Consider the following 57,528-nt stretch of genomic DNA (forward strand, 5'->3'; position numbering starts at 1 on the left):
GAGTCTCTAGCAGCTTGGCGGGGAACAGGATGGGCTCTTTCTGTATTCCCACAGATTCAACAGCTTGGACAGTTTCACAAGACTTGGTTCTGGATTGATCTTTCACAACACAACTCCTGTTAAACTCAGAGACCCTGTACAAAAGGCTTCAAAGTCACGCACACCTTCTCTCCCAAGGATGCACTGGGTGCCCAGCCAATCAGATCGCTCTCCAGCCTGTAACTGGGCTGGATGATGTCACATACAGAAAAGTGGTAAGAGACGTGGGGACATTTTTCCAAAATTACTTCACTTAGAAACAAATGGATATTCCACTTACAAACCAGGAAACCCTTTTGTCTCATTAGTGATTTTGATGTAACATGTTTTTTAAATGACCTGTAACAAGAATATCTTTGATAACTTGTCATGTTTTTCTACCATTATTAGCTGCTGTATAACAAGACTATTATACTCAAGATTTTATTCAGTCTCTGACTAGTTATGTTCCCTGAGAATTCTTAAAAAAAATCCCTCCAAGTTATACTCTTTTTAATGAATTTATTTTTAATTTATTTTCTGGTTTCACAATTGTGATTGGTTTATGTACGTGGTCTTCTGATTGTTCACAGACCCTATAAAAGGGATGAACAGGTGTGTACCCACTAGCCTATGAGTAAGTGTCACAATAGGCATGAAGTTCGCTAGGCTTCTCTGTCTCTCATGTGCTGATAAATGTTTTTACACTTATTTTTGTTTGATTTTTTGGGAAACTCACATTGTTTTGCTTTGACTTTGAATTTGCACCCTGAGACTGGGGTGAACTGTAAGACCCTTCCTACATCCTTATTCACTTTTCTAGTTGGACTGTTGGACACTTGGTTGGTACTTATTTTTGGATCTGGCAGACTGAACCATTCTCTCATTGGAGCAGATTTACTATGTAAGGGTGAAGTGGCCAACGCTAGCGACTTTTCACCAGCGTTGCCACCTGCAGGGACATCGCCAATTCACTAAGAGCTCTCACTATTCACTATCAACTAGCAAATGAGACCGTCGCTAGCATTCATTTGAACTGTATAGCCAGGTGACTTTTCACTCTGGAAAACGATCGTTACTCCGCAAATTCAGTAAAGTGTGGATTCTACTGAACTGCAACTTTTCCTTTTTTTAAGCGGGATTGCCTGCAAAATTCCTAATTTGAACTTTTTTTGGGTAACTGGTTTTCTCCAGACATTTCATAACATATTTTAATTTAATTATACAGTGGACTCATGTGTAGGGCATTATATTAACTCTCTTGTCTTCATTAAGGTTCCCTGGACATTTGTAATAAAAAGTGCACCAACATTTATAATAAAGACGTCCATACAACTTTAAATTATCCACCGTATTTTCGCTAGGCACAAACGAACGATAGCGCAGCTTCACTATGAAATGCTCGCACGGCCAGTAATGCTAGTGAAAAGTCACCAGAGTTCAGTGCCGAGGGCGACAACTTTGCATTTTAGTGAATTCGTATATTGGTAGCACATTTGCGCCTGGCGAATTGGTGTGTTGTGTGCGAAGTGGTCACTGGCGACAATTAGCCCTTAGTAAATCCGCCTCATAGTCTGCTTTTCTTAAACTATCCAACCAATCGCAAATGTTATCTAATCAGATACCCACTGCTGCCAGATTCTCATTTGCTAGCACAGGGATCTACAACCTTGGCTCTCCAGCTGTTAAGGAACTACAAGTCCCACAATGCAATGAAGGAGCTGCTGGCAGCTGGAAAGCTGCAGAGCCACTGACCCAAGAACTGTGATGGGTGAATAACAATATTTGAAGCAAGGATTGTGAGAATCCATACTCAACGGCACCTGGAGATGTGGCTTATTTGGGAATTCCATGTTAACCTTGGCACTACTAAGTTTCGTTGCTGCATTTCTAGCCAAAGATTTCCCTGACAGATTTAATGAGGCTAAAAACATCACTTTCAGTATGTTGGTGTTCTGTAGCGTGTGGGTGACATTTGTCCCTGCATACCTGAGCAGTAAGGGGAGTAGAATGGTGGCAGTTGAGATATTTGCCATTTTATCTTCCAGTGCCGGATTATTGGGTTGTATATTCATCCCCAAATGTTGTATAATTGTCCTATGGCCTGAACTGAACACAAGGGGTACAGTTATCAGACTATATCAATAATTGTAAGGAATTAGAAATGCAGTTCATGGAGTCTTTTTTTTCTCCAGGTCATGCTACATCTAGTAGTAGTAAGTCTAAATCAGATGGACCTTAGAAAAGTTTCACCAATCATCCAAGTTACTTCTTCAGTTCTACTGATGACTTCCCTGGCATTTACACCCTCAAAGGAAAAAATGATCATTGCGCAATCATCATGGTGCCGTGAAACTCTAAAGTGCACCCCCTTAGTGCTCATAAAGACAGCAATACTATGATTTGGTTGAACAGAAGAAAACACATTTCTCAGCAAGTTCAGTAGCTTTAGACTCTTCACTATCAATTTGCCAGACTCCCCACTGTATATTATGCTACAATATTCCAAAATATTACAAATATGCTTTAAATACCCCAATTGTGATTCCTGACATGTAGTTCAATAATAAAATGTACAGCTCAGTGTTATTCTTTTTCTGGCATAATTTCTAGCACAGGATTACACCCCAGAATGTATTGGGTGCCTATATGATGGCAATCATGGCAAACCTGGAAACCATGGACAGTACTGGAGATTGATAAACCTGGTACTTAATTCTGTGGAATTCAATAGGCTCACACCTCAAAAAATTAATTTAGGAAATAAAATACAGACACATAGAAAGAAGAGTCAGGGTGGTGCTGGCTGACTATGTAAGAGTCCACATGAAACCTTTAGGAGCTTATAACGTGGTGGACTTTTGTGATCACTTGGACGATTAGAACCTGTACCACCATCACACACACAGAGAATTTGTAGTACATTTTAGTCTTGAATAAAGTATAGCTGCATATGATGTTGTAAATGAACTCAAGAACTTTTATTTACAAGTACCAGCACAGTTTTGGGGTATGTGTTACCATGCAAATCCCCCGGAGAACAATATTACCAGAATAAGGTGTCCCAGGCCACAGGGGTCCTGGCTGATGGCGACCTCCCATCTCTTTCCTTTCCATGAGGGATGCCATACCTTCTTACAGACTTTCAGCAAAGGGGTCAGCCTCGTGTTTGAGGCACACCTACCTAACCTAGTTCCTCTTCCACTGGGTCCCTGTCTGGGCAAGGTACCTCCGGGACACTCTAACCTGCCGCTATATACCCAATCTACCTGTTCTACTTTCTGATGTGGAGAGCCTCAGTCTCTCTGGCATAATTTACTTGTTCTTATCCTCAGCCAAATAGAAAGTAATGACCTGCTCTCTCCCTTATATAACCTCAAGCGAAGACATCCCCTTAAGCCACCTAGTGACCAGTTAGAACTAACAACAGTTATATAATATCATTTATCCTACTCCTTACCTGCTCACTCACAACCCCTTCAACCTGAACAGAAGCTATCAGATCTGCCATTTCACTTGATCGGGTCAGCAGGGGAACATCTGCAGCAACCCCAATGGTCATAAAATGTCATCTGACCACCATGTCCCCGTTCCTACAGAGAGCAGCTGCACCAGATAATCAGGTCAACATCCATGATGGTGCTGACAAAAGTGGCACAAAAGACACAAACTCAGTCTCCGCACACATCGCCCTCTATATCCACTGATAGCAGTCACAATCCTGCCTGTGACTCCTCATCCCAGACATCTCAACCTAGAGTTCCAGCTACTAGTCAGTTAATGCTCAGGTCCTGACTCAGCAACTTGCACATTTACAAGAACAATTTACGACATATCACAAACAGTCACCAGAGCACTCCCTAATGCAATCAGAAATACATAGTGATGCCAATGAATTGACGGAGCACACAAATAATCTTGAAATATTTACAGAAGAACTTTCACAGCTAGAGGAAGAAAATGGGCCATGAATGAAGAGACACCTCCGCTGCAGCGCACATGAATGGGGCTTTGGACCCTGAATAGGGCAGACTGCCCTGTAGCCCCCAATCCCCCTGCTACTAAGCCCCCATGTAATAGCATAGTCCTCTTTTACTGTTATGAAGACAAAGAATCCTTAATGTCTGCTACTCAGAAGTCCACCACAGTAGAATTTTGTAATCACAAAATACAATTTCTACAGACTTATCCCTCTGGCAAAATGGTGACAAGCTACTATGCATCACACCAGCAGGTAGCAATATTGAGCCATAAGGACTGTCCATTTACAGTAGAACAAGTACATTGAGATCAGTCTCCATATTCCTTTTCAAGGGAATTTCAATGTCTACTGGGTAATTCCTTATTGTTTGACTCCTGGCATTTAAACCAACACATTCCATCCCACATAAAGTGATTTTAATCCATCGATCAAATGATTTTCCTTCGACCAGAAATTTGTTAGAAAGCCTATGGGGACCTTCCCCATAGGCTAACATTGATGTTGGGTAGGTTTTACTTGGCGAAGTAGGGGGTCGAAGTTTTTTTTAAAGAGACAGTACTTCGACTATCGAATAGTCGAACGATTTTTAGTTTGAATCGTTTGATTCGAAGTCGTAGTCCAAGGTCGAAGTAGCCAATTCAATAGTTGAAGTAGCCAAAAAAAAGTTCAAAATTCGAAGTATTTTTTCTTCTATTCATTCACTCGAGCTAAGTAAATGTGCCCCCATGTGTATGGACCCATAAGGTGATAGTCCCTATGGATGGAAATCCCCTACACATCATATTCCCTAGTTGCTAGGCAGAATCTTGTGTATTTAAGTCATCCTACTTACATATCTATGTTATTGGCCACTTCCTGTCACATGTTAATATACTGATTGGAAAGGGATGGCTCGATCATCTTACCCAGGTGGATGTGACTTCAGAGACTGATGTCAAAAATCCCAGTAAAGAGGTCTGCCCTAGAGAGACTCCTCTGCTAGTGAAATTTGGGGAACAGGGACCCCATGATTTAGTTTTAGTCAGATACTGGACAAGCTGTGCCAGGAGAATATTTTAGGAATGTGAGATAGTAAGCCAAAGCTATAAAAAGCAGCTTGTGCTCCACCTAAGGACTGATAGCTAGAAACCATTGGCCCAAAGTGAAGGAATTGCAGTGGAGAAGGTATTTAGGCTTAGTACATTATTCCCCAAATTTTTTTGCTAGGCATGGATTTGCAGATTTTTTCTCAAATCTGCCGCTAAAATCCACCACATAAATTTTTGCCAAGTCACCAAGACAAAATTGTTGCAGAAACAAAAAAGTTGCCATAAGAAAAAATGCCCATCAACTTTAATGTATTTAAACAAAAAAGTAAGTGAGATAAAAAAAAGTTGTCAAGACAAAAAAGTTTCCAAGACAAAAAAAGTCACCACAACAAAAAACACCCGTTGACTTTAATGCATTTGGAGTGAGAAAACATTGTCACAAATTTGACGCCTGTTGACTTCAATGTATTTTTGAATTTTTTTTGCCATTTCAAAACATTTTTGGTGAAGCAGAATGGGACAGATTTGCTCTTCACTACTCCCTGAACCATTTCTGCTGTAGGGATCTAGACCACTAGGTGATCTTAAGAACATTAGCATTGAGGCCAAGAATCCTTATCAAGCTTCTCCAAGGTGGTGTCACAGAACCATGTTCTAACTATGACTGTATCTGATCACATCTAGTGATGGGTGAATTTATTCGCCAGGCCCGAATTTGCGGCGAAATTGCGCGATTTGCTGCCAGCGAATAAATTCGCAAAACGGGCGCTAAAATTCCCCGGCAAAAAATTTTTTTCCGTCGGCGTCTGAAAAAACGGCAACCGGCGTCAAAAAAACGCTGTTTCGCAATTTTTTCACCGTTTTGCGAAATTTGGTGAATTTTTCAGCGAAGCGAAACGCTGCAAATTCGCCCACCACTAATCACATATAATACTATCTCATAGATCTTTAATTAATTATCACTTTAGTGTGGTTCAAAAAACCCTTTTTGTTTCCAAGAACCACTCATCCTATTTTTATTTCCATACAATAGTAAAGAGGTGTAGCTGAACAACACCCTCTCCTTTCCTACTCCACTTAGCAAAGGCCCATCTGAGTCCAGTGTAATCCATGTTCTACCAACACTAGCCGGACAAGGCACTTTTAGGCCAAGTTAGGGTAACATGTTTGGCTAATACAGTAGCTAAATGAGACATAAAGAAATGAATGGGCTCGTACATTGATTGATTATTAGTCAGGCAACACATGGACTGGATATGTGTTTCATGTGGCAACACAAACAATCATTTCACTCCAGACCCCTAGCAATGAATTTTATTAAAACTGCTTTTCTTCATTTCAACTGTTTTATTTGAAGGATCATTTTGGCCTTTATGTAATGGCTACACATTGTCCGTGCCATTAGATCTCCGGCAGCCGCAGAGCAGGTTAAACAGCACAGAGATCACAAACTCAACAAACTGAATTGTGTAGAGTTCCCTGTGGAATATTCCCCTGACACAGCCCTATAATTAAATCCTCAGGCGGCAGAAAGTTCCGTTGCAAATTAACAAAACAAAGTTTCATTATTCAGCCAGGAACCGTCTGTACGGAGAGGAACTCATGTTTTACTGTAATTAGTTTCTTATTTTTAATTGGCAAATCTGCCGGGAGATCCATTTCTGTCTAGAATTGCACCATTGTGTTTTCAAATGAAAAACAGAATAATAGCAGGGTCCGTTCTCCGCATGCACATAATTCTGATTGGTCTGAGCACTAAAATAAATGTATTCAACCTGAACTCAGGCTTTAACAAATCAGTTTTATATCACTGGGGGACAGATTTCTCCAAATTATTCTAATTCCATGTCTGGAATTGCCCAGGGATTGATGGTTTTATCTGAGAACAGCAGGTTTAATAACATAGTCAAATGGAAATAAATAAAAAATTTAAACAAACGAAACAATAAAAATGAAAGACATTTCTGCATGAAATCTGAATTTTGATTTTGTGTACAACATAACAGTGAACTCACCGAGATTACAGAAAATGAAACAGAATTTCAAGACAGATATAATAATAATAATAATAATAATAATGACATACTGCAACCCATTTATAAAAGGTTAGAAAAAAAGTAAAATGAGACTTTTTGACACATTTTTATCTTTTGAATATAAAACTCAATTCTGATATATGTTCATTTTTTTATTATTTTTGTTATTAAAATACTTTTAAAAATGAAATATGAAATAAATAGGTGTATGAAATCTTAATTTTGAATACACACAGAAAAAAATGTGAACCCTATGTACTTAAAGAAATGGAAGTATGATTATAAAACCAAAATAATAATGGCAAAATTAAACCAATTCATAAAAGGTAAAAAAAAAAAATAGGGATGAGCGACATTTTTGGATACTTTTTATCTTTTGAGTGTAAAATGTGTTCTTAACATATGTTGATTTTTAGGGGCAGATTTATCAAAGGGCGAAGTGAATTCGAGGGAATTTTTCAAAGTAAAAAAATTCGAAATTCAAAGTAATTTTTGGATACTTCGACCATCGAATAGCATACTACGACTTCGACTTCAAATTCAATTTGAAGTAAAATCGTTCGAATATTCGACCATTCGATAATTGAAGTACTGTCTCTTTAAATAAACTTTGACTTCAATACTTCGTCAAATTAAACCTGCCGAAGTGCTATGTTAGCCGATGGGGACCTTCTAGAGCAGTTTTCTAAGTTTTTTGAAGAAAAATCGTTCGATCGATGGATGAAATCCTTCGAATCGTTCGATTCAAAGGACTTCATCGTTTGACCAAACGGTTTTACTTCGACCGCAAGACGGTCAAATTCAGTGAAAAAAACTTTGACTTCGATATTCGAAGTTGAAGTAAAGCCATTCGATGGTCGAATTTCGAAGTATTTATCACTTCGAAATTCGACCCATGATAAATCTGCCCCTTATTTTTTAAAAGTTCACAAATAAATGGTTAAAAGAGCCAATTTTTAAATGTTTTTAAATAAGAGGCTGAAGTTTTATTTGGAGAAATTGATTTCATATAGATGGCAATGTTATCAAACATTAGGCTACTGTAGAGTATGTAAAATGTATTCTTGACATATATTCATTTTATTTTTTGTTCATTTATAAAACAAAGTTTACGTTTTTTATTTATTAGAAAATAACAGTTCAAAAATAAAGAAAGGTAAAAAATTCAACCAATTCATAAAATATAAAAAAAAAGTAAAATAGAAATGTTGGCTGCTTTTTATCTTTTGAGTATAAAATGTGTTCTTAACACGTTAATTTTTATTAAATTTATGTTTACATTTATTATTTATAAAAAATAAATAAAGGTAAAAAGAGACATTTTTTAAATTGGCTAATGTTTTTTTTATGTTCTTTTTAAATAAGAGGCTGAAGGTTTAATTAGAAAAAATTGATTAATATTTTCAACAAGTTGACTATAGATGGCAATGTTATCAAAATTTAGGCTACTTCAGATGTATCTAAAATGTATTCTTGACATATATTCATTTTATTGTTTATTCATTTATAAAACAAAGTTGACATTTTTCATTTATTACAAAATAAAAGTTCAAAAATAAAGAAAGGTAAAAAAAAATTCAATCAATTCATGAAATGTAAAAAAAAGTAAAATAGAAATGTTGGCTGCTTTTTATCTTTTGAGTATAAAATGTGTTCTAACACGTTCATTGTTATTATTGTTTTGTTTATTAAATTGATGTTTACATTTATTATTTATTAAAAAAATTAAACTTCAAAAATAAATAAAGGTAAAAAAAGCCAATTATTTAATTGACTAATAATTTGATTTAATGTTTTTAAATGAGAGGCTGAAGTTTTATTTGGAAAAATTGATTCAATATTTTCAACATGTTGACTGTAGATGGCAATGTTATCAAACATTAGGGGCAGATTTATCAAGGGTTGAAGTGAATTCGAGGGAATTTTTTGAAGTAAAAAAATTCGAAATTCAAAGTAATATTTTGGATACTTTAACCATCGAATAGGATACTATGACTTCGACTTCGAATTCGATTCAAAGTAAAATACTTCAAATATTCAACCATTCGATAATCGAAGTACTGTCTCTTTAAAAAAACTTCGACTTCAATACTTTGCCAAATTAAACCTACCGAAGTGCTATGTTAGCCTATGGGGACCATCTACAGAATTTTTCTAAGTTTTTTTAAATCTAAGTAAAATCGTTCGATTGTACATTAAAATTGTTTGAATCATTTGATTCGAAGTATTTAATCGTTTGAACGAACGATTTTACTTCGACCACAGAATACACAAATTCGATGAAAAAAGTTTGAATTCGATATTTGAATTCCAAGTATTTTAATTCGATGGTCGAATTTTTAAGTATTTTTTACTTCGAAATTTGACCATTGATAAATCTGCCCCAAGGCTATTGCAAACTATTCAGCAGTAACTATTAAATACTTTTCAATCCTTTATCTTTTGATTACAAAACATGCTCTTGACATATGTTCATTTTATTATTTTTTAGTTTATAAAACAATGTTTACATTTACTATTTATTAAAAAATGAAAGTTAAAAAATAAATAAAAGGTTAAAAAAAACAGTTTTTTTAATTGCCTTATATTTTTTTAATGTTTTTAAATAAGAGACTGAATTTTATTTGGAAACAATCTATTTAACATTTTCAATAAGTTGACTGTAGTATATACTTTTCAGCCTTTAATAAACAAGAAATTAGGGATTTGGTTTGAGATTCAATTAAATTCTTGTATATTTTTTGGAACTTTGGCGTTATTGAAGCAGTTAATATTTAGTCAAATTAAATTTGAAATGTCACGTGACTTTAAAGTGACAAACTTTTGAATTTTTTTATGACCTTAATCTGAATGCAATAATGAAGGTTTGAATTCAGTTCAGTACTTGTCTGTCTTTTAAATTCAGCATTGGACCAAAAACTATGTGTTTGGTGCCACAGTACCCACAAATTAAACCATCATAATAATTTTGAAAATAAAAATAAAGCATAATGTGTAATGTATTATACTAAATATATATATGTTGATATGAGGAAATATGAGGAAATATTTTACTTTACCTATAGAGTATAATGATCGATATAAATTATATATAATTATAAAATAGTAATAATTACATTAGCATTCACCTGGAATATGACCACAGAAAAGCATAGAGCTTCAGGCAGGACAAGTTTTTCTTATATTTTAAAATATGCAAAATGTATTGTGCAATATACAGACTATATATATATATATATATATATAACTGCTGTCATTGCAAAATTTCTATGTTTTTTTCCTTCTATAAAATTTCATGATATATGTAGGATCTATTATCTGGAATACTTGGGACCTGGAGTTCCCTGGATAACAGATCTTTATTAAATTTGGAAAACCATGCTTTATAGGTCACTAAAACTAATAAAACACTAAAAAAAATCTTTAGTATTGCTTTTCATTTATGCAGTTCATCAAACCATCTTATTGTTACAGAAAAAACGGGAATTATTTTACACAATGATGTAATTTGCTTAAAATAGACTAAATAGAAGTTGGAGATTTCTGGATTTCAGGTTTCTAAATAAGAGATCCCATCCCAGTTGTGGGAGTTGAACTGAAGAAGCTACTCGTAATAATCAGTCATTAAACATTTTCAGCATTAGAAAAGACTCTGAACAGCCTCAATCATTTGGTTACTCTACGGCAGTGATCCTCAACCAGTAGCTCATGAGTAACATGTTGCTCTCCAACCCCTTGGATGTTGCTTCCAGTGGCTTCAAAGCAGGAGCTTCTTTTTGAATTTAAGGCTCGGAGGCAAGTTTTTGTTTCATAAAAACCAGATGTACTGCCAAACAGAGTCTCCTGTAGGCTGCCAGTCCACAAAGGGGCTACCAATAGCCAATCACAGCCCTTATTTGGCACCCCCAGGAACATTTTCCATGCTTGTGTTGCTCCCCAACTTTTTTTACATTTGAATGTTGCTCACAGGTGAAAAAGGTTGGGGACAATTTAGAAGATTAGAAATGGACTCAACCAGATAAGGTAGCGATCACCTGGACGCCAGCGTATTAAATAATTTGAAGACTTTACTAAATATCACTTTAAAATCACAAGCTGGCAGGGGACGTGTGCTCGACGCGCTTCGTGACCATTGTGTCACTTCATCAGAAGCCAAAAAAGGTTGGGGACCCCTGCTCTATTGTGATGTTCATGCGGTTCCCTTTACCTCTTCTCTAATTGTTGAGAAAATAATAAAATGGCCATTAAATAAGCTGAACAGGATCTGTAGGAAGTTCGTAACCTACGTCAAATTGTTGATCTAGCGTAGGAGTGCCCTTTCTTTACTAATGTGAGGTCTACTTTTAATGATGTTGTCCCATTATGTTCTACATCCATAATAGCATTGTGTTCCATGGAAAATGGAAAAAAATTGAAAAAGCATGGAAAAATCATTCTGTTCCACGGAAATATTACTTAAATATTATATTGATTTGTGAGAGAACTTATATTTCTATATTTAAAAACACATATATTTGTTGTAACCATAACATAATAAATATCTGAATGAGAAGCATGAAATAGGAGGGTGATTTAGACAAGCTGTTTGTTAGCAGTGTCTTGAGATCTACTGATCACCAGCTACAGGTCTACTGGTAGATCCCCATCTTCCTTTTGGGCTCCCCTGATCTAGTGAATCCCAGGTTGTTTTCAGCTCTAATAGCTAAGGCAACAAAGCTTCCAGAACTAACAAATAGCTAAGATTCAAGGCAAATAACAATGATGAGATAATTTGGTCTCCTCGCTGCAGGTGAAGTATGAATTAAGTGACATTTCTTTAATACTGTGCATTTATTTAAAAAAAATCAGAAGAACGTGGTATAAGATTGTTTTTGTTTTGCATGGTCTCATATATCTACATTTTACACTTCTTTCAGTTCTATTTCCTCATCTTAGTATGAGGCCTTGCCAAGTGAAGAAGGCTTGCATGCACAAGGGAAGGGTCAGTCATGGCAGGCAGGTCTTAGTAGAGATCCTAGAATAATCCTGCCACCCATATTGTCTAGCAGTAATACAGAAAGGTGTTGGTGACCAATAATCATAGTGGTGACAAAAACAGAGACATAAGCTACAGAGAAGACAAGCCACTTTTGCATTTAAGTAAGAAAACCATATGGACAGAAAAGTAAATATGACCCTTATATTCAGAAGAACTATTCTAAATGCAACAAATATTTCCTTGTCAGTGCATTCTTTATGGGGCAAATTCACTAAGATGCGAAGTTGCGCCAGGTGCAACTTCGCCGCACTTCGCCGCACTTCGCCAGGGGTAGTTTCGCCAGCGCTTCGCAAATTCACTAAAATCCGAAGTTGTGCACAGGGGTAGCGTAAGGTTACGCTAGCGTTGATTTGCTATATAAAGCGAAGTTACGCTAGCGAAGGCTAATTTGCATACGGCGCGAAATTCAAATTTCAATGGAGGAACACGTATCTGCACTACAAATGCCTAGAAAACCTTCAAATCAGCAAATTAAAATTTTATTTTGCCCTACACATGTGCCCACTGTCTAGGTAAGTTGCCATGAGTCAGGAAATGAAGGGGGGAGGAAGGGGAGCCCCAAAAAATTTTCGATCTTTTTCAGCCTATCAGCCATCATGTAGAAAACACGCCAGCGTTTTTTTGGGACTTAGAAAAAAAATTGACTTTTTTTTAAACAATCCCTATCTATCCCTCAGACCTGGCGAAGGAAGTCTAGCGTAAAAGGTAGCGTTCAGTACACTGCGCAAGTTAGTGAATTTGCTTAGTTTCGTCGCTAGCGAAACTTCGCCTGGCGTAAGGTTGCGAAGTAACACTAGCGAAACTACACCAGCGTCCGTTAGTGAATTTGCGCAGTAGCGAAAATGCCAAACGCTAGCGAATTAACGCTAGCGTTCGGCGCTTCGCGGCTTAGTGAATTTGCCCCTATGTTTCAACAGGACAGCATGAGATGGGACTCACCAGAACTCTATAGATGCCAATCTTTGTGCCAAATAATGGAGAACTGTAATATTTATAGCAAAAACATGGCTGGGGCAGGTTGTGCACCGATCACAATCCACTAATGTGTAGCTGAAGACAACCACAAAGCTATCAACAAAGTTTCATGTTAGGACTTGAACATATAACATTGCCTTCAAAGAGATACAAAAAAAAATCTGAGAAAGATATTAAAGAGACAAAGAGTCATAAAAAGAAGTCAGAAGAATAGAAAAGACAAATTCATGAAAAAAGATCTCCCAATTATACCGAGTCAAACCTTTCAGAGAACGTCAACGAAGGACATGGACCTTTATTAAAACAACGTACTAAAAGACACCCAAGAATGAATGAATGATCTGGTTGTTGTCCAGAAGTTCAGTGAGATCATAAATTCATGATTTCCATTCTTGAGTGGGCATGCTGAAAGCTGTCAAGGGCAAGTTATAAATGATGAAACGTTAGATTAGATAAAGATGGAAGTAAAACACAGTCAGCAAAAACATCAAACACCAAGATACTTTTTATTACGGACTTTAGGACTTTGGGGCAAATACATTAACCTGCGGAGTTGCGCTAGTGCAGACTTCGCCACACTTCGCCGCACCTTGCCAGGCTAAGTTTCGTCAGGGCGCCGCTAATTCACTAAAATCCGAAGTTGCGCTCAGGGAGGTGAACGGTAGCAAAGTTGCGCTAGCGTTAATTCGTTAATGCGTTATATGTAGCAGCAAATACATTACATTACACAAGCCTGGGAAAACTTCATTATATAAAATAGAGGTGTTATATTGCCCTACACATGAGCCCACTATATAGTTTTGGTGACATATGTTAGGAAATGTAGGGGGGAAGGAGGGTACTACAAAAAAAATTACGATCTTTTTCAGCCTATCACCCTTAAAAAAGGAAAAGACGCCAGCATTTTTTGGGACTTAGAAAAAAATTCTAATTTTTTTGAAGCAAGTCCTATCTACTCTATTGCACTTTGCCTGGTCTGAGGTGGTGAAGGCAAGTCTGGCGCAAGACTTAACGTTCAGTAAAATGCGAAAGTTAGTGAATTAGCGTAGTTACGTCCCTTTGCCATAGCGCAACTTTGCCTGGCGTAAGGGTGTGAAGTAGCGCTAGAGTAGGTCCACTTTGCTAGTGAATTTCCGCCAGCACCCGTTAGTAAATCGGCAAAGTAACGAAATGACGTCATGCTGGCGAATTTGCGCTAGAGTTAGGCGCTTCGCGCTTTAGTGAATTTGCCCCTTTGTCTCTTAAAAAAGATGAGATCATATTGGCCTTGATATCACTCCCAAAATGGAAAACCATAGAAATTGAAGTTCTGAAGATGACAGTTGATAGCACCAGACTATATGTACCAGATATGTAATAGCTGAGTAGTTCCTAGGATGGAAAATACAGAGTTTTAACATCTCAGTTAGGCTGGATCTAAGAAATTAAGCTTGAAATAGCCACTAGCCTGGGTCTTCACCAACGGCCCCCGAAACTTGAATGACAACCAAGTTTAGGGTTGAGGGATAATTAGCTTCCTTGCATCAATTATTAACCACAAGGAATCCAGCAGTCAACACCTTGAACTGGCACTTGGTGTGAGGAAAATGGGTTAATGAACAAAGATCAGAACTGCCCCAGTTAGAGCATTTTTAAAAACTTTATATGATCTTGCAAGCTGAACAATAAAGAAACGGGGCAAGAAAAGTACTGTTTTTTTAAAACTTTGTGCTGAGAATTTTTGGGAATGTTATGGAAGGCAAGGAAATCCAACAAGTAGATCCTTAAACCTGAATGGACCAAGCAATCGTCCATTGGAATTTTGCACATATAAGAATGTGTTTTAGCAGGTAATAAAGATAATAAAGTGCTGTTAAGATCTTGTATTTAGATCTTGTATGTCCATTGCCTGATCATAGTATGTGCCTGGTGCTGAGTATACGGTTGCTCCTAAACTCCTAGGGGCAAATTCACTAAGCGCCGAAGCGCCGAACGCTAGCGTTACTTCGCTAGCGTTTGTCATTTTCGTTACTGCGCAAATTCACTAACGAACGCTGGCGTAGTTTCGCTAGTGTTACTTCGCACCCTTACGCCTGGCGAAGTTTCGCTAGCGACGTAACTACGCAAATTCACTAACGTGCGCAGTGTACTGAACGCTACCTTTTACGCTAGACTTCCTTCACAACCTCAGACCAGGCGAAGCGCAATAGAGTAGATAGGGATTGTTTCAAAAAAAGTCAAAATTTTTTCTAAGTCCCAAAAAACGCTGGCGTGTTTTCTACAGTATGGGTGATAGGCTGAAAAAGATCGAAAAATTTTTTGGGGCTCCCCTCCTTCCCCCCTACATTTCCTGACTCATGGCAACTTACCTAGACAGTGGGCACATGTGTAGGGCAAAATAACATTTTTATTTGATGATTTGAAGGTTTTCTTGGCATTTGTAGTGATTCTACGTATTCCTCCATTGAAATTTGAATTTGGCGCCGTATGCAAATTAGCCTTCGCTAGCGTAACTTCAGTTTACATAGCGAATCAACGCTAGCACAACTTCACAACCTTACGCTACCCCTGTGCGCAACTTCGGATTTTAGTGAATTTGCGGATCACTGGCGAAACTACGCCTGGCGAAGTGCGGCGAAGCGCGGCAAAGTTGCGCCTGGCGAAACTACGATTGTTAGTGAATTTGCCCCCTAGTGCTCCACCAAGAGGGCATCCTACAATAGTACCACTAGAATATGGCAAATTTCATCATTCCATAGAAAACAACAACATCATTAAGCCTAATGAAAGCAGAATTCTCATTGGTTGCTGTGGGAGTTAAACTGGCAGCAGGTTGGTGTATCCCCCTAGGCATTAGCAGGTTCTAACATAATTATAAAACTCCCAGCACCTTATCCTCATCTGTACAATTGGCCTCACTAATATGTGAGCTGTGAGAAGCCTCCATCACTGTGCCCAATGCCCTTCTGTAGGTAGGTCTGTGATTTGCCACTGGCAGAACTAAGGGTAAGATTTATATAATTTGTCATAACAGAAAGGGATAAACAGTTAGACAACTTACAGTTGAGTTTCTTTGCTTGAGCCTGAGAGAAAATCCCAGAAAGGTCCCAATGGCACCACACGCCTCCTGTAACAATCAGAGGCAATGGGTTTTGGGTGGGAAATAGGCAAGTAGTATGGCAGCTACATAAGTGCATTATACACATTGGGAAGTAGGTGACTTTATGCACAGAGAGAGGCAAAATAATGGAAGCAGCCCCTGTGTTCCAACCACCAGTGGGTTCTTTTAGGGGAAACACATTCTGATACTGATTGTACTGGGTCCTTGTGTCTCCAACAGTTGTGTTGCCTGTAAGTCCGACAGCTGCCCCGGCAATATGGCACATATATAACCATGGGGGTGAGTTTATGGTGAGCTCTAAAGTGAGGGGTGAGCAGCAGATCTTTACCTATGGTATCTGGAGCTGTAGTAACAACGGTATGAAAGCAAATAGTAGTCCAGCTCCTTATTGCTAATACCCCCCCAGCTATATACTTTGTGTTGTGCCCTTTATATGGGGTAACTACAACCTGCCCATCATTGCCTTGAGCAGGGTATATAAGAGAAGGGTTCCCTGTGCACAAAGAGCTTAAGATCAGATATCCTTAAAAAATTCCACTTTAGGATCTGAGGGTACGGGACAATGGGTGACAATCTATTAGGTACCCTCCCCAGTGAGCAAAAGCTCTAACCCAGAGCAGTGCATCAAGTTCATCACTCCCGTGCAACCTCAATAATGCTCTAATTACAGGACAAAAATGTATTCTGGGGACAAATGGCTTGAATTGCACTCATTGTACTTGTGTAAATGAGCCCAAATGACTGACTTCCTATAGCCAAGTTGACACCAGATCATTCTTTCATTATGTAAGTAAGTAATTTGCTTTCTGTGTCCTTAAATAATCCCTGGCTTAAGCACAGCTCATACAGATATTTATATAATGACCCTATCTCACCCTGTATCTACAGTATGTTGCGGCTTCTTTACAGCTCTGATTGGTTACAATGGAACCAGGGAATCGCAGTGAGTTGACAGAATTCATTCTCCTTGGACTTTCTAGTGACCCTTCTGTGCAAACTCTCCTTTTCTTCGTGTTCCTGGCCATCTATGTGATGGCGCTGGTTGGTAATGGGCTCCTCATCATGGCCGTGAAGAAAGACCATCGCCTGCACACTCCAATGTACTTCTTCTTGGCCAACCTGTCCCTCATGGACATCTGCTACACCTCAGTGATTGTCCCCAAGATGCTGGGGAACCTCCTGGCGGGGAAGAAAAGTATCAGCTACAATGGCTGTGTCCTCCAGATCTTCTTCTACCTCTTCCTGGGACAAAGCGAGTGTATTCTCCTGGCCTTCATGGCCTACGATCGCTACGTTGCCATCTGCTGGCCCCTGAGTTACAGTGCGGTTCTGAACAAAGCAGCCTGTGCCAAGATGATCACTGCCTCATGGGTGGCTGGTTGTATTATATCTGCAGTTGACATTGGCATTACATATCGCTTGACCTTCTGTGGACCAAATACAATAGACCATTTCTTTTGTGAGGTTACATCCCTCATCCAACTCTCCTGCTCCGATGTCACCACCAATGTCATCATGACGTTTGTTGGAGGTGCCATACTGCTACTCATTCCTCTTTTACTCATTCTCTTTTCTTATGTGCAAATTCTCATTGCCACCAAGCAAGTAACTTCTGGAAGATCTAAAGTCTTCTCCACTTGTTCTTCTCATTTGATTGTGGTGGTGCTGTTCTATGGCACAGCAACGTTCATGTACATGAGGCCCAGACATTCAGCAGAACAAACAGATAAAATAGTGTCAGTGTTTTATACAGTTGTCACCCCAATGCTGAACCCCCTGATTTACAGCCTACGAAATAGAGAGGTTCATTGCGCCCTCCGGACGTTCATAAGATCCCCTGCCTTCCCTTGTAACAGACAATAAGTCAATATGTATCCAGCAGCAGCACAGGCCATTACAGTAAGAATGGGTTCAGAGCACTGAATTAACCCCAGACATGCCAGTAAGATCACAGCATATGGATTCATTGCATTAACCCCAGGCATTAAAGTAAGATAACTGCAGCTAACAGGTTGTAAGCATCCAATTAACCCCTGGCATGCCAATAATATCGCTGCAGAAAATAGATAATGACTATTACATCAAGTTCAGGCATGCCAGTAAAATCAATGCAGACTTTTGCCAGACATATCAGTAACATTGCTGCAGAAAATGTTTACACTATTGCATTAAACCCAGAATTGAGCACTGTATGATCCCTGGATAATAAGAATAAATCCCTGAAGCAAATAAATTCAGAGTTTTGCCTAAGCCACAGTTGCACAGGCACAAATAGTTCTCCCTCTCCTGGACTTGGGCTGATGGGGCTCTAAAACTTAGAACAGAAGGTGAAGAAGTCTCCATCAACTTGTCTAGAGCCATCAGTGAGATTAAGGATATTAATTAGGAAAGGACCCAAAATAATACCATCATCTGAAAGTTGGTATCAGGTCACCAGGATCTGTGCAGCCACTGGGACAGAATGTTCTGTTATACAGATAGCTAGAATCTCAGCTGCCATAAAGCAGGACAGGACTGCTGCTTACAATGGGGATCAGATAGGATCTGTGCAGCCACTGGGACAGAATGTTCTGTTATACAGATAGCTAGAATCTCAGCTGCCATAAAGCAGGGCAGGACTGCTGCTTACAATGGGGATCAGATAGGATCTGTGCAGCCACTGGGACAGAATGTTCTGTTATACAGATAGCTAGAATCTCAGCTGCCATAAAGCAGGACAGGACTGCTGCTTACAATGGGGATCAGATAGGATCTGTGCAGCCACTGGGACAGAATGTTCTGTTATACAGATAGCTAGAATCTCAGCTGCCATAAAGCAGGACAGGACTGCTGCTTACAATGGGGATCAGATAGGATCTGTGCAGCCACTGGGACAGAATATTCTGTTATACAGATAGCTAGAATCTCAGCTGCCATAAAGCAGGACAGGACTGCTGCTTACAATGGGGATCAGATAGGATCTGTGCAGCCACTGGGACAGAATGTTCTGTTATACAGATAGCTAGAATCTCAGCTGCCATAAAGCAGGACAGAACTGCTGCTTACAATGGGGATCAGATAGGATCTGTGCAGCCACTGGGACAGAATGTTCTGTTATACAGATAGCTAGAATCTCAGCTACCATAAAGCAGGACAGGACTGCTGCTTACAATGGGGATCAGATAGGATCTGTGCAGCCACTGGGACAGAATGTTCTGTTATACAGATAGCTAGAATCTCAGCTGCCATAAAGCAGGACAGGACTGCTGCTTACAATGGGGATCAGATAGGATCTGTGCAGCCACTGGGACAGAATGTTCTGTTATACAGATAGCTAGAATCTCAGCTGCCATAAAGCAGGACAGGACTGCTGCTTACAATGGGGATCAGATAGGATCTGTGCAGCCACTGGGACAGAATGTTCTGTTATACAGATAGCTAGAATCTCAGCTGCCATAAAGCAGGACAGGACTGCTGCTTACAATGGGGATCAGATAGGATCTGTGCAGCCACTGGGACAGAATGTTCTGTTATACAGATAGCTAGAATCTCAACTGCCATAAAGCAGGGCAGGACTGCTGCTTACAATGGGGATCAGATAGTGCCACTGGCTGTTGCAGTATGAGTAGGCTCAGTTGTTTAGCATATGGTTGTCTAATGGGGACAATCTGTCCTTACTTTTTGAAAAGTGGTCCTTTTGCAATACAGAAAAATATACTGTACTCTTTGCTACTCTTTGATAATTACATATTAAGTTTAGTTGAAAAAAGACAGAAGTCCATCAAGTTCAACCTTAAGTCTATATATAACCTGCCTAACTGCCAGTTTATCCAGAGGAAGCCAAAAATCCCCATCTGAAGCCTCTCCAATTTGCCTCAGAGGGGGAAAAATTCCTTCCTGACTCCAAGATGCAATGGGACCAGTCCCTGGATCAACTTGTACTATGAGCTATCTCCCATATCCCTGTATTCCCTCACTTGCTAAACACCATCCAACCCCTTCTTATACCTATCTAATGTATCAGCCTGTACCCCTGATTCACTTCCCAGCTCTCCCTGTAACACCCCTTTCCCTCCTCTAATCTCATTGGCTCCCTCCTGTCTGCTGGGAGGAGCTACTGGTGAATAAAGCATCCGACCCTTCCTTGTACCTATCTAATGTATCAGCCTGTACCCCTGATTCACTTCCCAGCTCTCCCTGTAACACCCCTTTCCCTCCTCTAATCTCATTGGCTCCCTCCTGTCTGCTGGGAGGAGCTACTGGTGAATAAAGCATCCGACCCTTCCTTGTACCTATCTAATGTATCAGCCTGTACCCCTGATTCACTTCCCAGCTCTCCCTGTAACACCCCTTTCCCTCCTCTAATCTCATTGGCTCCCTCCTGTCTGCTGGGAGGAGCTACTGGTGAATAAAGCATCCGACCTTTCCTTGTACCTATCTAATGTATCAGCCTGTACCCCTGATTCACTTCCCAGCTCTCCCTGTAACACCCCTTTCCCTCCTCTAATCTCATTGGCTCCCTCCTGTCTGCTGGGAGGAGCTACTGGTGAATAAAGCATCCGACCCTTCCACATCTTCACAGCTCTCACTGTAACAAACCCCTTCCCAATATTTAGGCGGAACCTCGTTTCTTCTAATCGGAATGGGTGACCTTGTGTCAGCTGGAAAGACCTACTGGTAAATAAATCATTAGAGAGATTATTATATGATCCCCTTATATATTTATACATAGTTATCATATCACCCCTTAAGCACCTCTTCTCCAGAGTGAACATCCCCAATTTGGCCAGTCTTTCCTCATAGCTAAGATTTTCCCTTTACCAGCTTAGTTGCCCTTCTCTGTCCCCTCTCTAATACAATAATGTCCTGTTTGAGTGATGGAGACCAAAACTGTAGGGCATATTCTAGATGGGGCCTTACCAGTGCTCTATACAGTGGGACCCCCTCCTCCCGTGACTCTCTGCCCCATTTAATACAAGTCAAGACCTTATTTGCCCTTGATGCTGCTGACTGGCATTGCTTGCTACAGACAAGTTTATTATCTACAAGGACTCCAAGCTCCGTCTCCATTATGGATTTGCCTAGTGCAGTCCCATTAAGGGTATAAGTGGATATTGTTACATCCCAGGTGCAGGACTTTACATTTATCAACATTGAATCTCATTTGCCACTTAGCTGCCCAGATTGCCAGTTAGTCAAGATCCTGTTGCAAGTGCCACATCCTGGATGGAATTAATTGGGCTGATAGTTTTGTCTCATCTGCAAACACTGATACATTACTTACAATCCCCTCCCCTAAGTCATTAATGAACAAGTTAAATAAAAGTGGACCCAATACTGAGCCCTGGGGGACCCCACTAAGAACCTTACTCCAAGTAGAGAATGTCCCATTAACAACCACCCTCTGTACCCGATCCTGTAGCCAGTTTCCTATCCATGTGCAAACGACTTCATTAAGCCCAACAGACCTTAGTTTAGAAAGCAGTCGTTTGTGGGGCACAGTATCAAACGCTTTGGCAAAATCCAAATAGATCTACTGCCCCCCACTGTCCAGCATCTTACTTACCTCATCATAAAATGCAATCAAATTCGTCTGACATGACCTATCCTTCATAAAGCCATGCTGATTGCTGCTCATAATGACATTCACTAGGACGTGTCAGGAAAGAGGAGGTACAAGGAGGAGGAGGAGGAGGAGGAGGAAGGACTCGACCTCTGGAATCTTGTGTCTCCCCAACACTCAGCCAACAAAGGTGATTGGAGAACATTTCATAGAGCAGTGAAGTTGTTTGGGCCTCAGTCTCTATGAATTCCTTCCCATCAGCCTCCTATCATTATAATCACAGCAAGTATTTGCATGGACACGGAACCTGACCCACAGAGCTTCCAATCTCATTATTGTTTCTCAGAAGAAGGAGAGAGTTTTGAAATGTCAAGAGTCATTGTTCTCAGCCTCCTTTTTTAAAGGGTGTCTGTGTCTTAGTCCATAGGGCATTTCCCTCGCCTTTTCTGCTGTTACCAGAGCTTAGGGGCTGACTCACAATATACAGTCTATAATATATATATATATAGTGAATAAAGTACCCCCTTTATAAGGATATTATAAGTTACCGAGGAGTTTCATGACCATAAAAAAGTACGAGGCCGAAGGTCATGGAACTCCAAGGTAACTTCTAATATCCTTATATTTTACAACTGGGGGTCCTTTATTTATTATAATACACAAGTTTCAGGGAGTCATGTGACAGAAATGACATCAGAACTCACCGTTTATAACTGATGACATCAGAACTCACCGTTTATAAGGATATAATACACAAAAGCCATGAATATCTTGTAAATTATATCCTTATAAACGGTGAGTTCTGATGTCATCAGTTATAAACGGTGAGTTCTGATGTCATTTCTGTCACATGACTCCCTAAAATGTGTGTATTATAATAAATAAAGTACCCCCAGTTGCAAAATATGAGGATATTAGAAGTTACCTCGGAGCTCCATGACCTGTATAACTCGGCCTTCGGCCTCGTACTTTTATATGGTCATGAAACTCCTCGGTAACTTATAATATCCTTATATTTTACAAGAGGGGGTACTTTATTCACTATATCATTTAAAAGATATTCATGTCTTTTGTGTATTATATATATATCTATAATAAACATAAAAGTCCAGGCTCCTTTTGCACCATGAAACAAAAAGGCTTTACTTATCATAAATGTAATGTTTCTCCTGTCTCTTCCTCAAGCGTCAGTAACTACAATGACATCATAATGACATCATACACCATTTAAAGGCAATGGACACACCCAGCACCATGTTCAAAGTGTAAAGTTCTCCATTCCAACTCCGAACCTATACAGATTCCTGGGTTAAGAGTAGATGTCACATATATAAATATCTCAGTCCAGTGAGTATCCCCAATCATGTAGAAATAATTCACTTTTTTATTATATCATAGTCCAACATTTTGTTCCTCATGACATAATACAATTTCAACAAACTTTAAATACCTTTGTCCATTTGAATTAACCAATCAGTGCACGGTGTCTGAATTAATCAATTAAGTGTTTCTTAAAAGAAATATATCATTAGGTGACCATCTTTCTCCATATGCCATATACAGTTTAAATTTTAATAAAGCTGACCTTATGCAATTATCATAAATATTTTAAATATTATAATTTAGTGAATAAAACAATCTGTAAAAAATGTGTAAAACATCCCGTGATTTATATTATGGGTCTAATTCATTAATGTCCACAAGATGTCACCCGCGTACCTCTCAAGCTCTAATGTGTCCCTTTTTTAAATCCATTTGTTACAATGTTTCCTAAAACAGAAAAAGGGAAACAAAATTGTAAGCAATTTGCATCTCATAATCCATAAACATTTCCTTACACTGGGAAAACCATCAAAGAATTTCTAATAGTCATATCTGTTTGTCTAAATCGACTTTATAAACATCACATTATTATTTAAAAGGATCCTGTCATCGGAAAACATGTTTTTTCCAAAACACATCAGAATATTGTGCTACTCCAGCAGAATTCTGCACTGAAATCCATTTCTCAACAGAGCAAACTGATTTTTTTATATTCAATTTTGAAATCTGACATGGGGCTAGACATATTGTCAGTTTCCCAGCTGCCCCTGGTCATGTGACTTGTGCCTGCACTTTAGGATGGAATTACTTTCTGGCTGGCTGTTATTTCTCCTACTCAAAGGGATCCTGTCATCGGAAAACATGTTTTTTTTCAAAACACATCATTTAATAGTGCTACTCCAGCAGAATTCTGCACTGAAATCCATTTCTCAAAACAGCAAACAGACTTTTTTATATTCAATTTTGAAATCTGACATGGGGCTAGACATTTTGTCAATTTCCCAGCTGCCCCCAGCCATGTGACTTGTGCCTGCACTTTAGGATGGAACTGCTTTCTGGCAGGCTGCTGTTTTTCCTTCTGTTGTTAGGCTGCTGGGGGGGAAAGGGAGGGGGGGTGATATCAGTCCAACTTGCAGTAAAGCAGTAAAGAGAGACTGAAGTTTATCAGAGCACAAGTCACATGTTTGGGGACACATGGGAAGCTGACAATATGTCTAGCCCCATGTCAGATTTCATAATTAAATAGTACTAAGTAATGCTCCTCCAATGGGCCCCTAGTACTAAGTAAGGCACCTCCCATGGGCCCCTGGGTGCCAGGCCTTTGTAATAAGTAATACCAGGGTCTAGTTTTTAAAATTGCCTGTGACATGGACAATCACACCCCTGATGCGTCCTGACCATGCCCAGCAATGCCACAACCAGAGTTACCAGATCTAATTTTCAAAACCAGCCAAAGTCGGCTACAAAACCAGCCCAAAACTAGCCAAGAGGCACTTCACAAGTAGCCCAAAAATAGCACAACATGTGCAGTAAAAAAAGTCTAAAAAAATTAATTAATTTATGTGAAAATACGCCTTTTTCTAATTTTCGCAAATTTTTCCATGAAGCAAAATGGGACAGATTTTCCGATCACCAGAGGAGTAACTTCAGAGGGGCCCAGAATGTATAGGGGTCCCATAAAGCCTAATACATATACAATTTCAATAAGTATTGGTAAAACAGCTCAACCTTTAGACATTTTGGTGGCCAACAGATTTTTTCCCCAAAATCGTTTGAAAATAAGGAAAGTCACTGGAAAATGTGAGAATGCTTAAGGGACGGGAGACTGGGGAACAGAGCCCAAAATCTGGTAACTCCCGACTTCTACACAAGTCGGTCCCATTGCATGCTGGGTATTGTAGTCTTACATTCAACTTGGCAGTGGGAAAATTGCTAAACAAAAACTACATTACCCAACATGCATTGGGAGACACAGGCTTGGTACCCAAAAAACTATGGCTGGTTTCCAGAGTAACTGCAATTTCGAAACTGGCCTGGGCTTTAAATTAGTAGCCCAATTTGGCTGGAAAACCTCCAACCTGGCAACCCTGGTGCAAAATCTCACGATGACATCACTAGAGTCACCAGGTAGGGATTTTATTTCTACAGACACCTCTGCCCCTCCCACAAGCTCAAATAGATACATCGGTGAGAAAGAGAGTTTTTAATGTTTTTTCTTTTCATTTTTTAGGGAAACAGGTTTGGGGAGGTTTAATGAAAATCCGCCTATGCAGCTGAGATGACAATAATAATCTGACTTTACTGATTGGCCCCATGTCTTTCATATGTCCATAACATCTATTATTGGACTACACCTCCCAGCATCCTCTAACAACAGGTTATAAATGTTGATGCCACTGGGATTCTCATCACACAGGACCTGGGTAAGAAATGCATTATTTTATATATCTGGAGATGAACTAAAGGGGCCCTGACTGAAAACTGAACCTCCAAGGGAGGAATAAACTGGACCAGTCCAATAAACATTCATATAGTACTTCTCTCCCCAGCTATTGGATTGGAAAATCTCCTCTTGTCATTTGGTCTTCATTATTTATTGTTTTATAGTTTTTGAATTATTTGCTTTCTTCTTCTGATTCTTTTCAGCTATCAAATAGGGGGTCACTGACCCCATCTAAAAACAAATGCTCTGTAAGGCTATTCAGGCCTCTCCTATTCATATTCCAGTCTCTTATTCAAATCAATACAGGGTTGCTAGGGGAATTAGGTCCCTAGCAACCAGATTGCTGAAATGGGGAGCTGCTGAATAAAAAGCTAAATAACTCAAAAACTACAAATTAAAGAAAAAGAAAACCATTGCAAATTGTCTCAGAATATCCCTCTCTAAAGCATACTAAGAGTTAATTTAAAGGTGAACAACCCCTTTAAACGGGGTTGTTAACCTTTAAATGAATGTTTCGTATGATACAGAGAGGGATATTCTGAGACAATTTGTAATTGGTTTTCTTTTTTTATTATTTGTGGTTTTTAGTTATTCAGTTATTTGAGCAGTCTGGTTGCTATGGTCCAAGTTACCCTAGCAACCATGCATTAAAGTGAATGTGACCAATCCAAAAGTGTGGGAGCGCACTTCCAGGGCCACAAATCGGTCGCTTTAGTTTTTCAATAAAATCACTTTTATTTGTATATCGTTAAAAAGAATTACATCAGCTTATGGTCTGACGCATTTCGTATAAACCTACTTCATCCTTAAAGTGAATGTGAGACTGGAATATGAATAGGAAAGGGCTGAATAGAAAGAGGAGGAATAAAAAGTATCATTAATAATATATTTGTAGCCTTACAGAGTATTTGGTTTTAGATGGGGTCAGTGGCCTCATTTGAGAGCTGGAAAGAGTCAGAAGAAGGAGGGAAATAATGACAGAACTATAAATAATGAAGACCAAATAAAAAGTTGCTAAGAGTTGGTGTAACAAAGGAGAAGCAGCCGTTTAATTGACAGACAAGTCTATGGGTCCAGCAGTGAGTTGGGTCCCCCCTGGGCTTGTGCTAATGGTTCTTGCGCCTATTTGTCCCTCCTGTGGCCTCTCCCACTGGCCCAGCTCTGAGGGGTGTTCCTGTATAATGACTGATTCTCTTCCTACGGGGGATCTTCTCAATGTCAATCAAAGCGGACAAAGTTCTCCCGTCTGTAAAGCATGAAGCCCCGCCCACAATCCCTTATGCTCCTCCTTGTCATTGGGTCTCCATGTGCTACAAGAGGACAGCGCCCAACTCCTTTGGCCAATCAGACTCCCCAGATGCAGAGAAATAGTGGGAGGAGCAGTCTCGGGAGAGGGCGGATCCGCAGGTCACACGCACGAGACACACCCCCTTCGGAAGGAACACGTCACACGCACCAATCTGTTGACAGCTGGGAGAGGGGGGTGTTGGACATGTGACACCAACTGGGGACAATCGACCCATCTCGGCTCCTCCCACTTCACCGGCCATGACGTGACGTCACGGCAGCAATCTGCCCCTCAATACACGCCGGCTTTTCCCATTCAGCAACTGTCACCGCCGCGGCCATGGCCTGGGAGTACGTGAGCCCCGAGCAGCTGGCCGGCTTCGATAAGTACAAGGTACCCCGGGGATATACGGACTGCTGGACACTCCCTCCCGGGGCCCCTCTAGTAGGAATGGTTGCGCCTCAGTGTAGCGCCTGTTCTGCTTCCTGGGCTGCTCCATTATCACTTTACGGGGTGAGGCCAGAAGTACAGAGACAGACTGTCCCCTATATACAAACTGTCCCCTACACACAGACTGTCCCCTATACACAGACTGTCCCCTATACACAGACTGTCCCCTATAAACAGACGGTCCCCTATATACAAACTGTCCCCTACACACAGACTGTCCCCTATATACAAACTGTCCCCTATATACATACTTTCCCCTACACATAGACTGCCCCCTACACACAGACTGTCCCCTATACACAGACTGTCCCCTATATACAAACTGTCCCCTACACACAGACTGTCCCCTATATACAAACTGTCCCCTATACACAGACTGTCCCCTACACACAGACTGTCCCCTATACACAGACTGTCCCCTATAAACAGACGGTCCCCTATATACAAACTGTCCCCTACACACAGACTGTCCCCTACACACAGACTGCCCCCTATACACAGACTGCCCCCTATACACAGACTGTCCCCTATACACAGACTGTCCCCTATATACATACTGTCCCCTATATACATACTTTCCCCTACACATAGACTGCCCCCTACACACAGACTGTCCCCTATACACAGACTGTCCCCTATAAACAGACGGTCCCCTATATACAAACTGTCCCCTACACACAGACTGTCCCCTACACAGACTTTCCCCTATACACAAACTGTCCCCTACACACAGACTGTCCCCTATATACAAACTGTCCCCTATACACAGATGGTCCCCTATATACAAACTGTCCCCTACACACAGACTGTCCCCTATATACAAACTGTCCCCTACACACAGACTGTCCCCTATATACAGACTGTCCCCTATACACAGACCCCGCATTGGAGTAGCCGCCCCCACATTATAAGACCAGGGGATTCTTTTAGGATCAGCGCTGCTCTGTGATTGGCTGTTGCACATTCCAGGCAAGATGGGTGTCATTTTTGGCTGACAGATACCCAGTGTGTCCCTCTCAGTGTCACCCAACTGTGTGGCTACTGGATCTCATTGCAGCACCCGCTCCTGGGTCTGGGACCCTCTGAGTGAAGTGCTCCCCCTCCCAAATGCTTAGCCCCTCCCTTTCATGTCTGACTTCATTATTTTCACTCAATAGACCCCCGTGGGCATCTGAGAGGCAACAGGTGGGATATTGGAACACAGACAGCGGAGGTTGTGATCATTTGAAACCAGTAGAAGTAAAGGAAGGACTGTGTAATGAGCCCTGGGCTACTGTACAATTAGTCATTATCTCACCTGTGAGGCGGATCCATGTTCTGGGCCATCGCTCTGATAGGCCACGTGCCAGGAGATCAGGCTCAGTTACCCTTTCCTTCTGCTCCTCACTCACATCTATATACAGCTAATAGAACTGCAAGTATCTCCAGTACTGTGCATCTGTTCTGCTAGGGGGTGCCCTCAATTCAATACCTTCAAAGTAAAATAATGGGGTGTCAGAACCTTCCTATACCCTGTGCCCTTGTACCCCAATCTTATTGTGTGTGTATTGTATCACTTGCATGTCAGCTTGTGTAACACTCCCCTTGTCTTCTCTTACAGTACAGCGCTGTGGATACAAACCCACTGTCACTCTATGTCATGCACCCCTTCTGGAACTCAATAGTGCGGGTAAGTGGCCTTTCCCATCATTAAACCTAAATCTTATAACCACCCTGTGTTTATTGTACCCTCGCTGTTCCTGCTGAATTGTGCTTAGTACAGGGAATACCTATGTGCCATAGTTTTATGGGATCTCTCTGTACAGACTATGAGCAAACTTAGGGACTGTTCCTGCTGAATTGTGCTTAGTACAGGGAATACCTATGCTGCCATAGTTTTATGGGATCTCTCTGTACAGACTATGAGCAAACTTAGGGACTGTTCCTGCTGAATTGTGCTTAGTACAGGGGATACCTATGCTGCCATAGTTTTATGGGATCTCTCTGTACAGACTATGAGCAAACTTAGGGACTGTTCCTGCTGAATTGTGCTTAGTACAGGGAATACCTATGTGCCATAGTTTTATGGGATCTCTCTGTACAGACTATGAGCAAACTTAGGGGACTGTTCCTGCTGAATTGTGCTTAGTACAGGGAATACCTATTCTGCCATAGTTTTATGGGATCTCTCTGTACAGACTATGAGCAAACTTTGTATCATTGGAAGTGTGTGTGTTGTATCATTGTGCTGACATGTGAATGTGTTAGTACAGTGTGTTTGTTACACTCCTATAGACATTGCGTTGATCACAGAGGAAGGTAATAGAAATAATGAGTCTCTCTCTTACTCTCTAGTTCGTTCCTACATGGCTGGCACCAAATCTCATTACATTCAGTGGTTTCCTGCTTTTGGTTTTCACCTTTGTCATGATGGCATTTTTTGATCCAGAATTCTATGCCTCAGGTAAGTTTGGTACTGGGGGAGGGGGGTGAACCTCATGAGATATAGATATATATATGTGTGTATAGATAAATAGATAGATACCTGTAGATGTAGAGAGATATAGAGAGAGAGATAGATAGATAGATAGATAGATAGATAGATAGATAGATAGATAGATAGATAGATAGAGATATAGAGAGATATAGATAGATAGACAGATAGATAGATAGATAGATAGATAGATAGAGAGAGAGATATAGATAGATAGATAGATAGATAGATAGATAGATAGATAAATGATAGATATATGGATAGGGGGATGGCTAGAGATATAGATAGATATAAATCCCCCCTATAGCAAGTGCTGTTGGGGTCCATGTGGCTCAGACCTGGGCATATACAGGTGTATCTCATGACTGTGTGTATATATATATATATATATATACATTACAGGTCCAGGTCAGGAGCGTGTGCCCAGCTGGGTGTGGATAGTCGCGGGTTTGCTGAACTTCACAGCTTATACTCTAGGTAAGTGTTCCCATGCATGTGTCTATACTACACTCTGCACTACAGTAGGAAGAAGCAGTGTTAATATACAGTATATATATATATCTATCTATGTGGGATTGTGTGTGTGTTTCAGATGGAGTGGATGGGAAACAAGCTCGGAGGACCAACTCCAGTACACCACTGGGGGAGCTGTTTGATCACGGACTGGACAGCTGGGCCTGTGTGTTCTTTGTGGTGACCGTCTACTCCATATTTGGGCGCGGGGAGACGGGGGTCAGTGTCCTGGTGCTTTACCTGTTGCTCTGGGTGGTTCTGTTCTCCTTCATCCTCTCACACTGGGAGAAATACAACACGGGGATTCTCTTTCTTCCCTGGGGCTACGACTTGAGCCAAGTGGTAAGTGCTCCCGCCATTCACTGTACTGAGAATCTTCACTGGCGGATATAAAGGGGAAGTTCAACTTCCAAACACTTATTTTACTTCAGTTGTTTTCAGATTGTTCCCCAGAAATAAAGACTTTTTTGCAATTACTTTCCATCTTTTATTTTTTACCATTTTCCCAAAATTGAAGTTTAAAGTTTAATGTTTGTGTCTCTGGTGTTTCAGGAGCATCTGAACTGTTACAATTTGCTACAATTAGTTGATACATTTAGTTGTTACATTTAGTTAATACAATTAGTTGTTTCATTTTGTTAATACAATTAGTTGGTACATTTAGTTGTTACATTTAGTTGATAAATTTAGTTATTACGTTTAGTTGATACATTTACTTTATTCAATTTGTTGATGCATTTAGTTGTTACGTTTAATTGATACAATTAGTTGATACATTTAGTTGTTACGTTTAGTTGATACATTTACTTTATTCAATTTGTTGATGCATTTAGTTGTTATGTTTAGTTGATACATTTAGTTGTTACATTTAGTTGATACATTTAGTTGATAAAATAGTTGATACAATTAATTGATACATTTAGTTGTTACGTTTAGTTGATAAATTAGTTGATACAATTAGTTGATACATTTAGCTTTTACGTTTAGTTGATACAATTAGTTGATACATTTAGCTGTTACGTTTAGTTGATACAATTTGTTGATACATTTAGCTGTTACGTTTAGTTGATACAATTAGTTGTTATATTTAGTTGATACATTTAGTTTATTCAATTAGTTGATACATTTAGTTGATACAATTAGTTGATACATTTATTTTATTCAATTAGTTGATACAATTAGTTGATACATTTAGTTGTTATGTTTAGTTGATACATTTAGTTGATAAAATAGTTGATACAATTAGTTGATACATTTACAGATGCAGCCACTTTGGTTGGTCTGTTTGACACAGAATAACTAAACACAGATATCCCATTTATCTCATTTAACACAGAAAACTGTGACACAACATCCCATCTAATTAAAGCATTCACCATTGTGAACAATGGTGCTTTGGTATGCTAATGAAAAGGTTAAATGCATTAAATGCGTTAAGATAACTTTAGATAACACAGTTTCTTCAATTAACTCTGAGTCATGACGCATTTAACTCACAAATCCAAGTGGCTTCATCTGTAGTTGTTACGTTTAGTTGATACAATTAGTTGTTATATTTAGTTGATACATTTAGTTTATTCAATTAGTTGATACATTTAGTTGATACAATTAGTTGATATATTTAGTTGATACAATTAGTTTATACATTTAGTTTATTCAATTAGTTGATAAATTTAGTTGTTACATTTAGTTAATACAATTAGTTGTTTCATTTAGTTAATACAATTAGTTGGTACATTTAGTTGATACAATTAGTTTATACATTTGTTTTATTCAATTAGTTGATACATTTAGTTGTTAAAATTTAGTTGATACATTTAGTTGATACATTTAGTTGATAAAATAGTTGATACAATTAGTTGATACATTTAGTTGTTACGTTTAGTTGATACATTTAGTTGATACATTTAGTTGATAAAATAGTTGATACAATTAGTTGATACATTTAGTTGTTACGTTTAGTTGATACATTTAGTTGATACATTTAGTTGATAAAATAGTTGATACAATTAGTTGATACATTTAGTTGTTACGTTTAGTTGATACAATTAGATGTTATATTTAGTTGATACATTTAGTTTATTCAATTAGTTGATACATTTAGTTGATAAAATATTGGTTCAATTAGTTGATACATTTAGTTGTTACGTTTAGTTGATACAATTAGTTGTTATATTTAGTTGATAAAATAGTTGATACAATTAGTTGATACATTTAGTTTATTCGATTAGTTGATACATTTAGTTTATTCAATTAGTTGATACAATTAGTTGATACATTTAGTTGATACAATTAGTTGATACATTTAGTTGATACAATTAGTTTATACATTTAGTTTATTCAATTAGTTGATATAATTAATTGATACATTTAGTTGATACATTTAGTAGATACAATTAGTTGATACATTTAGTTGACACATTTAGTTAATACAATTAGTTGATACATTTTAGTTGACACAATTAGTTGATACATTTAGTTGATACATTGAGTTGATCCATTTCTCAGCAGCATCTCTGGAATATCAGCAACTATTGTATCAAGTCTAAGGGTTGTGTAACATAATAGCCAGAACACTCCAGCCTTTATACATTAAATTTTTGCCTAACTAACTATATTAGATACATTTTTTATTTTGCACAGCCTATTTATTTACCCACTTTTTATTTTTATACTGAAGAATTCCTTTAAGGAAGGGTCAGGTGCTGCTCCACCACAACCCGCTCCACTTGGGATTTTGTGTCGCAATTACAATTTGCAGCCGTGTAAATATCATTGTTTGTGTTACAGACCATCTCCTGTGTTTATCTGGTGACGGCTGTGGTGGGGGTGGAGGCCTGGTACTCACCAGCGTTTTTTAACATCTTATACCGAGACCTCTTCACTTCAATTATTGTTGGTAAGTTGCCCGCCCTGTGGTTGTTCCCTTTTAAATTAACTGCTCGTATGATGTAGAGAATGATATTCTGGGACCATTTGCAATTGTTTTTAATTTTTATTATTTGTGGTTTTTGAATTATTTCCAGTTTGCAGTTTCAGCCGTCTGGTTGCTATGGTCCAAATTACCCTAACAACCATGCACTAATTGAAATAAAAGACTGGAATATGAATAGGAGGGACAGATTTATTATGGATCAAAGTGACAATTCGAATTTTTGAATTTTCAATTTTTTTCTTTACCAAAACAATCAAATTCGAATTGTGAATTATCCAAACTCGATTTGAGTTTTACTTTGAATTTCAAGAATTATCATACTCTGGCCCTTTAACAACTCAAATTCAACTATTCACCCCCTAACACCTTTCGAATTAACGTATAAGTCAATGGGAGACGTCCAGGCATGAATTTGGTGACATTTTTTTGGGAGAAAAAAACCCCAAATCGAGTTTTTTCACATTTTTAATTCAAATCTAATTCAAATTGAGTTTTTCTAAATTTGAATGGAATTCGATTCGAGTTTTTCTGATTGAAATCAAATTAGATTGAGTTTTTCCTGATTCGAAATGGACTCGGTTCGAGTTTTTCTGATTCAAATGGAATTCAATTTGAGGTTTTTTGATTCTAATGGAATTCGATTCGAGTTTTTCTGATTCAAATCAAGTCTGATTAGAGCTTTTCTGATTCAAATCAAATTCAATTGTTTTTCCTGATTCGAAATGGATTTGATTCAAGTTTTTCTGATACAAATGGAATTTGATTTGAGTTCTTCTGATTTGAATCAAATTAGATTTGATTTTTTCCTGATTCAAAACGGATTTGAGTTTTTCTAATTCTAAACAAATTTGATTCGAGTTTTCGGATCAATTCATTTCGCCCGAGCTGTGAAAATTCGATTTTATTTATAAATTTCGACTGAATTTCAAATATATTGGAGTTTATGGGAGTTTAAAAAAAAAAAAAAATACTCACATGAATTCGAAATTTGATCCCTTGATAAATGTGCCTCTAAATGTGTAGTCTTACAGAGCATTTGTTGTATTTAGATGGGGTCAGTGACTCCTGTTTGAATGCTGGGAGGTGTCACAAGAAGAAGGCAAATAATTCAAAAATGACTTAAAAGAAAAAATGAAGGCCAATTGAAAAGTTGCTTAGAATTGGCCATTGTATAACATATTAAAAGTTAATGTAAAGGTGAAACACCCCTTTAAGATGGGGGATATACCATCTTACAGTATTAGGGGTTACTCTGCAGCCAGAGCAGAATTATCTATAACATATATATATATATTCACTATATTGAATGTACACTAATGTTCTGGTTCCTTTTCTTCCAGGCTGTGCCCTGTGTGTGACACTCCCCATGAGCCTTTACAACGTGTTCAGGTAAGTTTGCTCCATCCAGCCCCTTGGCTACTGGTATGATCCAGCATGCAGTGACTGCCCAATCAGAACTGTCCTTTTGGTGGACGGGTGCCAGCCCACAAGCTGAAGCATCACAGAAGCACAGTCCATACGACATAGGGCAATGCTTGTTGGAATATCTCACTTAACCAAGGGTCAGAGCATGGTGGGAGCTGTAGTCCAGCAACATCAGTGATGGGTTCTTAAAGGGGAACTATCGCAAAAATGAAAATTTAATATAAGCTTCCTCATACTGAAATAAGAAACTTTCTTAATACAATCATGCAGCAGTTGGGTGTCAGATATTCACTGACAGTTAGATCCAATATATCTTATAGGGGGGCTCCTTTTGCCTAGAAGATGTATTAGAGGTCACTCTATTAAACTCACCAGACATCATGTCTCTCTACATGCAGGATTTGTGCAAAAGGCAGTTATTTTGTTACATTTTGTTTGTACTGGAATCAGTTATTTGAGTGACCTCTAATACATCTTCTAGGCAAAAGGAGCCCCCCTATAAGATATATTGGATGTAACTGTCAGTGAATATCTGACACCCAACTGCTGCATGAAGAGAGAATGAAGAGAAACATATAATGAGAGAGGAATAGTGAACATAAACTTGATTATTTCAGAAACAATACAGAATATTTAATTGATTGTATTTAGAAAGTTTCTTATGTCCATATGATGAAACTTATATTACATTAAAATTTTTGAATAGTTTCAAAAGCCAGACTGTTGTATAAATCTTCACCCTATTTCCCAAGAGCTAGTGGCCCCTAAATTCATGAGGATTCCCCTCCCCCAGCTCCCTGTCTCTCTATAAGTCAGTATTGGAGGGGATTGCTGTGTCCCATTAATTACAAGTAGATATAAAGTGATTATTTCCCGCAGAGCCTATGGAGACAACACCCTGAAACACGGGTCCCTGTACGAGTCCATGCTCCCCATTATCTCTCCCGTGCTGCTCTTCATCCTCACTACCCTCTGGATTTTCGCTTCTCCTTCCAACATCCTGGAGCAACACCCCCGGCTCTTCTACTTCATGGTGGGAACCACCTTTGCCAACATCACTGTAAGTTCTGTCCAATCAGAATGCTGGCCTGTGCCTTTAATGATACAGGAGCTGCATGTGCTAGAGCTGCTGTAACCCTGGCAACAATGATGATGATTTGGGAAGTTCATGTTGTTGTTGTGTGTTCCAGTGTCAGCTGATCGTGTGTCAGATGAGCAACACCCGGTGTCAACCTCTCAGCTGGTTGCTCCTCCCCCTCACTATGGCTGTGGGCGTGTCAGTCTCAGGAACCGCCCCTCAATACGAGACCCTGACGCTGATTATCCTGAGTGTACTGGTCACTGTGGCTCATATTCATTATGGCGTCAATGTTGTGAGTGGGATACGTCTGTCATCTGTCTATTTATTCCTATTTACTCTCACTCTCTCTCTCCTGTCTATTTATTCCTATTTACTCTCACTCTCTCCTGTCTATTTATTCCTATTTACTCTCACTCTCTCTCTCCTGTCTATTTATTCCTATTTACTCTCACTCTCTCTCCTGTCTATTTATTCCTATTTACTCTCACTCTCTCTCTCCTGTCTATTTATTCCTATTTACTCTCACTCTCTCTCCTGTCTATTTATTCCTATTTACTCTCACTCTCTCTCTCCTGTCTATTTATTCCTATTTACTCTCACTCTCTCTCCTGTCTATTTATTCCTATTTACTCTCACTCTCTCTCTCCTGTCTATTTATTCCTATTTACTCTCACTCTCTCTCCTGTCTATTTATTCCTATTTACTCTCACTCTCTCCCGTTCCAGGTGAACCAGCTGAGCAAACACTTTAACATTCTCCCCTTCTCGCTGAGAAAGCCCAATACAGACTGAGTAGAGGAGGAGGAGGAGGAGAAGGCGTTGCAGGCTGCGGCAGTTCTCTAATACAGACAGACCGGACCCGCCAGTGGGTGGAACTAACATTGGACCCAGAACCCTTCATAAGGGGCAACTACAAACCTCTCCTCGTGGCAACTGACATAAACTATGAAAAAGACCAAGTGACTGTTCCTGGTGCCGTTTTATTTCCAACACCCCCCGACCCATCTCTTTTATTTGGGGTTTCTACCCGTGTGTCCCTGTTAATGTTTATATAACACTTTATATGACACTTTATATAACAGCAGCTTTGGGAGGCGGAGCCCCCGACTGATCCTGATCCTGAGCTCTGGCTCCGCCTACACTACATACGGCCAATGACTGACTCCTCCCAGTTTTCTGGAGCACATGGGGGTGAAACACGGAGCCGCAAGGTGTAAAGGACATGACTCCGCCCCCTCACAAGTCTCTGTGTTTTAATCATGAGATTAATTAGATTATTTGTTTTTATTTACAGAAATCACCTCATGTGGCGCCTGGACCTTGTCCCTCCCCATTTATTTATTTCTACATCTGGAAGTCGCTGCTGAGGGGGGGTCTCTGTGTCTGCTGCTAATTTTGTTTTCTTTTCATATTTCTGTTGCTTCCCCCCCAGTTTAATGGGGAGACGGATTTTCATGTCGATTGTTTTTTGTGTTGCCGTCTAGAGTTTTTATTACAATATTCCCCCCCCCCCGTGTATCTGAAACCTCTTTATTTACTACAGGGAACAGACTCAGATATTATTATTATTATTATTATTAACCCTCTAGTGATCAGATTCTCATTATGTGGGAGCTGCGCTTATTGGGGGGAGGGATCAGCTTCAGCCAATGAAAATTGACGACTCAATTTAAATCTGTACCCCCCCCCCCCGTTGCGATGCAGGTCACACTGTGCTGATCTATTGAATTTAACCTCTGAAATGCCTGTGAGCCAGCGCTGTCCCTCACAGCCCCCCCCCTGTGTTCCTAGCTAAGTATGTGACCCCCAAACATCCCTTTATTTCTATAGGTTGGTGCCAGTGTGTGGCCCCCCATGATAGACCCAGTATAGACTCATATTTATTCAGTCCAACCCCCCCCCCTTGACTGTGCTGGGAGAAACCAAAAAGCCAGCGTTTCTATTGGACGGATTTGTTCATCATGAGACGTGTTTGAGGCCGTGATTGGTCACTTCCAAGAATGAAGATCAGGCGCAGTCTGACCAATAAATTTCTACTTGTCACTAACGGCTCCTTCTTGCCTCTCTATAGTGACCAACGACTCCTTCTTGCCTCTCTATAGTGACCAACGACTCCTTCTTGCCTCTCTATAGTGACCAACGACTCCTTCTTGCCTCTCTATAGTGACCAACGACTCCTTCTTGCCTCTCTATAGTGACCAACGACTCCTTCTTGCCTCTCTATAGTGACCAACGACTCCTTCTTGCCTCTCTATAGTGACCAACGACTCCTTCTTGCCTCTCTATAGTGACCAACGACTCCTTCTTGCCTCTCTATAGTGACCAACGACTCCTTCTTGCCTCTCTATAGTGACCAACGACTCCTTCTTGCCTCTCTATAGTGACCAACGACTCCTTCTTGCCTCTCTATAGTGACCAACGACTCCTTCTTGCCTCTCTATAGTGACCAACGGCTCCTTCTTGCCTCTCTATAGTGACCAACGGCTCCTTCTTGCCTCTCTATAGTGACCAACGACTCCTTCTTGCCTCTCTATAGTGACCAACGACTCCTTCTTGCCTCTCTATAGTGACCAACGACTGCTTCTTGCTTCTCTATAGTGACCAACAACTCCTTCTTGCTTCTCTATAGTGACCACTAGCCCCACCCCCGCACCGAATCCAGGATTCAATCCGGGATTCAGCCTTTTTCAGCAGGATTCTGATTCAGCCGAATGCTTGTGCCTGGCCGCACCGAATCAGAACCCTAATTTGCCCCATCATCATTGAGGTGCAGCCCATCCCTAGCAAAGAGCCTGTAGCCGACTGAGAAATCAGCCCAGTTCTCCTCCCTCCACCAATCTCTCAGCCGCACATTAATCTCCCTACTCTCCCGCTGTCTCCTTAGTGTTGCTCGTGGGTCAGGTCCCGACGCTTTGAATCACGAGGTTGAGGTTTCAAACCACAGAGCACACAGTCTGATCAGAATTTACCTGATTAACTCCTCCCCCTTAATTAGAAGAAAGAGGGGAAAAAATGCTGTTTGCTACCAGCAGTAAAATAACCCCTTAACTTCTTTTTCCAAAAATGTTCCCCTTAGAAACTCTAAAGCTAAAACACAAAAAGAAAATAAATGCACTAAATGTATCTAAGAGTTCACCCCAAACATCTCTCAGATAGACCCCAACACTTGGCTCAGTATGGCAGCAATATGGCACCAGCAGAAGACCCCTGTGCTATACAGACCCCAAGACTCTATGCTCAGCCTTATAGGTTCAACCCCACCCCCAGAGCAAGGGGCTAAAGAAACGAGGCCTTTGGAGTATATTAACCCTGCGCTGTACAGTCTGTATCTGCACATATATATATATATCCTGCCTGTATATCGGGGGTCTGTGTGTAACTTTCTACAGATGGAGACACAGCCTCATTATGTGCAATGTAATAATAGCCTGTAATAATAGACACAATGGGGCTCATTTATAAACAGTGGGCAAATTGGCTCCTGTCCAGTAACCCATGGCAACCAATCAGATGATTGCTTTCAGTGCTCAACCTGCAGCTGGATGAAAAAAGCTAATCACTGATTGGTTGCTATGGGTTACTGGACTGGAGCAAATTTGCCCAGTGTTTATAAATGAGCCCCATTGTCTGTGTCATGTGACGTTACAACTAGTGAATGAATAAGCACATGATCCAATCACAGAGCAAATGATGGTCTGACTGCAGAACTGTCCCCTTAGCATTGGGCCACTGACTGGTACCACACTGGGTACATACTGGGCAGCAGAATCAGGAATTGTGGGTGATTCTTATTGGTCAATTACTCCTACTATTCAGCTGTGTCCAGTCTGTAATGTGACAGGAGCAGAGCAGCAAAGGCTTTCGTTACTGATGCCGGAAGCAACTCCTGACACTTCTCTGCTCAACTGACAGGAACAATAGAAAACATTCAATGGGAGAAGATTTGACTTGAAGTTATTGCACAAGGGAACATGATAAATCATCATATTGATGCTGAAAGACTTTCCGTAGCAATAGAAAAGGTCACATGGATGTAAATATGATGAACTGGAGGGTCGTTAGGGAAGTGCCCTCCTATGTACTTACACCGCATGAGTCGAGTCAGGCACTTTCTCCGGGGGCTCGGGGAATACGGGGGGAGGCGGCTCTCTGCTCGGAACCAACCATTTACTGATCACCTGACTTAACTTTTTCACTGGCGATTTCTGAAAAGAAAGAACAAAAACCCCAAATAAGCAGCTTGATACAGAGGGTCCCTATAGCCCAAGTCTTCATTTAATTCTGTGTGAGCCCCCGGCTGATGTTTGTGTTTGCTGATCTGAGGGTTTGTAGCCACCCACAACTATTGGGCTATTTCATCTGTACATCAATAGCAAACCCGAATTTCTATCATATGAACAAGACTGGTACAATAGCCACCATATTAATGATATTCATGATATTAATGATATTAATTATATTGATGATATTAACGATATTAATGCACCGACCAGAATATCTGGAACAGGGGACCGGCCAATAAACATCCAGTATTACAAGAGAGAAAATGCAGAAAATCTTGGCCAGTTCTACAAGAAGTGATTTACAGACTGTACTTTGCTGCCCCCTCTGTTCAAAACATGGAAGTGTCAGAAATCATAGAGCTGCTGGCAGGGAATTATATGATCATTATTATTATTATTAATAACACGTGTTTATAACATGAGCACATACACAAGGCACAATACACAACTACTCCCTTGTTCCTGATTGGCAGATAGTCCTGTTTATCTAAAACTCACCCATGACGAATGTTCCTTCATTGGATGCTGGTTGCTATGGGGACCGTTGCCGTGACCTCACCAAAAGCAGTTGTGGCAAAGCTAATAATTGTGGCACCGCTGGCATCAATAGTGAAAGCCCATCATACTCTCAGAGAGGCAAAATTATCATTCCACTGGATGGGAGACTGGGGGACACAAAGGAATCACATGGGAGAGGGGTGAACCCAATGTACATCTAGTTAGGGGAGATGGAGGCATTGGATTCTACAGAGAAATGATAGACAAGCAAGGGATTATAGAGAGGAATGATGGAGAAGAAAGGGATTATAGAGAGGAATGATGGAGATGAAAGGGATTATAGAGAGGAATGGGATTATTAGGGAAGAGGAGAATGTTATGGATATAAAGAGATTATAGAGAGAAGGAAGGGATTCTAGAGAGAAATTGACAGGAATGGGAGAGAATAAAGGGATAATAGAGAGGAATGGGATTATTAGGGAAGAGGAAAATGGTAGGGATATAAAGGGATTATAAAGAGGAATGAGAGAAAAAAAGGGATTATAGAGAGAAGAAAGGGATAATAGAGAGGAATGGGAGAGAATAAATGGATTATAGAGAAGAATGGGATTATAAAGGAATAAAGGGAAGAGAAGAATGGTAGGGATATAAAGGGATTATATAGAGAAGGAAGGGATAATAGAGAGGAATGGGAGAGAATAAAGGGATAATAGAGAGAAGGAAGTTGCGGTTGGTCGTTGGCAGGACACTGACCATTTTCTACGTTGGTGAGATGTATTGATGTCAGTGGGAACCAGAACAGAATCAAATCACATGACCTTTATTAAATCCATTCCAATCACCGTCTCCCGTTTCATTCACAAAAGGTTTAATCCCCGGCTAAAATAATTCAGTCCAACGTTACAGATTAACTGGCCAACAGCCCATGTGCCTTCCTACAGTGTCTCGTAGCGACCAAATCTCCTTCCAGCAAGTCAGCTCCCTATTGTGAGTGATGTAATAATTATATCATGATGTCATACTGAGCGCTGCATTTAGCGCATGGAATCGTTTCCTTTTGACGTTTGTTTGCCATTGACTACTGTTTACTTTATGCGCCATGTCTGGAGTTCTTGCAGCCACTCGAGTGAGCCCATCGCTGTTACGAACTGAACACAGTGGGGCAAATTTACTAAAGGGCGTTAACTAACGTTAGAAAAAATTCACCAGCGTGATGTCATTTCGGTACTTCGCTGATTTACAGGCGCAGGCGTAACTCCGCTAGTGACGAGACTAACGCTGGCACTCATTCGCACGCAATCGCCAGGCGAATGAACGTTACTCCACAAATTCTCCAAGATGCGGATTTTACTGAACGTCAGCTCTTGCGCCAGACTTGCCTTCTCCACCTCAGACCATAGCCATGTGTTGAGCTGTGTCTAGTAAGCCTCAAATTCCCTATCCCGTAATACCATAGGGAGAGAAAAACCCGCCAAGTCTTCTTTATTTCCATATCAGTCAAAGTTGACCAATCACAAGAGGACTTTCCAATCCATGTCAAAGACTGCCTGTCAGACAACATATCCCTTTGCCTATTACAGATCGCCCACTTACATGAAAAACATTAGAAAGACCCACAGACTTCTATGACAAGAGCTGTCAGTCACACAACCCTTTGCCTAGTCTCTATGGCAAATTAGCTATTGCCCAAGCTTTTTTTTTTTTTTTTTTTTTAAACCACTCAGTGGTAAGAAGTAACTCTGCCATTATATGACAATATTAGTCATTCTTACTTCATCACAGCAGTCCAAATCTCAATTTTTATTTTTTTAAATAATTTTTTAATATAACAGAAAAAAACACAATTACTTTCTTTACTTATTAACAATAGATTGCCATGTTTTTAAATTTCCATAAACCCTCTGCATCATCCAGCCCACTGTACTTAATATCCCATAAATAATATATATATAATCTATTCATGAATAAACGAATACATCCTTCTTTTGAGACTTTTTCTTGTTTGAAAACCAAAACATTTCTAACATCCCATAATACTTCTTTAAGGCATGCCAAAAACAACCATAAAGCTCTACTCTTAACTTTATTTAATCTATGTAGTCCATACATTATTATTTCCCAAGTGATAAACCTAACCCCAAATAACTCCTGACAAAATGGGTTTAATCTTTCCCTCACCTCTTTAACATAGAAACAACTCCAAAATAAATGATTGACAGTTTCCGATGCACCACATCCATCCCTCGGACATATATCAGATGCACACAAATCCCGCTTCTTCAGAAAAACTCTTGTAGGCAAGCATTCATGATAAGACATCCATAAAATATCTCTTTGATGGTTCTGTAACCCAGACATTCCTACATATTTCCACACCACCTCTACATTACAAGCTTTCAAATTCCCAATGTTTGACACACATTCATCCCTCCTGATCCATTTCTTTACTATCTTTTTATTTTTCTCCTCCTGCCCCAAATCTTCCAACTTATAATTATTTCTAAATACCTGTAGTCGTAAATAAAAATTCGGAACAACAAAAGACACAGGCTTGTTTAATTCACGGCTTAACCACCCCCATCTCCTAAATAACCACCCTCCCATATATCTCATCATAACAGCACAATTACAATCTCTATCCAAAATTTTGATAACACAAAACCAATACTGTAAATCAACTAAAACCGAAATATTTGGCATATCCAAACCTCCATTCCTCTTTCCTTTATACACTATTTCTCTTTTAATTTTCTCCATACGAGATCCCCACAAAAAGAGAAAGATCAACCTAATTATCTTTTATAAACATAACTTACTCGGAGGAAAAACATTACTCACATAAAAAATGATTGATAATAGTAATGCTTTAACAATTAGCACTTTCCCTGACAAGGACAAATTTCTCATACACCAAAATTTTAATTTTTTTGCTAATCTATTTCCCACATTATTCCAAACCACATTACCTTTTAAATCTTTATAAAAAAAACACCCAACACTTCAATACCATCCTCCACGTTTATTATCAAGTTATCCTCAAAAACCACAGGTTTCCCAAAAACACACAATTTACATTTTTGCCAATTTACCTTCATGTTAGATTCACTACAATAAATATTCAATAACAGCTTCATTCTATTAATAGCTACAGATGAATTACATAAAACGACCACATCGTCCATATAAACCATTGTTTTAACTTTCCTCCCTCCACTACCAGGTAACTCAAAACCCCTAATAATCTTATCTCTTTCAATAAGCTTCACTAACGGTTCCATAATACAAATGAAAGCAATAGGTGACAGTGGGCATCCCTGCCGAACACCTGACAAAACTTTAAAACTTTCACCCAAGAACCCATTTATCAGCAATTTACTCTCTATTCCAGAATAAAACCCTTTAATTACCTGCAGAAGTTCTACTGGAATACCCATTCTACTCAAAACACAAAAAAGAAAATGATGTGATACTTTATCAAAGGCCTTTTCTAAATCCAATGATGACACTATAATAGAACAATTTCTATCTTTAACATAGGAAATAATATCACGCAATAAAATAAAATTTTCAGTAATTACACGACCTGGCACTGCACAAGTCTGACTCCCACCCACTATTTTACCTACCACATTCCTAATTCTATTTGCCACCAACTTAGCAACTATTTTATAGTCTGAATTCAAGAGCGTAATCGGACGCCAATTCTTAATTTCCCTGCGTTCACCTTTCTTAAAAATGAGAGAAATTATACCTTCCTTCATTGATTTTGACAAAACGCCATGCTCCATTATATACTTACAAATTTCAAAAAAATCCTCCTTCATAATGTCCCAAAAGAAACAATAAAACTCACTAGGCAACCCATCATACATTTCTTCCCCTTTCACTTCCTCGCCACATTCATTAAAGACATTCTCAAAACAAGCTTTTTTATGACATACTTTTTTGAAAAAAAAACGCGTGCATTTTTCATTTAATTCTAAATGCCGAACTTTAGAACGATAAATAATTTCCTTCCCTTTTTCCTTAATTTCATTTTGAATTTTCTCTCTCACATTCAAAATATCCTCCTCCACACAAACCCCCACATTCCTTAACTTGTATAACATTTGAAGTCTATTCTGCAACCCATTAAATCTTTTCCTTTTCAACCTGGCATCTTCATAACCTTTACGTTTAAAAAAGCCTTTAATTTTCCCCTTGACCCAATCCCACCAATCTAAGACATTACTAAAAGCCTTTTTCTCCACACGCCACACCTCATACAACTCACAAAACTGTTTTTTGTACTTTTCATTTTCAGCAAACTTTACATTTAATTTCCATATCCCACGCCCATAATCCTTACTTCCCAAGGAAACTTCACGTTACCACCACATGATCAGAATAAATAACAGAAACATGACTCGTTTTTCTAAAGACAAAATGATCTGAAAATAAACATAAATCTAATCTAGACTTAACTGTACCTGAATCTGAAAAGAACGTAAATTGAGTATCTTCATGTTTTGCAACTTCATGCGCATCCTTTAGTTTTAAGTCTAAAATTATATTATTTAACATATTCCCCGTAGCATCTAACTTAACATTTCCACTTCCCACCCTATCAGAGACTTTACGAATACAATTGAAATCCCCAGCCACTAAAGTTGGACTCTTTCCACACAAAAAATATTTCAAGTTTTCAAAAAAAACTAATCTATCACTTTTAACTGCTGGTGCATATAAATTAAAAAGACGGAACCTTTCGCCAAAATAACTTAACTCAAAGAATAGAAGCCTTCCTGGTACTAAAACTGCATAAGAATTAACTGAAATGTTTACATTATTTATTAACACACCTACAGCAGCATTTTTATTCTCCTCTGATTTTGACCAAAAACTGTCCCCATAACTCCACTCACTCTTTTTAGGAGCAGTAGCAAAGGAACATTCTTGAAGGCAAAAAATATCTCCACCCAAATTATACAAATCCTGAAAAACTGAGGCTCTTTTGACCACTGAACTAAAGCCTCTTACATTTAGGGAGACTACCTTCAGAAACATAAGAGAAATTTAGACACAAAAAAAAAACATAATTCCTCCATAGCACTGCTGCTGCTAAAGAAACACACATTTTGTAGATTTTCCACATTTTCGATTTCAAGAAAACTTTGATCAGGAGACTGTTCAGCAGTTCTAAAAAATAACAGGAGTTTCAGGGCTTGAAAATACAGACCCCTCCTCCACTACACCCATAACAGGACAATTTGGAAGCACTTTAGCTTTTTTAGACCGTTTTGCAGGACTTTCAGCTCCACTTGAACTTGACTTGTTTTTGCTGCTATGAACCTCCATTTGTATCTGCTCTTGCTTTTCACTTTCTGTAGGATCCCAAAAAATCTCTTCAGCAATATCACTTTCAGTTAGAGGGCTAAGCACACTTTCAATCTCGTGACCCTCAGACTGATTGTTTTCACCTGAAGCCTGTAGTTCATCAGGGGCCCCACCCTGCACAGGTGTTTCCTCATCCCCCTCCACAGACAATTCTGATTCAGGCACCATTCCAAGAAACATGTCAGGTTGAGCTTCCACAACACCAACAGGTTCAGCTTCCACAGCACCAACAGGTTCCACTTGAACCGGCATTGCAGACTGCTCTGATCTCTTAACCATCTCTGCATAGGAAACTCTTACCACATTTAATTTCCTACAGTTCTTAGCAGTATGGTCTTTGTTTCCACAAACATCACAGGATTTTGGCACTAAACATGCACCTGCCTCATGACCACTTTTTCCACAATTTCGGCAACATTTCCCTTTCTGGCACTCGTCACGTTTGTGCCCATACATAAAACATTGCCTACAATATTGGGGTTGTCCAGGGTAATACAAAAAACCCCTATTACCAGCAACTGAAAAATTTGCCGGTGGATGTTTAACCCCTCCAATGCCATCTGGATCCACCTTCAGTCTGACCCAAAACTTTATGTTTCCATTATACGTTTTGAAAACGTTTGTTTGTCTCACACCGCCTTTAATTTTTGAGCAGTAATTTTTCAAAAAGGCCAGAATTAGGGCCAAGTCAGTATAGGGGTTAAACATATGCACAATTAGTGGTTTCTCCTCCATTGTATATAGTGGCATAACATCAAAAATATCCAGGTCAGGCATATTACGTTTAGATTTAAAGGTCTCATACGCATTCAAGCAAACAGGCTCTTTGTAAAAAGTAACATCATAGAACTTTGGTGCAGCATAATCTTGCAAACAGAAGATGTCATTTACCTGCAGTCCAAGGCCTTGCAAAATAACTTTATTGACAAACGATCCAAGCTCTAATCTCCTTACAGAAGCAGGCTTAACCTGAAACCTCAAGGTGTTTTTAATGAATCCCGACTCCATTGAAGACGAATTCGGAGGCAATCACTTCACACATCAGGGTCCTAATCCCCTCGAAAATACCTTCAGTTTAGATCCAGCCGAAGTCAAGCAAAGTGATACAGAACTGTCAGCCCATGATAAAAGCTAACATTCCAACACATGGCCATGTGTTGACCTGGGCCTAGTAATCCTCGACTTCCCTATCCTGTAATACCATAGGGAGAGAAAAACCTGCCAAGTCTTCGGCATTTCCATATCAGTCAAAGCTGACCAATCACAAGAGGACTTTGCGATCCATGTCAAAGACGGCCTGTCAAAAAACATAGCCCTTTGCTTACTATAGATTCCTCCTTCCATACAAAACAATAGGAAGACCCATAGCCTTCTATGACAATAGCCCTTTGCCTATTACAGATTGCCCACTTACATGAAAAACAATAGGAAGACCCACAGACTTCCATGACAAGAGCTGTCAGTCACATAGCCCTTTGCCTGGCCTCTATGGCAAATTAGCCATTGCCCAAACACTCCCATGATAAAAGCTGATATTCCAACACATTACCGTGTGTAGAGCCGTGCCTAGTAAGCCTCAACTTTCCTATCCCGTAATACCATAGGGAGAGAAAAACCAGCCAAGTCTTCTTCATTTCCATATCAGTCAAAGTTGACCAATCACAAGAGGACTTTCCAATCCATGTCAAAGACTGCCTGTCAAAAAACATAGCCCTTTGCCTACTATAGATTCCTCTTTCCATACAAAACAATAGGAAGACCCATAACCTTCTATAACAAGAGCTGTCAGACACATAGCCCCTTGCCTAGCCTCTATGGCAAATTAGCCATTGCCCATAACAAAATCAGACATTTCAACACATACCATGTGTTGAGCGGTGCCTAGAAAGCCTCAACTTCCCTATCCCATAATACCATAGGGAGAGAAAAACCTGCCAAGTCTTCTGCATTTCCATATCAGTCAAAGTTAACCATTCACAAGATGATTGTCAGACAACATAGCCCTTTGCCTATTACAGATTGCCCACTTACATGAAAAACAATAGGAAGAGCCACAGACTTCTATGACAAGACCTATCAGTCACATAGCCCTTTGCCTAGCCTCTAAGGTAAATTAGCCATTGCCCAAGGACTCCCATGATAAAAGCTGACATTCCAACACATTACCATGTATAGAGCGGTGCCTAGTAAGCCTCAACTTCCCTATCCCATAATACCATAGGGAGAGACAAATCTGCCAAGTCTTCGACATTTCCATATCAGTCAAAGTTGACCAATCACAAGAGGACTTTCCGATCAATGTCAAAGACTACCTGTCAAACAACATAGCCCTTTGCTTACTATGGATTTCCTCTTCCATACAAAACAATAGGAAGACCCATAGCCTTCTATGACAAGAGCTGTCAGTCACATATCCCTTTGCCTAGCCTCTATGGCAAATTAGCCATTGCCTAAGCACTCCCATGATAAAATCTGACATTCCAATGTAAAGCAGAACAAGGAGGGATCGGCACACAGGAATAATTGCAACATGGGGTAAACCCCATGCTAATACAAGGTTGTGCCATGGGTGCCAACATGGCACCGGCTTACGCTAACATCTATATGGATTTTTTTGAACAATCTTACATTTTTAATAATCATGACTTTTCTAAACACATACACTCGTATATGAGATTTGTCGATGACACGTTTTTTATCTGGACAGGCACTGCTATTGAGTTGGATTTATTCTTGCACTATCTTAACAGTGTTCATCAATCCATTAAGTTCACTTTAGATTGCCACACTAACAATATCCATTTTTTGGACGTGAACATACAGTATGAGAGCATGGGTTTTACCACTTCACTTTACACCAAGCCCACTGATCGGAATAATTTATTAAAATCTAATAGTTTCCACCCACCCAGTTTATTTAAAGGGCTCCCCAAAAGTCAATTGCTCAGAGTCAGAAGAATTGCTTCCACTGATGAGCTATACTCTCAGGAATCTGTCAAAATGATTGACAAATTTCACACCAAAGGGTACAAATATGAGGATCTGTTAAAAACTAAAAATGAAGTTGGAAAAATCCCTAGAGAGAAATTGCTAACATCAAATAAAAATCTCAATAAAAAGTTTGAACGAGTACCATTCGTGTCAACATACGACACTAATTCTTCTGCTATCAAAAAAATCATACTAAAAAATTGGATGATACTTAAAAATGACCCTAAACTGGGGAAAGTGTTTTCGGTCCCGCCGATTTTCTCTTACAGAAGAGGTAAAAATATAGGGGATATGATCAAAAGTACTAATATAAAAACTCCCAATGTAAAAGTTAACCCAGGCACTTATCCTTGTCACAACTGCGGACATTGCAATGGCATTACTAAAGGCGATATTGTCACTCACCCTTGCAAAGGAACGAAACACCACACAAAAGGTTTTCACACATGTAATTCGTTTAATGTAATTTATTGCATTAAATGTCCATGCGGACTGGCTTATATAGGCCAAACAAGCAGACAAATCAAAACACGTTTAAATGAACACAAATCCATGATTCGAAATTTTAAACCAATAGATGAAGATTCAACGAATAAGTCTAAAAAATATGAGAACACATTGGCAAAACATTTTTATGAAAATAAGCATAAAACATCACAACTACGCTGGCAGATCTTAGAAAATGTTGAAGCTAGGAAGGGGCAGGATATAAAACAAAGATTGTTACAACGGGAAAGCTACTGGATTTGGCTACTCCAAACACAAGTGCCAAGGGGACTGAATGAAGAATTTAATTTATCCTGCTACCTTTAGTTTATTACAATGTGAATTTGTATGTAACAAGTGAAACAGTTCAGATACTATGTGTTACAAAGTCTTGTATAGTAACCTTGTATTTCTACCTTGCAGATAACAGCTGCTTTGATTCTTCCCGATAGATCACAGCTGAATTGAATTGTACTGCTGTAGGTAAAAAGCCTATATTTCGTACCTAGTATGTGCTAATTTTTCTATGATACCTTACCTTATTCGTTTTCAATTTTTGGACTTTGTTTATTTTTGTTTTTTATGAAGTTTATTTCAAATAATTAACCATGTATATATTATCTGATTTTTTGTAAAAAAATTTTTTCACATGGTGGGAGGGGCGTTGGGGCTATTTAAAGGTTGTATTGACTGCTTGTTAACATCACCTGACGAAGGGGCGTGCCCCCGAAACGTTGTGCAAACTATGACACAATAAACACTTAGGGGTTTACCCCATGTTGCAATTATTCCTGTGTGCCGATCCCTCCTTGTTCTGCTTTACATTGGAAATCGTGGGAGTGCCGTCTCCCCAAAGGATAGTGCACCAGGCTACTGAGAAGGGAAGGCAAGGTTGTGCGCTCACACCGCGTTCCACAAAAATCTGACATTCCAACACATAGCCACACAGATGGGATGTGAGTGTGTGGGGAGGGGGTAGGTACCAGGTATTGTCTGAGTGGGATGGACAGGCCGGGCCTTTTCCCGCCACAAATAATTTGCCCCTCTGTGGGGTCTCACCTCTTGTCTCTCCGCCCCCGTTACCCGATTTCTTTATTTCTCTCCCATGTGCGCTCCCTCCTTACTACAATCTCCAGCAGCGCGTTCCCTCAGGCGTGTCCCCGAGATTCCACACAAGCGCCAGTGCACTCTTTCCTCTCGCTCCCACGCCGCCATCTTTCTTACTGGTACCTGCCTATTCTCACTGCCTGTGCAACTAATGGCACCGCACTGTAACTAAGTGCAACCCTAGCGCTGCCGCCACAACCCCCCGACTGACTTCTTGTCTGTACTCCACAACTGTCCTGACTCTCTGAGACATCTCTAACATTGCTGAACTGAACTCTGACACTGCTCTGTGTCTCCTACACAACTCACTCATTAACACTGCTCCTCCTGCCTTCATCTGCCCCATTAGCCTGTCTGCTGCCATTCTGCCCTCACTCTTGTCCTACTGTCTTTATCTTATCCTACTGTCTCCATATTTCACCTTCTGTCTTCATCTTGTCCTACTGTCTCCGTCTTGTCCTACTCTCTCCATCTTGTTCTACTCTCTCCATCTTGCCCTACTCTCTCCGTCTTGTCCTACTCTCTCTCCGTCTTGCCCTACTGTCTCCGTCTTGCACTACTGTCTCCATCTTGTCCTACTGTCTCCATTTTGACCTACTGTCTCCATCTTGCCATTCAGTCTCCATCTAGCCCATCTTGTCCTACTGCCCCAACCTTGGCCTATGTTTACCCACTTGCCCTATCATCTCCATGTTGTCTTACTATAACAAGCCTGCCCTACTGAGAATGGGAAAGCACCTTTCATGGATTTCCAAACCACTTTTCTATTCTGCATCAAGGGAAAGCCAATGTTTTATGCTTCTTTTTTGTGTGCCAACTTCTTGGTACTTCATCCACAGTTCTGGTTTCATTTCACAGCAGAGGGATTGCTCCCCTACCAGCTAGGACATTATCTTGGTGATGGTGCACCCCTTTATCAGAGTAGAATTTATTCTCTCCTCTTCTCTCCTTCCTTATTTTTTTCTCCCCATCTGCCAGGCAAACATTTTAGGGCTAAATCATTTTTATTCTCTCTTCTTGTTTCTCTTTTCCATTTCTATTCCCACCAGCTGTTCAGCTTTACTTTCTTTCCTACTATATTTTTGATCACCTTTCTATTTTTCTCTCTAGTCCATAACCTCCATTTCCTTTCTCCTCTCCTTTACCATCTTTTATGCCCTCGGTTTTGCTTTTTCTAATCTTCACTTTGTTTTTTCAACTCTTCTCTTTCCGTAGGCTATGGAAAAAAACAATGAAAAAAGAAGTCGATTGTACCGGTATCACGATAGGTCTCCTGTGCCACAGCTTCTGTCCCAATTAGAAGCAAACAAGAATGAAAAACCGCAGGTACTGTGCTGCAAGGTTTTATTTATCACAACATGTTTCAAGCTTTGAAAAAGAGCCACTTTTTGTTCCTGTTTCTCCACAATTCTAAAAATTTGGCATTTGAAATAAACAAATGACAGAGCCTAGTGCAATATTGTTAATATTCAGTGCAGTCACCAAAGTGTTACAACACTAATCTGTGTGTGTCTTGTACCATAAAGAGTCTATGCACAGATTTTTCGTGTATGTATTAAAGTGCTATAGTGATTTCTATAAGGTGCTATCTCCAAAATAAGTCAAACAAAGTGCTTTTAGTGGTTGATTCAAAGGTAAAATGAATAAAATAAGGTGCAATGGAGTTTTCTTCAATCAGTAAAAATCAGCATGTGGCTTCTCTACTCTCTGGTGGGATTGGCAATTTACAAGATTCCTGATTTCAAAATCAACTCCAGGGGATTCCTTTTTCTGACAATAAAGACAATAAAAAGGAGGGACAGCGCCTTTATTTTTTTAAAGTAACTTATTGCACTGACATAAGTGAAACTTGTGAGCGCATATCAAACAATCCAGTCTTATAGTGCAGATCATGGAGATGAGCCTCTGCAATACAAAGAGATGGTTCTGCCGGCGTCTCCCTCCCGTATGTTCCACCTGTACATCCGCAGTGGGTGGTATAACTGGATATTGTGTGGTGGGTGTGGGGGGCCCGGGGGTGTGGCCAGAGGTGCAGTTCCTTTAGGCTTTTTTTACCCTTTGGGGCCCATTAGACTTAGACCCACTGCTCTGGGGACCCACGTGAGGGTGCAATAATAGTAAGCAGGGCCCTCCCCCAAGGTGGCCTTGGCTAAGTATTATGGGACACCGTGATGTGTTTAACGTCAATTTTTTAAAAATTTTGCATATTAAACAAGGTACAAAAACAAAACTTAAAGGTTTCAGATCTTAGTATCTCACAACAGACACAATCAGACATTCTGTAGATGGAGCCAGAAACATGACATGGAATTTCTCTGGCAGCCACTCACCAAATAGGGCAGTTTCTGACTTGGGACTCGTCATTTGCCAGATTTTCCCAGAATTCTATAGCGGTGGGATCAAGGGATATCTGATCCAATAACAAGGCTTTTTTGGAGGTCACTATGATATTTAATGTGTGATCATATGGAGACATGAGGACTGATGTTGGAGGTGAAGTTCTGATGCCCGAGGGATAAAAAGTGATATTTCATGATGATTGAGGATCAAGGTGTGAGGAATAATGGGGAAATGTTAGGGTTGCCATGTGAGCAATAATGTGAGAAGGTGGAACTGGGAATGAGAGTAATGCTGAAGGTTGAGGGATAAGGACTGATAATGGGGGATGAATGTCTGATGGAATAATGTTACTTGGAAATAGTTTGGCTGAAGTGTGAGGACAGAAGTCAGACTGAGCAATTCAGTTGATTAAGGAATGAGAACTTATGTTGGAGGATTGAGGCTGTGATGGTTGAGCGATGGGGCCCAAAACTGAAGGATGAATGTCTGATGGGTGAGATGTGAGAACTGATGTTGGAAGGTGAAGGTTTAATGGCTGAGATGAATTTTGGTGACTGAATAATTCTGGTTGAGACGTTGCATGAGAGTTGAATGTTGAGATATTCAGAAAGAAAGAGGTTTCTCTGATGTTCTTCTGCTTAGGAAAGATGTTCAACTTCCTTGACTACTTGCTGGTCAGACTGGTGGGAAAATGACCAGCAGGTGGTGCTGTTGTAACAAAATTCATTCATATTAACAGTACATGTATCCCTTAATATCTTGGCATCAAAACAAAATAAATAATGAATGTAAATGACAAAACTGCTTAGAATAGCCCCCTCATCTATTTTACATTCACTTATTTTAGAAGTTGACTTATCCTTTATAGCATTATGGGGTGGGAAAGCTTTTACAGCTGCACTTTTGCATGGTTCCCATTGAAGTCAAGGGCAGCTCCAGAAAATGCCCTCTGGGTATCTGCTCCATGTGACATGAGCTGTGTTCTGCCCAGTTGTTCTCTAGCTCTGTCTGCTTATTGTCTGTTGCCTTTCACACAAATCTGGGGACTCTCTATACTAATAACTCTTCCATAGTGTGCCCATTGGTGCTGTTGGCTGAGCTGATCAGGGAAGATCTACTAGTGGTGTTTATGGGCTACTTTTCCCTCTGTGACTGACAAGTTACAGGTATTTCTTGTCCCTCCTTTTCTCCCAAAGGTATTATGTCTCTTTCAGCACCTACTTGGGGGTCCAAAGGTTTCCTAGTCTATTAGATGCCACCAGGCAAGTGATGATTCCTTACCCACCAGTGGGACAAAGAATAAGAGCCTGTGGGGCAAATAATAAGAGCCAGTGGGGCAAATAATAAGAGCCAGTGGGACAAAGAATAAGAGTCAGTGGGACAAAGAATAAGAGCCAGTGGGGCAAATAATAAGAGCCAGTGGGGCAAATAATAAGAGCCAGTGGGGCAAATAATAAGAGCCAGTGGGGCAAATAATAAGAGCCAGTGGGGCAAATAATAAGAGCCAGTGGGGCAAAGAATAAGAGTCAGTGGGACAAAGAATAAGAGCCAGTGGGGCAAATAATAAGAGCCAGTGGGGCAAATAATAAGAGCCAGTGGGACAAAGAATAAGAGCCAGTGGGGCAAATAATAAGAGCCAGTGGGGCAAAGAATAAGAGCCAGTGGGGCAAATAATAAGAGCCAGTGGGACAAAGAATAAGAGCCAGTGGGGCAAAGAATAAGAGCCAGTGGGGCAAAGAATAAGAGCCAGTGGGGCAAATAATAAGAGCCAGTGGGACAAAGAATAAGAGCCAGTGGGGCAAAGAATAAGAGCCAGTGGGGCAAAGAATAAGAGCCAGTGGGGCAAAGAATAAGATTTGGAGCAAAGAATAAGAGTCAGTGGGGCAAAGAATAAGAGCCAGTGCGGCAAAGAATAAGAGCCAGTGGGGCAAAGAATAAGAGCCAGTGGGGCAAAGAATAAGAGTCAGTGGGGCAAAGAATAAGAGTCAGTGGGGCAAAGAATAAGAGCCAGTGGGGCAAAGAATAAGAGCCAGTGGGGCAGGGGAAACAGGCAACAGTCAGTGAAAACAAATATATGGGGAAAAATTAAAGTAACTTGGTTATGGGAAAAACAAATGAGCGGTTGGCTGAGAAACGTTCAATATTTTGTTATGAGCCCCGAGCTGTGGGAACCCACTAACCAATGGGTAAAATATAGGATGTAAAAATATGGGTAAAATATGAGATGTATCAGATGGTTCCCTCGGAGCAGGCAAAGCTGTGAGACCCTCGGTAGAGAAGAGAAGAAGAAAACAATTAGTGAACCACAAAACTGGATTCATGGGGGAACTACAAGTGTTTGTGGGAACAACCCAAAACTTCCATCCAAGGTGTAAAGTGCAGGGCAGGGTACAAAATCCATGGTGTTTCTTTGGCGTTTGAATGGTGTCCTGCACTATGTAATGAGGAGCCTGTGTATGAATTCTCATGTGATGTCCAGAAACAGTCCAGTGATTAGCAGAGCATATGCCAAGGTTTGGACCTGTAAGTATTGCTCTCAGTCACATAATACAGCTACTGTGCACTTACACGCCTCTTTATTAACCCTTCACTTTTACTGCTGCACTTTTTCAAGGGAAAACTCACATTTTTAAAAGGAAAAAAAAAACATTGACTTTTTAGAGTTTTATTATACCCCAAAGCTGCTAAAATTCCAAACAGAAAAATACTCCAGTTAAAACCTTCTCAAGGTCATCGAGAAGTCTGATCTGGTTTACGTTCAATATTCTGATAAATTTGAGTCGCCGCAGCAACAATTCAATAAAGTTTATTAGTGAGAAAAAGTGTCGTTTCAGTAAATGCCCCTTATTTGATCCAGTCAGTAAGTAGAAGTGGGGCCACAGGGGACATAACTGTTTCGTTCGTTTGCTGTTGCTCCTGAGCTGTGGCCTTTCTGTGTCTAACAGTTATGTCCCCCATTCTAGTCACTGACTAACAGGAACATGTTGTGACTATTACATGACACATCCGCTCACTCCAGCCTTTATACATTACATTTTTGCCCAATAAACTATATATATAGATTTGTTTTTCTTCTTGTTTACTTCTTTTGATGTCATTGTTCACTTTGAAACAATGACATTTCACTCTGGCCAATCAGGAGCGAGCGTTCATACTGTGATTATGATGTCACAATGGGCCAGTGACAGTTTCTAGACCACCCTGGTGACATTTCTTTAGTTGGCGAGTAACTGATCAGCGCTCTGCAGCCCTTGCTCAGTGCTCTGCCAATTTTTTATCTTTTTACTTCGATTTTTGTGAAATTTTAGTGAATTTACCTGTAAGTGTCTATTTCTTATAGAGGGAACATGTATAGAGAGTGATACGTGGGTTTGGATGGGGATATTGGTCTCAAACGCTTTTGTGCTATAGGTTTTTATGCTCCAAATGACTAATAATCACATTTCTGCTTTATTAACAGTAAAAACAACGATGGGTCAGAAATATGGAAAAGCCTGTATCTCATGCCTTCCATTCAGGAAAAAGGTAAGATCCCTGGGAATATCTCCTATAATAATAATAATAAATGAATATTGGGGGAAAGGCTTGTGATAGGCTGTCACATACATTTCTATGGGCAGTGAGTGGATAAAGGGGCATCCGTATATAATGTGTGAGCCCCCCAGCCTGCCAGTACTGCTAATCTCTCTACACCCCCCTCCTCTAATTATGATTGGCTCTTACAATACATAAAGCAGTAATTATACCAATAACAGGCCATTGAATCCAACTTCTTAGCCCTGTCCTTCTTTACTGACTGGGACACTTCCCATTCAATGTAAATCCTCTCTCTGTGTGAGTCTCTAATGCTTTTCTTGGTGACCGTTGGCCACTAACTGAACCCCCACTTTGTCTCAGACTTGTGAGCCGTTGCTGTACCATGTGACCCCTGTCTGGCCAATAGCACGTGTAGCTTTTCCACCTTATAATGGACTTTCAGTATAATATAGCCAGTGGGCTTCAATGACAGGTTGCAGTTGGTCTTATAGCTTATGGATTTTGCTTTGGAACTTCTGATTTGGTTATTTGGTTGCTAGAGTTGCAATGACCATAGCAACCAGGCAGTATGACAGAATAAAGGGCATTTAGCCTCCACAATTGATCTTGTTTCTGAGTGTAACAGTCAGTAAGAGCAGTAATCAGATCAGGCAGATACAAAGGAGAGTCATTCACAATCCATGTCAATATGAAGACCATCTGCAATTTTTAGGGCAGCACAGATTGGCTCATTGTTGGAGTTAATGTCAAGTACATGATAGAAATACACTACCATCTATATTGTGCTATAAACACATTTTATACCCCAGCAGTGAGGAATGATTAGTATGGGAGGGTTTCTGCTTTCACTTCCATTATCTGCAGGGGCTTCTATGTCCCACACTGGGTTTGTGGGGAAATTAGAGTGTAAGCTTCCCTGGGGTAGTTTTCAGTTGATTCCATCCATTATGTGCAATAAAGGCTCCGTTATTGCTCCCTGTGCCCAGATTCAGCACACACAGCATCTGGGAGAGAAGGTGAATCCCCGAGTGGAGCACGTAGTTACTAGCCACAAGGGCTCATTCTCTAAAAAGTGCTTTCCATTGTTGCTCCCTAACTTTCCCTTTTTTCATCTGCAGGCTCAACTTCCAGACGAGGATAATGAGACGGTGAGTCTGCTGTGGGACCGTTGGGCTTTTCCCTCTATATTTTATTAGCCAGTCATTTTTTTTATTTTACTGTCTTTTGGCTCATTGTTTAGCTCCTAAAAACTGTACTTTTT

The 57,528-nt window shown here is 39.9% G+C and overlaps 2 protein-coding genes across 3 annotated transcripts; both read left to right on the forward strand.

Annotated features, from left to right (window-relative positions):
- The first annotated feature begins 17,101 nt into the window (after window positions 1–17,101).
- LOC108717518 (olfactory receptor 2D2) lies at window positions 17,102–18,040 on the forward strand. The gene has a single exon (XM_018264753.1). The coding sequence runs from the start codon at window positions 17,102–17,104 to the stop codon at window positions 18,038–18,040; it is 939 nt and encodes a 312-aa protein (XP_018120242.1).
- An 8,826-nt stretch (window positions 18,041–26,866) lies between these two features.
- On the forward strand, window positions 26,867–37,692 carry selenoi.S (selenoprotein I S homeolog). Of its 2 annotated transcripts, none has more exons than NM_001353421.1 (10): window positions 26,867–27,166; window positions 28,824–28,892; window positions 29,558–29,666; window positions 30,099–30,173; window positions 30,289–30,551; window positions 33,000–33,108; window positions 34,485–34,533; window positions 35,449–35,629; window positions 35,760–35,942; window positions 36,376–37,692. In NM_001353421.1, the coding sequence occupies exons 1-10, from the start codon at window positions 27,113–27,115 to the stop codon at window positions 36,490–36,492; spliced, it is 1,209 nt and encodes a 402-aa protein (NP_001340350.1). In that variant the 5' UTR covers window positions 26,867–27,112; the 3' UTR covers window positions 36,493–37,692. The 2 variants fall into 2 exon arrangements, with proteins under 2 accessions (NP_001340350.1, NP_001085348.2); NM_001091879.2 differs by lacking the exon at window positions 26,867–27,166 and adding an exon at window positions 28,456–28,637.
- The last annotated feature ends 19,836 nt before the right edge of the window (window positions 37,693–57,528 follow it).

The sequence above is a fragment of the Xenopus laevis genome, chromosome 5S, assembly GCF_017654675.1.
Source record: "Xenopus laevis strain J_2021 chromosome 5S, Xenopus_laevis_v10.1, whole genome shotgun sequence".
Classification (NCBI taxonomy): domain Eukaryota; kingdom Metazoa; phylum Chordata; class Amphibia; order Anura; family Pipidae; genus Xenopus; species Xenopus laevis.

What these genes read in the sequence shown, in the direction of transcription:
- LOC108717518 (XM_018264753.1), top strand. Translation starts at nt 17,102, where the DNA reads ATGGAACCAGGGAATCGCAGTGAGTTGACAGAATTCATTCTCCTTGGA.